General features: G+C 43.3%; 2 protein-coding genes across 2 annotated transcripts; one reads left to right on the top strand and one right to left on the bottom strand.

Annotated features, from left to right (window-relative positions):
• Positions 1–18260: 18260 nt before the first annotated feature.
• On the top strand, positions 18261–21254 carry LOC146268236 (indoleamine 2,3-dioxygenase 2-like). The gene is made up of 10 exons (XM_084709440.1): positions 18261–18344; positions 18680–18775; positions 18887–19006; positions 19172–19290; positions 19431–19445; positions 19550–19649; positions 19765–19882; positions 20480–20531; positions 20632–20780; positions 20902–21254. The coding sequence occupies exons 1-10, from the start codon at positions 18261–18263 to the stop codon at positions 21252–21254; spliced, it is 1206 nt and encodes a 401-aa protein (XP_084565566.1).
• A 4317-nt stretch (positions 21255–25571) lies between these two features.
• On the bottom strand, positions 25572–37628 carry insyn2ab (inhibitory synaptic factor 2Ab). Its single transcript, XM_084667112.1, has 3 exons — positions 36460–37628; positions 32640–32711; positions 25572–25755 (listed from the first exon to the last, which is right to left on the bottom strand). Exons 1-3 carry the CDS (start codon positions 37626–37628, stop codon positions 25572–25574), a joined length of 1425 nt encoding a protein of 474 aa, XP_084523238.1.
• Between the last annotated feature and the right edge of the window lie 24618 nt (positions 37629–62246).

The following is a 62246-nucleotide window of genomic DNA, read 5'->3' as shown; positions in this document are numbered from 1 at the left end:
TCATCCTTAATGTCGTCAACGAGAATACATCTATCGTGTCTACGCTCAGAGGGAAACACTTAGCTTTGAGATTACACCACATTCCTGACAGGGATACCTCAAGTACGTCCCTGTTTCGAAACAACTTGTGTTGCAAACCTCAGCTGCTCAACAATGTTCTCCTTTTCAGTGTTCCCTATGAACATGATTCTCACACCACTTCAAATTCAGCCTTTTTGTCAGTGGGGACAGTGTGCGAACAGTGCAGAAGACGTTAGCTTACCTGAAAGCAACGTCCTGTTTGCTATCAAGATGCCTGCAAGCAAAATATTGATTTGAAAAGAATTGTGTTGGCAGTCTGTTTTCCTGCAACCCCCCTGTCTGCCATTCTGCCATTCGTCACTGCCCCAGGGTGTGTGTGTGTGTATGTGTGTTCTTATGTAAGAGTCACCTGTATAAATAGCTTTTGTATCCTTGAACAAACTTCTCAGTATCAAGTGCACTGTTGGTCTGCCAATGCTTATCAATGATGTTTATTATTACTGATGTTTTCTGTGTAGCTAATAGGCATCACAAGACAAATCTGGAGTCATGAACTAATGAGGAGTATACTGATGAACTGATGATACGATACATTCAATATTTAATCGTAATGCCATTATAGACCACATTATACAGTACACCTATATTATTTCACATAATCAAATCGACTTGTTGTCATAGAGTAGACACTTGTTTGAAGAAGATGATGCCTTAGTCATCCATGGTGACAGTTAACAAATGGTATGCCTCAATACTTAGGGCTTCCTCTTTATAAGGATATTTCTACTCATGCTGAATAAGGCATTACTGCCTCCATCCTCTTCACTGGCCCCCTGCCTGCATGCTAATTATTTTGGCACATTGCCCTCAGTTTGTCAACAAGGAAAAGTATAGGCAGCCTTGATCTCCACTGCCTTCAACATCAGCCTCAGAGATGGAGTTGTGTTGTTACACTTATCGCACAGCCACCATTCAGGGATATTTGACCCTCAGGTCACTTACGATTCACAATATGATGTATTTGGAAATGTTAGGGGTTTGGCTGCAGGTTGTGCAGTGAACGAATGCCAAAGGCACATTTCCCTGTCCATTGTCAGGAATGACAATGAAGTTCTGTTGTATTGTGCTTTATTGAATTGTAGAACACTACACTGCATTGTATTGCATTCTGTAATATTCTATATCTATTCTGCCGCCATTGTTTGACAACACGGGATGTCACATTGAAGAATGACAGTGAAAAGGATGATACCGCCACTCAAACAGTTGCGTCCTCTGCATGAGTCGCATCACTTTACGTTCCCCCTCCTCCCAAATTGTTCAGTGACTGCTGATTCAACAGGAGTAGACTTTGACACTCTGCAAAAGGTGACAGAAGTCGCTCAGATTTCGCATCAAAGTGCGTTTGAAACAAGAGCTGTGGTGGCGTCCTCTGCCGCTCGCTCTCGTCATCGGTGACAGATACACCTCCACTGTGTGGGGCTCTTCCTCCAGCGGACTGCTCTATCCTGCTGTCAAACACCTGTCATCGTCCTCCATGAAAGGCCATGACATGTAAGAGCTTCTCGGTGTCTGATGTGGTGCATTAGTAATAAACAAGGTTTGGCAACTTAAGTAACAGCTAACTCCATGATGATTCATGCTTGTTTTGTTGATCTTGACACTTCTCCTGCACTTGAATGTTTCACTGAGGCAGTGAGGCACGGGCCTTTAATTGAAAAAGGGTAACGAGATGTTGGCCGCTGGAATGAACCGAGGTTCACTTACTGTTAGAGAAGATCACACAACAACTCCTATCTGCCGCCTTGTCTACACACATCTAGTCAGTAGCTTTCTATAAACACAACTTCCCTACATTTGTGTTTATTGTGTGTTTCTAGCGCTCACCATCTCCTCCTCTGCTCTCGAGCTCCTCTTCTGCCATCCAGTCACCTTGGGTTCGGCTGAGCTCCAGGTATCCCAGTCAATACCCCAGGACTGCTCTGCCACTTCCAGATTCTTCTGCCTGGATCACTCTCACCAGCTCACTTCAGCTATTCATTCAGGCTTGAACTCCTTTCATGTAAAACCAATTTGTCATTCCAGTGGTTGGTGTTGTCTTTGAACTTTGAATTGAAACTTTGTTAAATTTGAATGTGGCCTTGTTCAGTTGTCAGATGTCAGCTTCCTATCCGTTGGCACTGAAGGTCATACAACAGGATGTACGATACCCACTGGGAAAGGAGATGAGGGAGCAAAACATACAGTAGACAGAACGCTCACATTCGGTTAATCATCCTCAATAAGCTCCTGCTACCAGAGATAGGAAGCAATTTAGAGGCAGCTGATTACGATTGATGAACCTCAAACTATTTCAGTCAGTTCATGAATACGAGAATCGTGAAACGATGATTACTGAGGTTCATCCAGTCTTGGAGTATCTGCGAGGGGTTCAGAAACAAATGCATCCGTGAGCTTGCTGTGTTTTCATATGTACACAAAGGGACCTTAATTGGCTAAACCAGGGATGAAAGTTGTGTCGTAGGCACGGTCGTAAAGTTGATCCACACATACGCTGTAGTAACCACCTGCGTCTGGTGTTGACTAATGGGCGGCGTGAGAGAAAACTGCCTCCACTGTCATCGTGATACATGGAAACGCTCTTTAAGACAGAGCACTATTTACTCACAGCCTCAGTCAGGCCATCAAGCAATCCAATCTGCACCCAGACCCCCCACACACCCCCCCCCCCTTCCACCCCCACCACATCATGTCAGTGCCGGGATATGAATCTAAACCTGCAGAAGCTTCCAGGGTGCGAGCTGATGGATACTCGCTCATGCCAGGGCTGAGGGGCTGAGAGGGGAGCTCTGGTTGCTGGGTGAAGCCTGGGAATCCTCCTGGGTGATTGTTCATCATGGAGAGAGGGCTTGAGCCATGCTGGTGGAAGAGTGCCAGGGAGGAATTAGCTGATAGGGGGATCAAAAGAGAGAGAGAGATGGATGGATGGAGAGGGTGAGTGAGAGGAGTGAGGGAACATAGGTTGTGCTGCCGAGTTCCAGAGAGAGAGAGAGAGCTCCAGAGAGAGCTCCAGAGAGAGAGAGAGAGAGAGAGAGAGAGAGAGAGAGAGAGAGAGAGAGAGAGAGAGAGAGAGAGAGAGCTCCGGAGAGAGAGAGAGAGAGAGAGAGATAGACAGACAAATATGGGGTCTGTTACAAAGCTTCATACTTCCCTCCTTCTGCGTGTGTCTTTCTGTGTGTGAGTTGCCAAAAGAGACACTGAGAATGATGCAGGCCTGTCAGTCCCAGTGGGGTTCAACATGTTTTACAAAGAGAGTGGACCGACAGTGCCCCAGTAGGGAAGCCAATGACTGCATCCCACTGCAGTGCATATAAAGCATCTCGTCTCACAGTTGGCTAGCTCATCCGCAGACTCCTGGTCCGAGGCTTATTTTGTCGATGTGCTTGTTATTTCAAAAATGGGCCTGTATCATTTGTGGGAATTGCCTTGGCTTTTCTAGCTCGGGGACCGATGGACCAAGTCCTGGCTTGGCCACACAGAGAGTCCATCTGTACCCCACATGCCAGGGCACAGCAGCCAACATGGAGCAGGGGGCAGAGGGAGGACCAACAACGCCAGACAAGTTGTGCCATACAATAATTTAACGATGAATCACACGTTCAAACAGACACACAGGCCCCCCCCCCCCCCGCACACACGCACACGCACACACACACACACACACACACACACACAGACAGACAGAAACACAAACAAAAGAAAGAGCAGAACAAACACTTCCGTCAATAGTGAAAGCAATTTCCTTAGCAGTGTCGCTTGACCCATGACGTTCATCCTAAAAGTAAACCCACTTATTCTTCTGAAATCAGGCCTCTTTGGAGATGGCTGTCTGCGGAGAGCAGTCATTTAACAAATAGAGAGGCTCTGCTTCTTACTTGCAGTGATTCCTGATTAGCTGTGTCGTGAATGGATGACAGACGTTTAGGGTTTCTCGTGCATTTATCTGAGAAGTGGGGACTATGAAGGTCGGTGTGGTTATGGCATGAAGGTGATCAGTCCATCACAATCTCCCTGCATGGTTCGCTTCCATTCATGTGGAGTAATGGTCAAAGGCAATGTGTAAATCCAATAAGAAAAGTGAAAGCACTTGACAGAAACGCAGTTGTGGGTAAAGACACCCTCCAATCATAGCTCACGAGGCTATCCGTTGTCATCTGTCGACGCGGTCTCCGTCTGTGGCTGCGTGTGTCTGCAAATGGTTGATACGTACGTGCTTATGTGTGTGTTTGTGTGTTATAAGTGCTGTCTTCATAACAGGGCTGGAGTGGGGGGGGGGGGATCTTGAGAAATTGCTCCATGTTTGTTTACCCATGTGTTGCTGGACTGATGTCTTGTTCAAAGCATTCAGTCCTTGCCCACGATTCAAGAGTTCAATTTTTCGCTTGACATTTTTCATGCCCCTTCATATTTATGTTGGAAGGAAAATGTTTGGGCACAGTACATAAAAGGCAAATTTAAAGTGACAACATCGTCCCAGAGCTAAAGTACTCTCAAGAACACAAACATTCATGCTTGCACTTTACCATGAATCAGTTTTATAAAAATATGGCAACGATTTAAGACAGTCCTACCACTAAGGCCATGAACACTCTTTATTCTTTTGACAATTATATCTTTCTAACATTCACTCATCAGTCATACAAGTCAAATAATTTCCAGCCTTCAGGAAAAAAAGATAAATGATATGCAAGGACTGTAGACACTGGGATACTCTGTATATCTTTTAAGCACATATTTGAGCTTGTTGATCCAAAAATTAGATGTATGTGTTCCCTTTGCAGCTGTGCATCCCAGTGTTTTCTTTGCCAGCATGTGTGTGTCCGTGGGTGTGTGTTCGCGTGTGTGAGTGACATCAGTACCAGAACCATCTAATGTACCATCTAATCTAAATATTAAACAGACAGGGATATAGAAACAGTATTTTTCATTCTCTTACAAATGTTTGATTTGTATGATTCAAATAATAAAACAATAACAAGTGGATGGAGAGGCTGGAGGCATTAATGCAATGCCCTTGAACAAATGTGTTCCACTGCAAGTGCAAACTTCTGATACAAAATGAAAACTGGCAAACAAGGTAAGAGTGTATGTATATACACAACGTGTGCAGTCCTCTGGCCCAGATTTCACATAAAATACAGAGGTGGACAATACCCACATTGAGTATTTTTCCCCATCCCTACTTCCCAGATGTGGATGTTGAACTCTACCAGTTGGTGCTGCATGAGTAACCCTTTCACCACCTTGTTCCCGACTCTCCAGCCATCCAACAGAGAACGTGTCCTTTTGATTGAGATGATCTAAACCACTTGCTTGTCAGTTCAAGGTTTGAAAACTGACGTTTGACGGACACTGTCGCAACTCACACTCCAACAGCTCCACAGATTCCCTTAATGGCAGAGCTGTCAATGCTTCTTCTCAGAGTACAACGCTGATGCCAGCTGATGGGCCTATCTGAGAATCCAAATATCAGCTCTACAGTAGTTCATATAACCCCATTACGTGTTTAGAATCAGCTGACGCAGTGTTAATCTGAGCTTGAGCCTCTGGAGGGAAGGAACAACCCTAACTTCTGGTAAGAGCTGTAGAGGCAACAACTTTTCTTCACGTTGTGGATCTTAAAACAGGGGTACTTTCCTTCGAAGTAAGGATTTGCTGGTAAGATTTCATTTCTGGCCCACAAGTTCCACTTTTCACTAGTTTTTGTTGTACTTGTGTGGTGCACATACCTTTGTTTATGCTGCAAATTTGCAATAAAGTAAAAGCCCTTATTGAAAGTCAGCCAAAGACATAAAACTGTTTGAGAACTACAGGAAATTGTATCTACTGTATACTTACAGTGGAGAGAAAAAAGGTAGTCTGAAAATAAAAGGTACAGTAAGCAAAATTTTACTTCAGATTGAAATCAATATTTTTTGCTGACCTGGAAAACAGTTCACTGGTATAGGGTATTACTAATTACAATAATATTTGTCAAGGACAAACAGTCAATAAAGTTCCATGAATCAACAAGGCTGAACATCGATTCCCAAGCTAACAGGACACAGTCAGATATTTACACTATATTATTCTACCACCCACAACACTGCAGGAGTGGTGCTTTCACCTTTAAGCTCTACAGGGCTCTTTCTTGTCTGCTATCAACTGATCTCAGGTCATTTTACCAAAGGCTGGCACTTTATGATACTCTATTTCACACATGGGAGCTTACACTCTTTCTAACACACACAGGGATCTCTGACTGCTAATCTTACGCTAGAGTATTTCTGGTATTATGTTTTTTTACCAGATTAAGTCAGTATTCATTTAGATAAGCAATAGATAGAGGATCTTCCCGGAGGGGTTTGTAGCTCCTCATTGACCCATGTTGGCATCAAAAGAAGTGTGGCGTTGAATGCAGCGGTGCCTTTTTAAACACGTGACAGTTCAGGTTCCTTTTATGGGTGCCATGGTTTCATGCTCTTTGTGAAATGGTGTGCTTGCCTGTTTGCTGTCAAATGTCTTCAGTAGAGAAATACAGTCAATCTTTCTACAAGATATTAACACTGTGAAACCTGCTTTTATCTTGTGTAATTCTCCAAAGCTCTAACGTAGAGATTATTTGGGGTCTTTACACCTTAGTGGATCCTCTAGAGTGGTTTCTCTCACACTGTCAAATTACTGGCAGTCACAGTAACTGAAAGTCACAACCACACTTTACATATGGCCTGTTGAAGAACATGCTAAACCCATTTTTTGTTTATCATCTATTGAATTAAAGAGGATACAATTAGTGAGGTCTTTGATTAAAAAAAATGGTACCACATTTTTACATTGAAAGGTATGACTTATGAAAAGGTCCAAACATGTTATTCAAAAGATCTTTTGAAATTCAAATGATGATTTTTTCAATCTATACTTGTCTGGTTTATTGTCATGACTAATTCAATATATTACTTCAGGTGACTCCAACACTTCTTACCACGGTAGTTACATTTTTCATGGCACGAAATATACTAAGCAGTAAAGTTGTGGTTTGAATTTGTTTTACCACTTACAAAACATTTGAGTCTGTTGTTTTTTTCTGGTTATTTATTGCTGAATGCTTTTTACAATTTATAAGTGACTTTCCTCATGGGGTCTTCAAGCCAGCTTTCCCAGCAATACTCTTTGTTTGCACCAGTGCTTTGAGGTTTAAATGAGAGATGCTGACAGCTAAATGTTGAAAGGCAATGAGCAGTGGGCACTTTCCTCTGAAAGTGCACCTCCTTCAACTCAAATATTTCTGTAATTGCACTCAACAGGGGAACAATGTTGAAAAAAAACTGAAACTGAGTCTTAATAGGCACAAAGACTGTAACAAAAACATATTTTATGCTTGCTGCATAAAATGTAAACACACAAAGACAGTGAAGGGTGAAGGCTCAAAGTATTAGTGCTAATGATCTTTTTCCGAATCACCACGCTGACAAGTAAACTTCACTAAATATGATACCTGAACCAAATACTTTTTTGACAGTTTTATTTCAGTTCCAAATCAAATTAGACTCTGCTCTCCTCTGATCTTTCATGACGTTGCAAAGGTCATATGCCTCTGAATCCTCGTCATTTGTGGTGTGGTATCAATTCTGTATTGATCGAGGCCCATTTATCATGTAGTACCTGCGTGCTGAGCACTCAGAGGAGACTATTACACTGGCTATGGAGATGTCTTGGAACTATTTATAATCCTCAAGGGCTATTAATGATGGATAATAGATTTATAATGTAATGACACTCAGAGCAAGAGGGATGGGAGACTTCTCCATGGTGATGTACGACCCGGTGGCTTAATGAATTCACTTTCTGATTAGTCGAGGTGACTTCCTCAACAATGCATGATGAACCGACAAATCTGAAGTCTCTGAACGTGGAGCAGGTGTTTTGCAATGACCAGTAAGTGATGGATGTGTTGAAGAGTTTAGGAAGCTAAGGGAATTGAAACATTCACAGCCAAGGGCTATTTTGGCAATAAACACTTGTCAACCAAGTGTTCTTCTCCGGCAGTAGGGGCCTATATGCACTGACAGCTGAACGGTGCCCTCAGCCCCGGCCTTCACCCCGGCCTCTGTCAGCCTGGGTGAAATATGAGGCTGGTTCAGCAGAGGGGTGAAGGTGGGGGTGAGGGGTTCTGAGGGCAAGGAGCATCCTCCTCGCTGCCTCAGCATGGCTGTCTCTCAGAGGCCTGGTGTTCCACTGTGATTTACAGTGGTTTGGAGGCTTCCCTCCTTATTCTGCCATGCAGTACCTCCCCCACTGTGACTGATGGAAAACTCCTGGCCTTGGGCCTATTGGACATGGGAAGCTGTTCGTGTGTTATGGAGGTGGCTGGATTGGTACTCCAAAAATCAGTCTCGAATGAAAGCCAACATATCCTGCGTTGTCATCCATGGTATGCGGTGGGATAAGCGAGGGGAAATTCTGATTGATGGAATTAGTAAGATTCTCTTTATTGCTCCGCTTCAATTCCACTTCCAAGTTAACAAGTTAACAGGATTTGAAAGCTATACTGAATAAACCTTAGTCTTAGCTGCAGAGTAGCTTGTGAATAATGCAGTGATACCATAAATGTTAAATGAATGGTTGCCTTCAGCCTCAGTGGCACTACATAGTTAAAGACTATACTATTAAGAAGGTATAGAAGTCATTAATATTAATTCATCAGAATTCATTAAATTAATATGTATAGAAAGAGAATGGAGATATCAATTCTACCATTAAGTTATCTTAATAAACTTCCAGCTACCAATGATGTCACTGTCCATGTACTTTTGCTGTTGAATAGGCAAAAACCTTGGTATTTTGCTTGGCATCATTCCACCACTTCCAGACAATATGGGCAAAGCTGAGGGGCGCACTATAAGACCATTAGGAGTCAGTTAGTGTGTAATTGAGTTTGTCATTAGTCCAACTGTCAGTAAATTAAAAATTGATCTTGGGGAACCGTTTCCCAAGATTCTTTACTTCTGGGATGGGAGTCAATGTCAAGCTCTGAAATGGCTTCATGGTTAATCCCACTGGAACAGCGCGTCATTTGATACAATTCATGGAGAACATCTGCCCTCATCTTTTCTGTTAGCTTCTCTGTTCCATTGAATTGCACCTCAAGGATGACTTTGCATGCAGAATAACCCTTTTGATTTAATTAATTGTTAATGCGATTCATAATACTCGGTGTGCTGATGCATACCAACGCACAACAATAATGTATCGTTGTGTTCTTTAGAGAGAATTTAGTGACAACCGAGCCTTTTCAGCTTCTTCCACTTCACCTGGTTCACCAACAGCTCACTAAAGGATGACTAATATGTTGCCTCTCACAATGGTATTTTAGGGCCTCTTCTCCAGGGTATTACAGAGGTTCAATGTGACAAGATAAGGTCTGACACACCTAACCATAAGGCTGGCTCACTCCTTAATTCAGCCTAATCAAGATGATGCTGATCAGATTGACGCTAATAGGAGATAACCATAATCATTACTGTGCCTCTGGGGACTGCTGACAGAACGCTGCAATCCGTCAGTGGCAGGAAATGAGTGTTCAAACCCTGGAATGCTATGATAAATTGTTTTCCACACACACGTCTAGAAGACTTGGAGTTCAGACCATGAAAGGTTACGCTGTGGGGTTTCTCTTTCTGACACGCTCTGTACTTACAGTACAGCAGCATGAGCCACTTCCTCTGAATAGGCTTCACTTCCTGTAGGAGATGACAAGTTACAGCACACCCCACGGTGATCCACAGTTTTACAGTGCCATTAGAATGTCACACGGAGAAGGAGGAAGTTCCTGTACCAGAAAGGTATACTTTACTGGGAGGGAATATCAATTTAGCCCTGTCTAATACACAAAGTGACAATGAAGATGTCATCTTGGTTCAAAAACAGCGCAATATGTAGAATGGGAGTTTGAAATGGCGAACAACATACCTGTACTTTATATAAAGCTATGATGTAATATATTTTCTCCAAATCACACAACATATGAACAAAATTAAAACTGTATTAATTCGTTATTAATATACAGGAGGATAGTGACAATAGAGCATCCTTTGAGGCTTTCCTTCAGAGTAGAATAAACAAGGAGTTTTCTTCACATGACAATGGTTGCCTTTGGGATTTTTACATAAAAAATAGGCCTAATTATTTTACAAGCCATGGGAGGTGCAGGATCCTGTTTTGGCATCCTCATATTAAACACTGCCGTCACCCTCTCCCCTCCATTCCCGTAGAACATTATCAGGTCTTATTGGGATGATCAAATAAGACAAGAGACCCTGCAGCTACTGAGAACAAAGTAGGCAAGGGAAAGTTGCAGCAAAGTAGTAAACATAAAACATAAAGTATGGTGGTAAACATTATTGCTCGTGGTATTTCTCCCTGGTTCTCTGAAGCTGCTGGACGCTTTGCAGGTTCGGCAGTGATTTAAACTCTCTGTTGGCCATTTCCCACAGTCACGGTTCATGCAGAGGGAATTTACTGTTCTTTTGTAGCCTATCTGCTTGATGACTTGGTAAGTGGTCTGGAAATTCATCCGAGCACCATGACTTTCAGTCCCCCACTCTGCTCTTTGCTCTGGTCTCCGTTGGATGTGGAAAGCCGCTGGGAGATTAGTGGCTCTGGTGGTAAAGCATGCCCACAATGGAGAGGAATGTGGGAGGTTAGGAGGAAAGTATGGAATAAAGGAAGTGGGGAGAAATTGCCAAGCACAGGTGAATAAAACAGTCTAGCTTATGAATGTTTGTTTTTACTTGCACAACAACCAAAACAAAGCCCCTTGGTCTGATGAAAGATGGTCAACTGGACAAGCAAAATATGCAGCAACTAATATATAAAACATAATGTAAGTCATAAAAGATTTAAGCCGTTTATATTTGTTACTGTACTATGAAGTTGTGTATATTTGGTACAGTTATAACCTTAAATTGACTTCTACAGGCTATTCCTCTATTTCTATTGATATGGCCTTAATTCAGGCATTTGACAAAGCGGTTCAGAGATGGGGCTAAGCTTCTGACCTGATGAAATCCCTGAGAAATCCCCATCATCTATCTCAGACAGAGGGCAATGCAGACTATATGAAGCAGCCTGCTAAGGCGAATCATCATCCACTTCAATTTTTGGACTATTTAATTACACACACACACACGCACACACACACACACGCACACACGCACACACACACACAAACACACACACCTACACACACACACACATACACACACTTACACACACACACACACACACATTGTGTAGAGTTATTGTGTGGTCATTGTGGGGATTCAGAATTCAGTCCCATTCAAAATCCTGCATTCCCTAACTTCTTAACCTAACCCTAACATGAACCCAACCTTAACTCTAATATTAACTTTACCCCCAAAACCTAACCTGAACCCCAAACCTAAGCATAGCCCTGTCTCCGAACCCTAACCATTACTAAACAAAGCCATACACACGGTTTAGGTTAAAACTCAAAAACTCCCCTATGCACCGTTGTTCCATATTGTACATTTACATTTACAGTATATTTAGTCATTTAGCAGACGCTTTTATTCAAAGCGACTTACAAGAGAGAGCTTTACAAAACGTACATAGGTCAATGATCATAAACAACGAGCCCCAAAAACATTGTGGGTAGCCAAAACATGAAGCATACATTGTGAGAAGCAAATAAGTGCCAATGGGTGGAACCAGAAGAGCATGTAGTTAAACACATTTCAATTGAACAACATGATCCCCGACAGTGCTATAGTGTACCTGGAGGAAAGCAAGCAACAATAGTAATATAATTCACAGCGAGTCCAAGCAGTTACTGTAAATCAGTTACAACTAACCAACAAGTGCAGCGAGTCCCTTGCGTAATAAGTGCCATATTGTTCCTGGATGAAATAAACAAAGATCTGATCCAGCAAATCTTTGTAAAGTACCATTGTACTCCCGGAACAAGTGCGTCTTTAGCCTTTTCTGGAAAGTGGAGAGACAGCCAGTATCTCTGATGGAGGAGGGGAGATGATTCCATTGGGGGGCCAGACAGGAGAAGAGCTTGAATTGGGAGTGGGCACTCTTGAGAGGTGGGACCACCAGACGGTTATCCGAAGAAGACCGTAGGTGGTGGGTGGGGTAGGTTAAGGCTGGACAAGAGACTGGATGTAGTCTGGTGCAGTCCCATTCACCGCTTGGAAGGTCAGTACCACGATCTTGAATCTGATGCGGGCCGTGATGGGTAGCCAGTGGGGGGAGATGAAGGGCGGGGTTACATGGGAGCATTGTAATAAGCAAGGATATGTCGATGGCTTTCGTGTCGGACCCTGTCCACTGAAAAGAGCTTGGCAGGGTGCTTGTTATGCTACTCAATCTAGTGGACTGAATGTACCCCAACGTGTCACTTCCCACAGGCTCGTGCTGTGCTGATCCCATAGTGTTCGACCACAGCACTAAACTCATCTGGCATCTCTCTACACCCACTGGGATGAAAGGCAGGATGGGCTGCAGGGGCCTGCACATTTAGAGTCTAGCAGACACCAAATAGGAAGTGGAGTAAAGTTAGCTAGGGCAGCACTGTACTGTAGCTAATGGTAACTCTCAGTGATGGACAGTTTTTACGAGGCACCAAGACTTATATGATCGGTACTTTCCAGACATGCCTGACAAAGTCATGAAGCTGTGGACCTCTACGTTTCATGTGCTGTCAACTGTCATCATGTTAGAGGTTGCCAAGGCACAAGTTCATGGGAGCATTTGGGAGTGGGAAGGACAGCCCACACAATGTAATACTACGTAGGTGTAACACTAGAATAATAATTGCAAAGAGATATGTTCAGGGTGGTGGGGAAAATTGCTTAGATCTATGGATCGTGAGTTTACAGTAAAAAAAAAAAGATTTGCAGATGAAAATGATGCTGTGCAACAGCATTTTGTCATGGTGTACATGACTCAAGACACATGTGGAATACCTGACAAGATCTAGTAATGGCTGATTAGTAATGATGTGTACTCAATAACACATTGATACATGTGTGAACAGGAAAAACCTGTTGAAATGCATTGGTGAAAACATTGTAAACACATTTGCAGACACGTTTTGACGCAGAAGAGCTTCAACATGTGGCAAGGATTCTTATAATGATCACCTTTATTTTTGTCATGAACGGAAATCTGCCTTAAATATGTCCCAGCAGAGAATGAAAAACATTCAGATCAGAGGGAAGTTTTAATTCCTCTCAAACACATCAGTGTTGTTAAAGTACCGTGGAGACTAAATCCTTTTCAAACCACTCACCTCCTCACATGAATGGCTGTTGGTTGCAGCAGCAGGATTGCTGGACAGGAACAAAATTTGTCATGCACTCTTGTGGTGCACATTGTGTACGCAGTGTAAATATATGTATGTCTGAGTGTCTTTGTGTGGGTATGTGTGCCTTCATATTTTTGTGCATGGTGGTACATTTGTGTGTGTGTGCGTGTGTGGGTGTGTGCGTGTGCGTGTGTGCATGTGTGTGTGACATGCAGTCTGAGAACGGTGGTGGTGTGCTGTGATAGTTCCAGTTGGCTTCCCCCAGCCTTCACAGCTCTCCCAGTCTAAACAGGAGCAGGAGAGAGAGGATCATCTTTCGCACTCTACTGTGGAAGTACTCCAGACAGGCAAAAAAACCAAAACACCAAACACCGTTATCAAGCAAACCAGCGTAGGATTAGAGGCAGCAGTTAAAACAGGAGCTAACCACACGTCTGGTTTCTGATCAGGAAAAGGGATTTTGATCTCCATAAACCAGTATGATTTAGGTTGGAGGTACAGTACAGTTTCCAATTGTACTGTTGAAGTAAAGCTCTTCCTTTACTGACAGATTGTTGCCTTCTCTGACATCAGTAATTTAAAAAAAAATAATTCTCTCCTAATGTTTTTCTCCTCACTGGGAGGGAGGCATTAATGAGAGTTCCCACTGCCAAATTAAGAAAAGATCAAATCAACAAAGCATATCCATGACACTGTATGGGCCATGTTTGGGTTGAGGGGGATGTCAAATTTGTGTGGGCAAACTGGACTAATTCTCTGAAGCTAAGGGGCAGATTTAGAGGTAGGATGAGAGTGATAATCATTAGCAAACGCCCACTGCTCCCCTTAAACATGCTCGGTGGTGGGCAGGTCGTCTCTCTTCAGAGGAATGATGAACCTTCTCTCTTGGCCCTTCCCCCGTTAATGAAGCAGAACAAGCCAGAGATAGGGTTAAGAGTGGGTTACTGTGTTCATGTAAAATTGCATTTTTGGGACAAAAACCTTAAGCAGATTGGGTCCTTGTCAGATGTAATGCCAAATATATATTTGTGTTGCTTGTTTGAACTTTGAAGCATGTGTATACTTAGGTTTCGATCATCCTTAAATTACGCTCTCACCAGAAATTAGCTTTAATTCTAGCTTTATTAAACTACTGTATCTGCATTTTGCATACTGACATACTGTCATTGCATACTATGTAATATTTGTATACTAACTTTGCTTGCTTTGACACCGAAATTTGATTTGAGCATTGCCTTTAAGTTTCTTATAAAACTGTTTCCATAGATAAAGAATAATAATCTGAGCTTCAGTCGTGATTATGATAAACAGATCAATTACAGATCTATTACCTAAAACTGAAAATAGGACCAGCACCTCCTCTGTGCAGTCCATCTAGCTATTTGTTTTAGAAATGTAACTGTATTGATCCCATGTGCCTGACTGTCTATGAACAAGATAAGAATTTTGGAAAAAAACATTAATTTCGGCCTCTCATATTGGTGTATTTGTCCATATCCTTGAGTGATAAATACATATAGTGGTGCTCAATGGTCTATTTAGCGATATTTCATACCCCTTTGTACCATTCATTCTGTAGCATTGGTCTCCAATTATAGTATAGGAGTGCAATGCATAATCAGTACTGTATCTTCTCATTCTGGACTAGCTGACCTCAGCTGTGTTCAATGTGCATGAAATCCTAGTCTTTTGGTGTGTTAAGCCCCAGATCTATAATGTAAAGGGCTTTGAGAACGGCACAGCAGAATAAACACTGGGAAAGCCCAGGGAATATCATTGCAGAGCTCTCTCTACCTCTCTCTCTCTCTCCCTCATCACCTCTCTCCTCTGTCTCTCTTTCTCTTTCTCCCTTCTCTCTCTCTCTGCTTTCTTTCTCTCTCTTCCTCCCTTTATGTCTCTCTCTCTCTTTGTATTTTTCTCTCTCTGCCTCTCTTCCCGTCTGATAGAAAACCAACCTTGGGCACTAGTGTGGATGTGGCTGAGATAATTGGTTAGCAAGGTGCCCCTTTCTGTCTATTTGACGTTCCCTGTCTGAAAACTTGACGGTGAGGAAACTCTTATGGCTGATCTCAACTCATCATCCTATTCACTCTACAGTACATGCAGCACAGACACGTTACAGTAACTATGTTTTGTGTATATGGGCGACATTGTTATTTTTAATGAACATATGACATATTACTATCAAACTCTTACATTATGCTTAAATGCCCATGGCTCAAAATAAGATTGTAACAAACAAAAGTCTGGTGATACCACTGTTTATTTGGTTGAACACAATTCAATCTCTAATATCTGCAGATTTGGAAATTTCGATTGAAAGAAAGGACTCCTAGGAAAATAGGCAAGCATGATGCATCTATCAAATAACCCATACAAATATTGAGAGACGCGACGTGTCAATGCTCCCTTGTATAATGTGTCCAGTATTCAGTGGTTCCTGTCGTTACCTGGAGAACAGGGAGTGTGTGCACTACTAAAAGTAACTCAGCAAAGATAAGCCTGGGGCAGAGGTTGATAAATCAGCATGAAGACACACACTGACATCTTTATTTAGGACAGGGATTACTGTAGGTCATCCTTGTCACTGACTGGATGTGCAGCGGGTGGGTTACCAGGAGAAGAGTCCGTGAGCAGCAGAGGACCAATCACAAGGCTGCGGTGACATGGCAGCTCTAACCTAATGAACTGCATGGCTGAGATCTGTCATTGACGCATTACTGAGCTTTCTCATACCTCCCTCCACGTTCTACCCCCTCTCCTCTACTGTCCGCTTATCCCCACACATCATGTGGTTTGTCAGAGCACGGCTGTCTGTGTCAGACGTGTCAGAGTAATTATGGAGTCCGACAATGCATGTAATGACATAGTGTTCTCTCTACATTCACTGCCTGGCCCAGGGTACTTAACATGGGAAAGGCACATGCTTAAGGTCCCACTGACATTTTATGTTAAAGTCTTGACGTCCCCTGCTATAACACTCTCAACTAATCATAACAAAAGACTAATTTCACATCTGTTTCACACCCTTTTATGTCCAACTTACACATTCGTTTGTACAGGAATTCCCTACTCTGACCTTTACATACGGGCAACAGACAGGTGTCAAAAAATGTCCACCCCTTTTAGTAAAGCTTGCAAGTAAATTATTATACAATGATCTGTGAGGACAGTTAGAATTTTTTTAAGCACTTAAGCCAGGGTCTTGTAAAACTTTGTTCTGTCTTGCCAATTTAACGCTAAGTCAAATACACATTTTAATCACTGTTAATTCTGTAGGAGAAGTTATACCAAAGTGATACCACAGTTGACACAACTATTTTTTTTATTTCCAGGTTCCTAGTCTTGTGGGAACTCATCATGCCCACATGACTCGTCTTCTGCCTCAACCTAGTTACGACAGAAGTCAAATGTCGCGCAATCTCTGATGGGGTTTTGAAACCTTTCAAGAGGATGATGTATTACAAAGGGGAAGCACATTGACATGCATTGCAAGTATCATTGCTGTTTGCCTCTCAGAGGCATGCTCATTATTTTGGTCAGATTTTCATACTAGGAACTCCTAATCATGAAAATCTTCTTTTGTCGAACATGATTTTCATGTGCAAATGAAATACAGGAACTTTATTTTTTTCCCTATGGCCACCTGTGACCTCAACATGCTACAGAAGGGCCTCAACAAAGTTGCCCCGTCTCTGAGAGAGATTATGGAAATGTTCAAACTAATGCACAGTACTGTATGTATCAATCACACCACAGTACCACCAACACTTTACAAACACACACACACACAAACAAACTGCTGGAGAATTGACCCAGTGATTATAACTGTTTTGTTGCTTTGCATTAGGTCAGTGATAAGCAGATGTTTTATCAGAATGGTGTGACATAGGTCAGTCCTGTTGTCACAAACTAAGAACCAGCACTCTGCTGTCTTCGAAACACAATTGTTTGTTGCTTTAGCTTTGCAGAATCATCAGATGAGTGTCTTTGTAAGAATCAAAGTGACATAGTAATGACGCAAGCCTTTAGGGCACATATGGCCGGTGAGCTCACTCACTATCTTTGCAACTTTCTACAATCATTTGTTTTGATCCAAAATCTTGGTCGCTGGAGTTACTTGGTAGTATTCCAAACCAACTGGAAACTGTTGAAGAAAGTGTTTTGTCCGTCTCTTCATAAACGGAGTGACTAAGTTCAGTTGAGTTCTGGATTTTAATAAGTATTTATCAATCTGCAGATTGGGAGAGAAAACCAGACCTCTGACAATAAATGACAACACAACACCAGGCTTAGGTCTCAATCGAGTCTCTCTCCACTCTGAAGGACAGAGGACCATCTTTTATAGGCCACAAGAATGTAAACAAAGATAGTGACAGTCAGGCAGTAATGACGTTACAACAGTCTCAGAGAAAGAGATTTACAGCTCCCAACACATGACCACTCAAACTACAGAGTTCATAGTTGGAGCTCTCCTTGTAGTCATGACAAGGACCATTTAGCCAGTACTTTCTCCTGATCTCAAACATCTATTAACCCTGACACATAGACACAATCTACTCTTATTAATAGCAAGCTTACATGAGAACATACTAACTAGTATCCAATGACTAGTTCTCTTGATTAGTGAATAATGTAAGCACACAGGAAATCTAAATTTCTTCCACAAAACCAATCTAGATGGGGTTTTGACAATAAGAGAAGTGACAACAAAGGGGACTTCTGTGTTAGGAGAAAAAGACAGAAACAAGAAAGCAAAAGCAAGTCTCACATCCAGACGAGCAGTCAGCTACAAGTCCTCCCATTTCCTACTCTGCAAAGCCAGAGAGTAACATACTGTCTGGTGGGTTCAATCAGAGGAGAGTACATGGAGCACACCTGTACAGATCACATAGACCTGGACTCTTTCCATGTATCTGAAGAGTATGGATTTCTTCTGGAAAAACCAGCGGTAAAACATTCCTTCTAAGATCTGTGTCTGGCACATATATACCTGGGTGCTACTCTTCATTTAGCTTATAAATGCAAGATGTACTGTATGTTACCTCCGATTTAAAATGCATAGAAAACAACAGTGGTGAAACTCTTAGTTAAATGTAATACAGGCATGTAACCCAGGATCTTATTTGTCCACACTGTAGTTGTGACATAGCTGTGTGTGAAGAGAGGAGGTTGGTGCTTCTAAGAGTTTGATTCAACGCTTTCTGTATTCACTACTCTCTCATGAGCACGATAGGCATCCAGTGTTTTCAAAGTTTGAGTAACTCTGACCTATGCTTCATTCAGACTGACCTACCAGAATACTACAACGTTTGGATTGACTTGGCCAGCAACCTCACACACCTCATCCACACACATCAGCTCAGAGACCTGGTCCATAAGGTGAGATGCTGTACTTTTTCGTACCACCATTAAGACTATAAAGTGGGATTCTGCCAGAGCTTCATGAAAATATTTGGAAAAAATAACACACTGTTCCACCTTTGCCAACAGATGGCCAATCTGAGTCCTCACCACTTGAGAGGCCATCGACAGCTCAGGCTGGCTCACCTGGCACTGGGCTTCATCGTCATGGGTTACGTCTGGCAGGAGGGGGAACACCTGCCAGCGCAGGTGAGAATTACTTTCTGCTCTGTACAAGCCATCTTCCGGAGTCCTACCAGTGTAAATCGAATCACCTCACTAACAAAGGGTAACTTATCTTGTTTAACGGGGCCCTGGAAAAGGAGCATTAATGCTGATAGAGTGTGTGTTTAATTTTATGACTCTGATTAACAGGTGCTGCCCAAAGCTCTGGCCCTTCCCTTCTGGCTGGTGTCACAGAGACTCGGCCTCCCTCCCATTCTTACGTACGCTGATTCAGTTCTTGCCAACTGGAAACTCAGAGACTCTACAGGGTGAGTTTGACCTCGCACCTCGCAAGTTTTTGTGCAATATATCCCTATATCCATTTGCACAAACTTGAAAGAGGATAACGTATTACTGTGAAGGGGAGGCACATCGACATGCACTAACAGCATCATTGTTTGCCTTTCAGAGGCATGGACATAGGGTGAGTGTTTTTTTCTTTGGTCTGATCTTATGGTACCAGAAGTTCCCCTATCATGGGACTCCCTGTTTTGTTTCTTGTGATTTTCATGTGCAAATCAAATACAGGAACTTGGACTTGGTGTTTTCCTTTCCTGGGGGTGAGAGCTGCAGAGGGTTCTTCCTGGTTTCATTGTTGGTGGAGAAGGCTGGAAGCTCAGGGATACAGGCAAGTCTCATGAACGCCCCTGCAGCTGTCTTTGGCTGATTTCTTCTTCTCTGTCTGTCAGTCCGGGCTTTCCTTTGTCCTATTTCGAGCTCTAAAGCTCTCGAACTCTCCACAGGGAGCACTGGAGGTGATGAAAGCTAGGGCCACCTGCGACCTCATCATGCTACAGAAGGGCCTTCACAAAGTGGCCCAGTCTCTAAAGGAGATGATGAAAATGCTCAGACTCATGCATAGTATGTCTCAATCACACCACCACCACACCACACAATATTAACATGTTTTTACCCCCCCCCACACACACACACACACACACTGTTTAGTGATCAGATAAAACACTGTGATATAAGGTAATTTTAAGATTTAAGATCATGTATTTTGATGTTTGACCAGAATGGTGTGACTAAGAATGGTACGACTGTGTTGACCCTTGTCACACTGTGCAGGTCTCATGGGAAAATACATGTATTTGAAGAAGTGCTACGGTTTGAAAAGAATAATTGGTTTAAAATGTCCAGAGTTGTAGACTTTGAGATGTGGTTAGAAATGGTGGACTTGGTTGTGTGCCCAGACTTCCATCAATTACAAATTAGCATTGTGCCATGTGTTCTTAGAAAACGAATAGTTTGTTGCTCGATCTTTGCAGAAATATCAGATGTGTGTTCAAAGACTGTATCAAATCTACGTGAATCAAAGTGACATAGCAATGACATAATTCAACAAATCACACTGACACACTGACACTTGTACTGTACACATCTGTACATCATTTCAATGCTCTATCATTTCATTTCAGTAAACTGGGATGCAATTTGCATATTTCATCTTTTCAGGGCACGTTGATCCCGTCTCATTCCATGGAACTTTGAGAATTTTTTTCTCTGGGTAAGAACAAAGCACACAGGGCAGCTATGAATATAGCGTCTACTGTACAGTATGACTGCGGTGTTCCCGTGGTGACCATGTGATCTCTTGTCCTATTCAGGTGGAGAGATAATCCCATGTTACCGGATGGTCTTCACTACGAGGGGATCTGTGATGAACCTATCCAGCTGTCTGGAGGAAGTGCTGCCCAGAGCTCCTCCATCCAGTGCTTTGATGCACTACTGGGCGTTCGTCACGAAGACCAAGCAAGTATGACCCCACCCTGAACCTCTCTACATGCCGTCCGTGATCCGATCCATATCCACAAACTCTGCACGTTACATCTAGTCTAACATCTAGTCAATGTCTTTCCTACCATCTCTATGTGTAGACACTTTCCTCAAGCGCATGAGAGATTACATGCCTCTGGCCCATCGCCGGCTCATAGAGACACTGTCCAAGCATCCTTCCCTGCGCGACGACATCCTCTCCGGCTCCAGCCCCTCCCTCTGCCATGCCTATGACGCCTGTGTGCTGGCGCTGGTGGAGCTGAGGAGCTTCCACATCTGTATGGTGGCCCGCTTCATCACAGTCCCCGGGAGCCAGGCCCGGACATCCCACTGTCCTCTCAGAGGGATATGCAAGGCGTTGGATAATACTGGTACCGGCGGATCCAAACCCATGGGTTTCCTGAAGAGTGTCCGTGATGCCACTCGCAGAATGCTCATCTCAGATCATATGTGACCAGATATCCGAAATGGCTATATTCATCTAAATCAATTTTCATTTCAATTCTTACACTACACTGTATGTGTATGCTTGGTCCATGAATCTGAGGACATTGGGCTACCATTTCCATCCTTGCTCATGTGAGACTCTGTCCGAGAGTTTTTGGAAATACGTTATCTAACTTTAATCACAGGAATCTGTGTGTGTGTGTCTGTGTGGCTTGATTATCTCGAGAACCGGGCATTGAATGAAGTTGGTCATCGTCCAGTGTAGTGCTTAGGACCCAAGGACGTGCAGTGCCGCATGAATGAAATGTAGTCTGGCTTGGGAAATGAACAAGAGGAAGCACCTTCTGTCAATTTAAACTAGAATAACTAGCAACCAGTCACATACTGAAATATGTACCTCTTGTACCTTTTGTACCTCACTGCTCTTGTGGAATAATTTCCTATGCTTGGATCAATTTAATCAATGGGATCCTAATCGTTAAAACCAAGGAAATGGTTTAAAGTCACTGGTCAAAGCTTGATAGATTGCCACACTATCTTTTTTAAGACTGACAAGAAAACTCAAATGAGCTCAATGTAGCTTGCTTACTGACACTGGATAGAAAACCATTGCAGCCTGGCGAAATTATTACCTAAAGTGGCTAGCTAGATGAACTAGTTAGTCATCTAAATCTAGTCAGCTACATTGTTGATGCAATTTGATTGTATACACCATGACAACACCTGTATATTGCTCGGATTGTTTAATAAAACGAAACAAAAACAAAATCCCTAAAATCTATGATTGATGAGGGAGAAACAAGATTTCTTCAAGCAGAGGGAGGGCCCATTACAATCCATTTGTTTTAGGTAATTCCTTTTAGATAAGTATTGTAGATATTATTGGACAAGCCTAACATGGAAAAACTCAAAAAAAAGTGTGATGAGTTACGGTTTGTGAAAAGCCTCAAAAGAAAGAACATTCAAATCTCCACCACAGCCCTAACTCTACCAAAAACAAGTATATTTCAGTACACAGCTGGTCCACTTGTTCCAACACTGAAGCTATGTTGGCCTGTATTGGATGCATGTCAGAGAGCTGAACCAGATGTACTCTTAACATTAACTGTGCTCTTTTTCCCCCCATATATTTTACCCTGTGAAGGTCAGACATGAAACAACTCAGGTGTCCCAATACATATTGCCTTGAGCACTACTTCTGACTGCAGTATATGTCCTCAGAGACCTGAACTGTTGGCCCTACCCCTCTGACTTCACCCGCTTTACCATGGTAACTGCTGTTTATAGCTCAGAGCATAGACCTCTTTGAACCAGCATTGAGAAATGATACAACAGTGACATTAAGAAAGTCATAGACAGAAGGAAGGATAAAGGGAAGGGAGAAGTGAGATATGGAGTGATGGAATGATGTCAGAGGGAGGCAAAAAAGGAGGAAAATATATGTGCCGGAATGACTAAAAAGGCAACTACAGACAGATAGAAAGAGAGGTGTAGGAGGGGAGATTGCTCCTCTGGTTTGAGGGGGAGCAAGCTGAGAGCCTTTGGGTAGCAGGTGTTGGGCTGGAGATGACCCAATCATAAGTCACCCGAGTGGTGCCCCTGCCAGCCATCGAACCAGTCACAAGCAAGGGAGAAAAACAGAGTTGTGTAGACAGCAGTTTGCACTGTAGAAGAGTGCAGCTGAGACCTGGTCACAGACAGATTCTCTGCTGATAAGGCAGAGAGCAGCATGTACTACTGAGTAAATATGGTACGATTAGCTGTTGTTGTACAATGATGTATTATATCTGATTTGAATGAAGACAGACTATTAAACTCATACAAAGTCCTCTGTATGCAGGAAATTAGGGTAATGTATGTGAAAGAAATACAGACACATATTTTCAATTGAGAATGCTTTACTTGTGAAGTAAAAATGGTACAAAATTCATAATATGCACATTATCAATGAATTGCACTTCCTCAAGGTAAAGTCTGTGTTTGTCCTTCCGCCCGCTAAGTTACAGTGTGTAATAAGACTACAAACCCTGCATTAAAATGATGGACCAGCTCAACAAGAGAGGGTCTTTTTTATATCACATTATACTTGAAACGTAAATATAACAAATCTATACAGAACTTTATTTACTACTATGACACGCATTTTGTGGCCACCATTGATGCTGTTTTAGTTATACTGCTACAGTTGCTGTTTCTCTCTATGGGCAAAATTAACTAACTAATCATACATTATTGTGTTATGCCTAAATCAATGCTATAGCCCTTCTGGAGTCTTGCAAATTCAGCGCATGGATGGAATGCCTGTAATGTCTTCAATGGTGGAATGTTTAATCATCAAATCAAATCACACAGAGCCTTTTCAAGTTGTTAGATGATAATCAGTTATATGTATGTCATTCAGAACAAGACCCATATCATTATAGAATTGACTTATGCTGTGTAATAACGGACTAGGGAGTTGATCCCAATAACTATGCTCAACAAATACATGGGAACCAGACAAATCTGCAAGCTCTGACTATTTTCTCTGCTGGATTGACCTGGCCACCCTCCTATTCAAGTAGATTTACATCAGACTGGGATCTGGTTGGGCCAATCACAACAGTTTATCTGAATAAGGTTTAATATGATAACTGTACCGAGGAGTAGCCTAGAGACAAGATGAATGAGCAAAAAAAAAAGAAGCTTTTATTTGCTCTGGCAGACCAATTCATAAATGTGTATTAGTCTTGAACTTTCATTTTTGATATCCAATGAGCATTGTCAACAGCGTAGGCCAAAATGCCTCTGGACGCAATTGTATAGAATATCATTTTGGTTAAGAAAATGCCTCAATGGTACTACTCTGTCCATTTATCATTTTACGTAAACCCTCACGTATCAGATAAACGCTTATGATTGGCCCGGCACTTTTTATGCAGGAGGGAAACATATTTTTTTATAGGAGTTTCCCAGGATCTGGTTCCCAGGCTAGGTCTGGCCACCTTCTTATTAAACAGATTTCCCTTCCTGGTCTGGTGATGCCAGGCAAACAGAGGAGCAATGTTGAGGCATTTTGTAAAAGAAAACCTTGCTCTACAATTGTGTCCAGAAGCAATTTGGTCTGCACCCTTTAATAATGCCCCTCGGAAATCCAAAATAAACTGAGGGGTTCCAGACTAGTACGCATTTATAAATGAGTCTGCCAATGCCAGGCTACAAATAATAGGTGTTCTTTACAATACACATCTTTGCTGTGGGTGGGAGTCAAAGAGTAAGCTGGGTTTGGCCTGTTTGCTGGGGAATGATAACTTGAACTGGTTCACTAGTGATGAATCCAAAATAAGCTTTTACTTGCATGGAATTTTGTCGAAAACATTAATCTGCCTGCTTGATACAATAGCATGAATCCTAAGACTGTAAAACATCAGTAATTACTCCTCAATATTTGTACATAAAACTATGACTCAAATCCAAAAATACATGTTTTCTGCATTACTAGCGACAGGATATGCTTCAAGAAGTGGAATCCTAAACCTAATTGGATATACTATAACAAAACATTGCTTCTATATTTAGAGAGGGAGTCATTCCAGGTATTCAGTTTTTTTTTGTATTCCTGAATTGTGTGTCAACACATGAGGTTGACAGTGAGAGAGTGTGTAAGAGCGAAACGACAAACAAAAGAAAAAGGGAGACAGAGAGAGAGAGAGAGAGAGAGAGAGAGAGAGAGAGAGAGAGAGAGAGAGAGAGAGAGAGAGAGAGAGAATAAGTGAGGTTTTCAGGCATGTCGTGTATTTTGTTAGTCCTCTATCCATGTCACTCTCAGTATCCAAATGTCTGTGCTGTGCCGAGGGGCTGATGTACAGCTCAGGAAGCTTCTGAGAGAACAAGCCTTTCACATGGCGATTCCTCTTCTATTCAAAGACTGGTGTCTCTGGGGAGAGAGAGACCAGAAGTATGTCTTTGGAAAAATGCAAAATCATAAATAAAAAACTGAGAGGTACATTTTCTCAATAAATAAATAAACATCCATTTTCGAAAAAGAGGACACAAACATACCCAGTCTCACCTTGTTCTGCAAACTTCTAACCTGCGTAAGTCAATCGTCTCTGGCACATTAAGCCATAAATGGAAGGTTTGGCAGGCTCTAAACCATCATGAACAAAAGATTGTTTTTGTCTCTCACAGAGAAGACTCCCATTATAGTTCATTCCCAAAATCCCATGGTTGCTGTGGCTCTCGGTCCTCTGGAGTGGAAATTTTTCTTTCGGACTTGCCAATGGAGGGCCAGACAGGTAAAACAGACCCACCCGGAAGGCCATTCCAAAGCCAGACAAGTTCTTTAAAGAAACCAGAGTTTCCAGCGGGCATGCTTTTTGGACTCAGTCTTGGACTTGCGTTTTGGGGTGGAGGTGAACACCTCGTGGGGGTAAGGCAGAGCAGGGCATTGTGGGTGATCCATTGGGCACAGTCTCTTCATCAACGGCTGCAGCTTATCCTCCTGCTGCTTGAAGTCCAGCTCCACACTGCAACAGACAACATGGAAAAGTTACCAGCGTGCTTCATTGTTTCTTTGATGTTGTACTGTACTCTACATAGGGCGACAATGACTGGGTTTTTGTGTGAGACGTATTTAACATATTCATGTTTTCTATCTTTTTTGTTGATTACCAGTATTTAAATGCTTTAATGTCATGCTTTTCGTTGAATGTTTTAGATCGACTTTACTATTTTTATTGTGACTGATACGTTTTTCACAAATAATCAATGCAAAAGCATGACTCCACATAATGTGTTGTATCAGGTCCTCTCAAAGGTTAGCTGTAGTTGATATTTTACCAGACTGTTTGCCAATAATATTGATATCAAGTGTTTGGTCCATCAGTAATCCAGGTCAGTGACTCAAGGCCAGATGGACAGGAAGAAGCGGAAGGCCAGTTACACTGCATCATTGATAATACTATCAGCACCACCCGCATCCTCAGTTACATTGTTCAAAAACGGTGTATGTCCAGAGGCAAGGCATGTCTATGACATTCATATCAAATTTGGACACGTTTTAGGCATTGTCCTATGTTAACACTGCCTTGATGTGGAGATAGTCGGGATCCTGATGACGTCATACTTCCTCACTGCTAGGGTAATCCGGAGTTGGCTACCATGTGTCTGCTGGGACATGAAGCTTGAACTCTTAGATTAAATCTCTCAGGACTGGGAGGAGCGCAGGGTTTAATCCCAACGAAATGAAATCTTTGAGAGCCAAAGCAGAGGGGGATATGCCCCTGTATATTATACAGTAAGAGGAGAATAAATGCATTATTATACATTATGTGCTACAGCCCTACTCTCCTTTTATGGATATTGATCCAGTTCAGTCTGAGTAGCTGGGTAGTAAATATGGAAAGTATACTGGCTTGCAATTGAGCACAAAAATGAATCATTGTATGCCATCCGCATGCAATGTACAAAAGATTTATCTAAAGATAGTGCATTAATATGACCCTTCTAACTAGGCAACCCATGGAGTGGTCTAAAAAAATGACCATCGTTATTGAAATGACACACACTGTGCATCTACATGTTTTTTTTTACTTCATAGTTTTATTAAACTATTAACATCCTAGATAAAATTATATGATGGAGTGGCATACTTCTGCTGCACAGACATACAGCAGCCTTCTTGGGCAGGCAAATTAGGTCTATAAAGAAGATGTTGGACTGAAAGTGACATAATGCATATTGAAAAACTGGACACCAAAGAGAAGTATTAGTTCAGAATGGAACTCGATTAAAAAAATCCAGAGAAAATGTGATTGCCAAAATTGACTTGTTGGTCAATCCATGCATTTTAGAAGATGTGAATGCAGTCTTGACACAAATCCCTGTAAAAACGTCAATGTGACAGTACATATAGAATATCACTAAACCCAATATCCACTATTGGGTTTAAATTTCATATCACCTGAAAGCAGAACATTCCAAAACAAATTTTCCTTCTAGCAATTTCAGAGGCTGTCTGAAAATAAGTTTGAAACAAACTCCTAACTGCTTCATATATTCAGAACATTCCCTTATTCCCCAATATTTTCAGAAGGGTTTTGAAAGTTGAGCATCTCTCAGCTCAGCCAGATGCCAATTCACAGAGAGCAGAGCAGAATACCACAGCACAGCACACTACGGAATGGTCTTGGCACTTATTAAGCAATTAATCACTTGGCGAAGGGCTGCAATTACTGTGTGCTGTGGACAATTGACTCAGTGGGAAGCCATGGGCCCCCGGTGTACTACACAGAGCAGCCATGGGGAGCTGGTTCTGAAGCACAGTAAATATAGGAACCAGATCTGAGATCATCTCCATGTAAACATGAGGAGATGTGGGAGTCTGCTTCAGGCTTTCAGATGCAGACCATTCTGCAGTTTGGTTGTGCTTTATGAGAACATGCTTCTATGATCTGTGGTTAACTGAGTGTTTACCTGGCGTCCTGGTGGGATCTACAACACTCAATGATGGCCTCTTTTGGAAGGGAGCTGTTGGCGGTGGTCTATCTCTCAAACCCTGTCTTCCCCTTCTATTGTATACCTGTTTTTCTTCTCTACTGTTTACCCATTGGTGGATTCTTGTGGACAAGATTCATCTTGTTGTTGTCATTGCTGACCCTGCACTGCTGTGTTAAGAATATAACACAGTGAGCTGTACAGAATGCTGCACATATCCTTTTTGCCTTTCCTTGTAAGTGACAATTAAGGACTACAGGAACAATCCTTACGAGAAAATGTTTTCATTTAAATGACTGGACTTGATCATATTTTACTTTACTAAATTTGACTTGGAATTTGTTTTTTTATCATGAGCAATTTTCAATCACAACCAAACAGCTGATTAATAAACACAAAAAAACATCTGGAGCTTTATAAACAATTATTCACTGTAACACCCAAAGCTCTGCAGACTCAGCATGGGGCACACAAGTTAATTACCACCTAGCTTCTCATAACAGTCATTACACAACATCACTACTAAACTCATCTTCCATTCAATTTGATTATCACGTTCCTCTAAAGTCATTATCAACTCCAAATTGAATGAAACTCCTCAGGAGACCCTATATAGTGCTGTTACAGTATCTTGCTGCTCTCGGTCATACAGTGCAGAGCCATAGCCATGTCAGTAGCTAGGAATTCTCACCCCAGTATATTTTCTCACTAACTACTGTTGGTGACAGTGCCGTGAGATAACACACAGAGGTATTTCACTTCCAAACCAGAGGGATGTCATTTTCTCAGGATAACCTTCTCTGCATACTAACTGTGGGGTCACACAACGTTCAGAGTTTAAGCTGCAGCAAAGCTACAGACGGCTACAGTCGTTGAGGGCTTGCATCGTTTCCTCACCAGGAGCATAAATTGCTCAGGGTTCTGTAGCTACAGTATGACAAGCCTTCTTTTTTTTTCTTCTTTTTTTTTACTTGGTGCCCACCTCCTTTGACATTCCCTTATTTTCCCCATGCTCTTGGTTCTGGTAAGGAGAGGGTGGGGGATCAATACCGTCGTGGTTGTTTATGCCCCCTGCCATCTATGCGTCCCTCCTCTCCCTTACCCTCTCCCTCCCCGCCCTGTTTGTGTCCTGTTTGTATTGGTTGCAGTGACGCATGAGATGCTGCAGTATATAGGGGGGTGGGGCCAGAGGAGGGGTTGCTGGTGCTAGGGGTGTGGAAGTGGAAGTGGGGGGGAGGGAGCATGGAGGGAGGGGTAGTTGGACACTTGGTAGGGCCCGTAGATTGAGTACCTTATTGGGGCTTGGCCGCTGTTTGGAACCCCAGGCCCTGGATTTATCGGTCTTATTGGAGCTGTCGCGCCACTCTGCATTGAAAGGCCCTGCATTTTAGCGGCTGCAAATCTTGGCAATGAGCAGTTACTGTCTAAGTTTGAGGAATAATTGGCCTTTTGGTTCTGACTTGCTCTATTCTTAAGGTTTTTTTGGCCCAAAATCGCTCACTGTACTGTACCCGGGCCAGCTCATTAAGGCGAGCCACAAAGTGGAGTGCCCAGCAAGGTGATTATTGCTGCCCCATCAGCAGTTTGACTCACCATCACAGGCCTTGCAGGTGATGGTGTAGGGATGATAAAACAATGACCTGTGGGACCAGACCTTGTGTGTGGCTGTAAGTGTACTGTACACACTGTACTGTGCGGGTAAGTCTGCAGATTAATTTGTCTTCATATGTCCTGGGGAAGAATACAGGCCCTACTGTATGTCGAGGGGAAACCATGCACCACGAGACAAAAATTAAAGATCTCATTAGATATAAACCATTGGACCAACATGACAAGCTATACACTTTTTGCATAGACCCCACTGTAAAATAATTATTCACTTTTAGTCAGGCCTTTGCAGAGGAATACGGAATACAACAATTTGCTAAGTTTTAGCTATATTTACAACCCTTGCTTTGGCAGGAATGGATAGCGTCTTGATAAATTGCCGTCTTGCTTGCCAAGTTTTGGTACGCTCTATTCAAGGACATTTCAAAATCAGACTGATGCACACAATTCAGGCAAGATGAGCTAAAAAAGCCATTTGATGATACAGAGCACTGATGAAATGATAATCTTCTCCTTTGTGGATGGTCCACAAAGACCTATTTGCATTTCCTCTGCCAATTTATGACATTCCCACATGGAGTCATTTTAAGCAATTGGGCTGCAGGCACTTAGCTGTTTGGATTATTTGAACTCTGATGGGAGCAAGTGATAGCCCTTTTTTCCTTTTTTTTTTTTTTACAAATGCATGTTTTCTCTCTCTCTAAGTCATGGAATAACTGTAACCTTGTTAGTCCCACATCAGTTTCAGAGCAGCATGCCATTCCAAATAGTTTTCATTGCACTGCATTGATACCAATGTGGTGGCTCAACCAAACATGACATCAGCATTTATGTACACGACTGAGATGGACAATATCTAGCAAAAAAAGCACATATTTTTATTTTATTTTATTACATATGAATCACCGAAATCACCAAGGAATTGCACAGCTGGTCACACTTATTAAAGCAATTAGATGACACGGTATCTGACATGAAGGAAAACAAAGACAGCGATCATGTACACAATACATTAGAGGTTGTCTGGTAGCTTTTTAAAATCTGCTTTCATGCTTGAAAAATCCTTGACAACCCACAATAGCAGGAAATCATTGTCTGCTTTTATGACTACATAACACAGTCACTGTGATCATCACCACATTTCTTATGATGGTTATTTTATTATGGATGCACTGTACATAGTTACAAACTATTGATGATTGATAGTTGACAAATGGTATTTTACAAACACATGCACACACAGCTAGAGGTGGGTCTGGGTGAATTCTATATACTATTGTCTGAATAGGTCAATAGCTGGGTTGCAGAGGTTACAATGGAGATTAACTTTCTAATTGAGGGATTAGAGTAGTTGGTGTTACTGGTCAAATAATCTACTCTGGATGTCCTAGCTGAAAATAAATGAACGTTGAACTCATGAAAGATTAAAAAAGCTTTCTCAGCAGCATCTATGTGCATGTACATGACTTATGATAGAGATGAATTGAATGTGTCCTAACAAACTGTGCAACAATGCATTAGTTGTCAAGCTCCTGTGTGCGCCATCATGTGTTCATTCATCTTCAAACTGTGTGGATACTGATCAAATGCCTTGCAAGAGTTTGGTAAAATCTGTGTTCTGATTGGTCATCACAGCCATACTGACCCAAAAGTTAAGCTTTACTCAACATTCACATCTTTATTTTGTCTGTTTTGCATTATTGTGTATTTATATGGACTGTGCAACAATACTGTTATGTAACAGTGAGCATATCCAATTTAATCTCTGGCTCTGAACAATAGCGTATTTTGTGATCTCTAATATTTTGGGGGAAATACAGTTTCCTTCTTCTTTCTGCAATAAATGTTTTATTTATTAATAATGTGAAGTAGAATATGCAAGAATGGAAAGTCCTGTGTTTCTTTTCTTTGTACCAAGGGGAAGTGATATTTAATCCTCAAGAGTGTTAACTGTCAGACAACAATGAAATTCTTGTTTTAGAGGAGAGATTTTTGAAGTGTGTGTGTGTGGGAGGAGGGGGGGGGGGCTTGGAGCAAAAGTTCTCAACTTTTTAGCTGATACAACGTTGCTTGATAAGGCATTTTGTGTCATTTGAGGTGATGGTTTAACACTTTCTGTGCATTTAGACTCAACTTCTCCTGACCTCCAGTCCAGCAAGTGCAGCTCTTACTTTGCATTGCATCCTGATCTCTTCAGGCAAATGCAAAACTATCACCCCGCATCGTCGCATTGAACACAGGCTGGCTTTACAGTGTGTATTATTGAAGTCTATTCACATTGTTTCGCATGATTTGTTTTGTGAAAAACCACCACCATCTGCGCCCCTGTCTGTGTGACTGGGGTACTGCACTGTCTGACGTAGCTGTAAACAATTTGACAGGACGGTCCAAGCAGCGGAGCAGAGACCTCTGGCTGGAGGTGACAGATGACACGGGAGTCACAGATGGAGTGGATTTGCCACCTGCCTCGGAGCCGTTCCCACCTCTCGCTCTGTCTGACTGAGGATGAGAGGGAACCTGAACATTTAAGAGTGTGTGCCAGAGTGACACCAGTGGGTATTAGCCAAAATTGAGTTGTTTGTCACGGGGGCTGAAATGGACTCAAAAGTTAAGTCGAGTAACCATGGCTATGGAGTCAATGGCTGCAGCCTTCATTGGCGGGGGCTTGGAGAGTTAACGGTTACTGACTGGATATTGTGGCTGGTTCCCAGCTGCTCTTCTGGAAACTCAATTGTATTTCCCTCTCCAGACTAATTCATTTCTCTCTGCTGTGTTTGATTGCTTCTTTCTGCTGCTCCGCTCAGGAACTCCTCTGCTCAGAGCTCCTCACAATTGTACGGGAGAAATGTGCTTTTATTTATTTTAGTACCCACCACCGTGACAATGTTACATGTTTGCACCACCTGCGTCGGGATATTCACAAAATAATGAGCTTTTTACAGATTGTGCTCGTGTCTTAATTCATTTTTTTGATCGATTAGGCCTACATTACAAATTCACAGAACTGAAATTACAGTTTAGACTGTCACGGAGTAGCCTATTTGTTGTAACTACTGACCTAACATACAATATTGATCAAACTATTGATCTCAGGCATAAATAACCTGGAGTCTATTGACTCCTCATACTGAGGTGGACAGTGTCTGATGAGTTACTGTATCGTTATCTATTTTACAACAGCCATGAACAGCTACTAAATTCCTCATCAGCCAATTATACAGTGTATGGGGATACTTGTTTGTACAGTGACAGCCATTGGCATTTTTTTTTGAAGCAGTTAGCAAAATGTATGGAAGGGGAAACCAACCTATAGATGATGCAAGCACTGTTTCGACACGTGTCACAGTTGGCGGTGTCCTGTCCTGTCCTGTATGACAGCCTGTGGATGGGGAAGAGAAAGCCAGATGATTCTTTAGGGTTAGTCTACTGGGTGTTCAAATTCACAACCTCAACATCACTTGGTTGGTAGATTATAGATGTAGATCATGGAACGGGCACAGTTTTGTCTGTCTTGATTCCAATATCCACTAAAGGCTTTAGTTGTTTGCCTCGCTCCCTTGATTCATCTTCATTTAGTGGCATCTTCACTACTACGTTCTTCCTCGATTAGTTTAATCAGGTAAAAGACAAGCTCATTTAAAGTAAAAGGATTATCTTGTTTTAGCCTTTGTATACAAATGTGCTTCACCATCTCTATTCTATAAACCGGCAAGTAGCGTCTAAATGTAACATAAATCATGTCTAATGAAAAATCGATAGAGATTTACTGTACTGCATACTTTGTTTTCCCCTGTGTACTTTCAACTCAATTTATTAAAGAAAATAATGAGATTTAGAGAAGACAATCAAGATGACAAATGTTACCCACAGTATGTTGTTTATGACATGCCCAGTGCCTCAAGGCCTATACTGAACGAGGGTTGGGATTATTTACTTGGTGGATCCTCTACATTTGGAGGATCCACATTTCCCCTGAGGCATTAACAAGGACCAGCGTAGAGGACGTGAGCGTGGACGAGCACGGAAATGGGAGGACATCTATATAAATCTATCCCAGGCTTAATAGCTACCGTCCATCAGCTCCCGTACCTTACTGGCAGCCATACTGTATAATTGTGTGCATGTGTGCTTTTGTGTGTGCGCGTGCAATACAAGCGTCAAGTAGAGGGGACCTGGGGTGCTACTAGGACATGTAATCGCTTGCTGTCAGATGAGCCTGATGGATGATGACGGAAGGGGTGACCCTAAGAGGTGGCCTCGTAGACAGAGAGAGACAGACCTGAGGACCAACCTGAAATGCTGATGAGCTTTCAAGGTCACTCGGTTCATCCATTTCCCTACCCTAATAAGGCCAAGTAAAGGCCAGAACAAATGGAGATTCCTTTAACATGTAGAATTTTTATAATTGATCATTTGGCACTTCTGGTCATAAACAGATCAAAAATGGGAATGGTTGTAAATTGGATTTTCATTACCGTCAAAGTGATTGCTTTCGTAAACTACCCAATTCTGAGGAGAGGAAGTCAATTCCGTGGAGTGCCACTGTTGTGCTGTACAAGCTATGGTTTTTCAAAGCTCCGTCAAGGGGGGAAGTAATAAAGTAATTCTCTGAGCCGTGCCTCTAAAAGTCACTCTGTGCGCTGTGAGGTTGTTTGTTGGCGCTGGCTCAGACTCGTGTTGTTTGTTTGCTCACGTCAGCTGTCCTGGGAGATGCCCTGTCCTTATCATCACTCCCTGCCCTGACTTTCTGCCTACCTGCTTCTCCTCCTGCCTGTCTGTCTGCCGTTACTCTGAAGACATCCTTGCTGGCCTGCCTACACGTGTGCCTGTCTAAATACCCTGCCTCTGTTAGCCTGTCTGTCTGCTTGCACAGTGGAATGGATGTGACTCTTCGCTCCATCAATTTCCATAACAAGGTTGGGTCAGGTTAGGTCGGATTATCCTGTGTGTTTGAAGGATAGTCAACAATGCACATACCCACACAAACACCAGACACCCCCCCCCCCCACACACACACACACACACCTCACACACACAGCACACAGTAGTGATGTCAGCATTTCTAAGACAACCTGACAACCTGCAGACATTTCTGATCCGTTTTGATGGTGTTCAATGCAACAGTCTTAGGAAACTTGGTTACATAACTCCACTAACACCAGACTTCACCATAAATATATATTCCAAAATATTGGAATCGAGAGAGTGGATTTTAAAACACTAATGGCAAAAGTCATTTCTTAGCTATCGTCCGTTATTATCAGTAGACCGTACGACACCCCAAAGTCAGTCCCTGGTCAGCACAGTGCATGCTCTCTAAACTCCTTAGAAAGTCCTTAAAAACCCCATCAGTGTCTGATTTAATGTTGACATCCAAAATAGCCTCAAGCTTTGATACAGTATAATGCGAAGAGCCTTGAACATTATTCCATAACACAATTCTGCTGCTGTTGCAGTTTAAAAACCAAAGTCAATTAGACTATAATGAGCATGCAATTGATTGTAAACAAACAGTTTGGAGGTCTACGTTTTTAAAGCTGTGTCCCTGGCAAGAAGTGTGTGGTTGGGGGTGCAAAACTGTTTGACTCATGGTCCATGGCCTCAGCCCTAACCCTACTGTAACATAAGCTTTCTACCGAAACGTCATTTTCAAATGTCCCCGTTCCCAATGTCAAAGTTGAACAGCCTTTCCACTGCACAGATTAGCAAATGTGCACTTGATCAACATTTCTTAGCACGCAGTACTTCTTGCAGTTTCATAGCGTAATCTACGCGAGCGGCCAGAATCGTGTCCCTATGTTAACTTGTCGGTCTGCGTCTGTCCACGGTCCACAGGGAGAACATGGATGAAGCCCTTCTTGTCAACAGAGGAGTTTGTGGTCTAAAAGCAGTGCTTTCAGCTGACAAACCCACAGCCATGATGCTGCCTCTCTCCCCGTTGGGAGTAGGACGGCTTTTAGAGGCTGTCCTGTTATTTGCACTTGGAGTCTGGGACCTGGGCTTTGAAGAAAGCTGTCTGAGTGGCCAGAAGAGATGGAGGAAGGTAAGGAGTGAGGGAAAGGGGGGAGAGAAATATTTTGGTTGGAGTTGAGAGAGATTGTGGTTTGAGGGAATAGGGTGTGGTGTGTGTGTGTGTGTGTCTGTGTGTGTGTGTCTGTGTGTGTGTGTGTGTGTGTGTGTGTGTGGGAGGGAGGGGTGGTTCTGCAGTGGGCCATACAGTTCCGCTGTATGCAGGACTAATAATAGTGACGGAGCAGACTGAAGGTGCCATAGAGAAGCAACTTAAGTAGAGATGAAAGGCTTGGCTTTATGAGCCGCTGCTAATTGGCCCTAAGCAAGTTCCTGTGAGATGACACTGGAGGTGTCTTGTTCTCGGGTGGCTGGGGAGGAGGATTAAATGCAATATGCTTTTGTGCCACTCTGGGTTTTGGCTTTAGACAGCTTTTCAAGTCCCATCCATTGGTTAAGACGTGTTAATGTTCTTGGCCTCAAATGAATATAGAGGAGCATGTGGCTATTTCCTAGTGCAGAGTTTAGGAGCAGTTATACTCCCCTGCTCATGTGATCAGATTATGCAGTCGACGACAATGTTTACTGTGCATTCAGTTTCAATCCTGCCCCCATACTGAGTCTCAATATTTTAAGACTAAGATCAACTCAGCACCAACACTGCCAGAAGCCAAATGTCAAATATGTGACAGGAGCTGGTAAATTGTGCAAGGTTATTTTCCAGTTTTACATATTAGAAAGTGCAGATTGTGAGCTTGTTGTGTCATTCATTGAAATCTCAAAATAGTTGAAGACAATGTGCTTATTTTAACATTGGCACACCTTAAATAAACTAGCAGAGAAAAATTCCCAAGTATATCCAGACAAGTATATATTCCTTAACAAGCCTACATTCCCGACGTGACTATGAGTATTCAGCTATCCACAAAAATGTGTTTATTATGTTTATTACCTTTTCATTACTTTCGTAATAGAAAAAAAAGGAATGTCGTGGGAAAAAATACATTGGGGTCTCCCAGCGCATTTTGAAGATTGCCGACATGCAGACCTATGAACCAGCTAACGTCACACATACACGGGCCATCATTAACCAAGATAAAACTGCACGGTCTTCTCACCCTTCTCTCTGGGCTTCTCCCTTCTCCAGCTCCTGGATGACCCCCAGTAAGACCTTGATGGTCTCCTGGCTGGAGCTGATCAAAGTCTCCATGGCCTGCAGCTGTGCTTTAATCTCTCCATCCCCGGGGGAGGGCACCACCTGCCCGCAGGCTCCCAGCCGCCCTGGGGGGCAGCCCTGACCCCCCACACTCTGCTGAGGCTGGCTGGAGGATGATACATGTCCTGCACTGGCCTGAGGCGGAGCCTGAGAAGAGCACCCGGCGCTGTGGGGCAGCGTTTGAGAGTGCTGTCCGTTTAACTGCGTGGCCTTCTTGCGTTTGTACCTCCCCGACGGGCTCCCTATACAATCCACACGGGTTAAGGAGTTCCACGCCACGGGACCTGGGGTCTTTGACCTTGCGTCCTGAGAGGAAACCTCACAGTTGACCAGCTGGCGTTTGGAGGAAGTGCCGTCTTTCAAGTCCAGTGTGTCTTTGGATAATCCTTTGTGTTTGGTCCTGGTGCCACAGACCTGGTACTCGGCGTCCGCCTTGGGATCAGCAGGGGTTCTGGAAACGCCCCCTGGTCCAGCGGGGATGTGCGAGGGGTCCGGACAGGTCGGTCCGTCCATGCAGTTGGCGCCAGAGAGCAGATCCTCTGGCCCACTGCTGTTGTCCGTGTGGTGAAGAAGCGCTTTGGTCTGCCCCACAATTTTCCCCCCACAACGGGATGACGCGGCCAAACTCCCTCCCTCCTCCCCTTCCCCGGGCCCTTTCATGTCACTCAGAAACCCATTGTTCTGCCCTTTGTGGTTCTCCACCAAGGCGGTGTGTTTGATCGTGTGGCCCTTCTTCCGCTCAAAGGGAAACGTTTGGTAGTGTTTGGTCAGGTCCGGCGAGGTCTGCACGCCCGTGCTCTTGGTCACGTTGGGGATGGAACGCCGCGCAGGCATGGTCATGTACTTCCTGTACGTCACCTTGCAGGAAATGGAGCGGGAACCCTTCCCTGCCGCTCGCTGCTCTTTCTGGGCCTCGCAGATGTCCTTAAAGCGGACCTGGAGGGCCTTGTTCCTCTTCTTCACCTGGGGCCTGCCGGACTCCTCCTCTGGACCGTGGGAAGGGCCTGTGTCCGAGTCTGACTCTGAGTTGGAGAGAACCACGCTTTTGCTGCTGGCCTCCCTACTCACCATGGTTCCTGGGAAGAGAGGGAGAGAAAGAGTCAGTCGGTGCTATGTGGGAAGGTGGAATCTCACTTCTATAGCGTTAAATAAAGAGAGAGACAGGGAGCAGATGGTCAATTTTTTGGTCTGACATCACGTCTAGCATCTTGCCTACTATGCTGTTTTTCGGCACTCGATTATGTTTGATATTATGAATGACGTATGCAAAAAAGCTTTTAAAAATGGTGAGGTAAGCTAAATGTAATAATAGCACAGGTCACTTAGAATCTTTTTATGATCAAGTATTACCAGACCACAAAGACACCATTTTGGTCTGCAAGGTAGAGATCATGGTTTAATCCCTATGGAGTGCAGCAATGAATAATGACTGACTTGTCATCACTGTGACACTGATAGTCTTTGTAAGCTATTTTTAACTAATGCATGGACTGGACAATGTTTAAATGCATGAAAGCCAGTGTATGGAAATGAAGCATCAAGACATCAAAGGCAACTTGTTCATCGTTTTCATTAGACATAATGTGAAAAAATACACCAACATGTATAATTTATGAATACACAAAGTCAGGCTGTTCTTGGCATCCTAACTTTATTCATTCTTCATTCATTCCGAGACGTTAATCCATCACAACGACTGTTGGGCTGCCTCGCCCAATCTTGATTACAAACCCAACTTGATGGACTTCTCTCCCCCACAGAACATGCAGGAGGACAAGTCTTATTATAATAAATCTGTATCAATTGAATGTTTTCAGAATTGCCAGGCCCTATATCCTGAGATGAACGTATGACATAGAATGCAGGTATTAGAGCAGCCCAATAGAACACACAAGGCCTTCATTTGGAGTGACGCATACAGTCCAGTATAAATAAGCAGGGGAACACATTTACACATCTGTTCGGATTCTCTCCAGCCATCTGTATGTATCCAGTACTTTGCACACTTGCTGTGACCTTGCCTCCTTGGCTCCTCAGTATCATCCTTTGCCACCCGCATAAAAGAAAACAGAGCACCAATGCACTATTGCCACCCCTATAAAGACAGCCTTTTGTCAGTACACCAAAGGCTGGGCTCCTCTCTCTACCACGATACTCAGAGAGCAGTGGACAAGGACTGATAAAGCAGGCCAGTGGAGTGCATAGGGAATTTTTGCCACGTGTTTCACCTTGCGTGCTGGCTACTCTGACCTCTGTGTCTCTGGATGGTTAGCAGGAAGAGTCAGGGACTTCTTATTCCCTAGTTTCAGATCATCAGCACTTGTGAACTGCGTTTGAGTTTCAGATAAAAGGAATTAACTTCCCCAACTTGTTAAAATGAATTTCTGCAAGAAGGTCATGGCTCACGGTGTTGTGGGGGTTGGTGTTGTGGTGTGGTTTTATAGGTTTTAGTTAAAAAAATTGAGGTATTACTGTTGCAGATGGTTTATATTGTGTGGACAGCAGGAAAGCGTGGTATCAATTCTGATTTCAGCCTGAAAATGGTTTCTCTGAAGCTTGGGTGGATATGAGATTTCCATTGCTTCAAGGCCGATTCACATGGGATCATATTATTTCACACCAGGAAATAACAATCTCACACCACTGAAACGGTAATCACATCCACAAAAAAGTCCTTTCAGTGCTCACATACTTTATATTCACCCTCACGCAGGGCCATGTAAAGCAGATAAATGGTAATTCACACAAAGAGAATATTGGAAAGAGAGGCTCTCCAACTCTTTACAATTCCTGGAGAAACAATGAGTGACATATGGGAATATTCCGAGGCAGCTCAGGATGTCACCAATCTGAATCACTGTTCCCTTTCTCCTCCTCCCGTTCCTCCTGCACTTCTCAAAGCTAGCTATCTCTGCTAATGACCCGAGGTCCTTCCCTACTCTGGCCCCAGCCATCCACAGGATTATGAATAATGCATTGACTCTAAAATTGCAAAAGTAATCCTCTTAAATCTCCTTATGTACCCTGGCAGACCATGTTGTCTGTTCGGATTGCCCTTCGGTTCCTCGTTTGAAAAAAAAAACAACATTATATGCTCTGCACCTCAGATACGAGGCCACGAGCCCCCATAATTGGGGCTCGGATTGTGTCCGTCACAGGCAGAAAGGGCGGTTATATCTCCGTCTTTGAGAGCCGGTCTTTGATAATGCTGACTCATGATATTGTGCCTCTGGAAGTGGAGGCCTCACACAGTGAAGGCTCTCTTCCAGCCTTGACTGGGGGAGGTCAGGGAATTTCAAGCGTCGCCACGATGCGACTGACGCAGGCTGCTGTTGCATGTGGAAGGGATGACGCTGCGGCAGATTAGCCCCCCTCGTTAATGACCCTGCTTCCTGACGGGTACTCTGCATGCACTGCCATCACCCACAGTGTGGAGCCGTATCGTCATTGGCAACTGTCCTTGACACCAACACGTGACGTTATTCACTGGCATGTTGAGGGTATGTTGTCGTAATGTTGTCCCGGCGGAACGTGAGATCCACTTCCTCACTGAATCAGATTACAACACATCTGATTTCATTATGGTTGGTGTGCTGTGTATTGAAGCTGTATTTTTGTATTTGCTTATGAGGTTGCAAGGTTAAATGCAGGTCAATTTTTCACATGCCCCAGTAGGGGTAAACATGATATGTAGTCATTAAATATTCAGGGTGAACAAGTTGGAACTAAATAATTGCAGCAATTCTTTGTAACATGGTCATGGACAGTCTTGGGAACACGTCACCTGCATCACTCATTTATTGGATAGGAATTGCTGCCAGCAAAAGTCAAGCAAAAGTCAAGAATGATTTTCCTAGCAAACTGTCCTGTCTTTCAAAGCTTAGGAGACTATGCTTTGACTGTGTCATGCTATGTTAATTTGTAATGTTGGCTCGGTATACAATCAAAACTAAAATAAATGCTAATTCAAACAGAATTGTTTATAGGATGCGGGTAGAAAACTGCGACCAAGTTTTCTCCAGTATAGCTGTGCTCCTTCCTCAGCCGTCACTGTTGGAGTTGTCTGTCGAGCTCTCCGTATCTCCCTGTGCTGCAGGCTACACCTGTGAAAGTCTGCTTTATGACATTGGCTTGAAAGATATATCACCGAGCGGGCCTTCCTGTTACAAGGGAGTAGAAGGCAGGTTTTAAAAAGCTTCCATTCCCACATCTGCTGAGGGTGGGCATTGGCTATTAAATGAGTCCGCTGCAGAACACGTTTAGCATCGCTCTGACAGGGAGAAGTGCTTGTTTTATCTCTGAGTCTACTGTGGGCGTCTCAGCAAATAAAAGGTGGGACAGATATGGGGGCATGGGAACGAATGGTTAACCTATACAGAAAAATGCGGGGTTGTAACATCAAGTAAGTGACGTGTGTGCCATATTTACCGCTTTCAAGACCTGTGCCACATTTTTTCTCGTTCATCCATAAATGACATTTGTGTATTTGTGCGTTTTGGGTGTGCATGTTTGTGTATGCACATTTTTGATGAATGCCTGCAAGGTAAGATGAAAAAAACTGAAACAGGAGGACACTGGTTTTGTGTTATTAGACAGAGAGAGAGAGAGAGAGAGAGAGAGAGAGAGAGAGAGAGAGAGAGAGAGAGAGAGAGAGAGAGAGAGAGAGAGAGAGAGAGAGAGAGAGAGAGAGAGAGAGAGAGAGAGAGAGAGAGAGAGAGAGAGAGAGAGAGAGAGAGAGAGAGAGAGAGAGAGAGAGAGAGAAAGAGAGAGAGAGACAGGTAGAGACAGAGAGAGACAGGTAGAGACAGAGAGAGACACACACAGAGAGAGAGGGGTCTATATAAGTAGTCCTGGTATGTTATGCAGTGCCCCAGGCCTTCAAGATCACACATGTCATTACTCATGATAAGTCCCCAGCTCCAGACAAGAATCTCCATCTCCTCCTCCTCCTTCTCTTCCTCCTCCTCCTCCTCCTCCTCCTCCTCCTCCTCCTCCACAAATAGTCAAATTCAGTCTAAATTGAAGCACACTGTCTTATCCAACCGTCATATTCAATCTATTCTACAGTCTGCAGCATCACTAATGAAATATGCTCATCATCCACAAGCCTTGGATATTCTCAAACCTTGCTAATACGATTCATAATCAAAACCAGTGAATGACACCTTTTTAGCATATCAATCATTTCAATTACTCAAAACGCACATGTCTATTTGTGGAGTATATCATTTGACCTGGGTCCTGAAGCAGTTTGCTGCACTTGAACGATGAACATTTCAAAGCAATGGATCAATTCTACTAATATGCACCCAAACATTTTATCGCTAGAAGCAAAAACGCAACCATGTTTAACATACAGTCAACAAAAAGACCCAACCAAAGATCCCACCAAACTAGCATAACTAACATAACAACCATTCAAGCAACAATCATTACCAAACTAACCCCAAGTGCGAACGTTGCCTCAATTGGGAGTCATCGAAGCCCCTCTACTGAAAGCGACTTGATGGGGGAGAGTCTTACCTTGGAAAACAGATCAGAGGTGTTAAGGACAAGATAGCATAGATCCTCTTTAGAGCCGTTATCCATTCATTTGGAAGGTTAGGGGCTTGTTTCCAGCCAGAGCAGAGGCTCCTACAGGCAGAGCGAGGACCACAGAGGCTGCCGCTGCTGTACTGACAGCTGGAGTAGTTGTGGCACATCGGCAAAGATTCAGGATATCACAGAGAGAGAAAAGGGGGTACAAAAAAAAGAGAGACACAGCCACACAAAACCCGTAAGGTCCACGGTGATAGCCCCCCTCTCTCCCCTGCTCCCTCTCTCGCTCTCTCTCTCTCTCTCTCTCACCTCATTCAAGCATCACTGGCGCTCCTTCGCTCCCCGTCCCTGCACTCACCAGCGGTAGGCACTCACACGCAGCGGAGATCTCCATCTCACTCGGCTGCTGCTGCAATCCCTGTGCGTCTGAGTGTGTGTGTGTGTGAGAGAGAGAGAGAGAGAGAGAGAGAGAGAGAGAGAGAGAGAGAGAGAGAGAGAGAGAGAGAGAGAGAGAGAGAGAGAGAGAGAGAGAGAGAGGAGGGGGAGTGAGAGAGTGATAGCGCAGGCTGCCGGGGAAAGTCCAGAGTCGCCAGCACAGCTGGTGTGAGCTCATGCATCACCCGTAAAGACCTCCTTATCTTGTCCTCTGAGCGCGTGCACTGGCCGGCTCGCCTGTCACCGAGATGTTACGTAATCTGAAGGGGCTTCGGAGACAGCGAGGGGAAAGCCGTGAAATAATAATGCTTTGTGTTTTTAATTGGATCTCTCCTGGCCCATGCTACTTTGTGAGATCTGACGTTCTGTTTATGTGAGAGAAGAGAAGACAGGGGCTGGAGAACAAAGTGAGAGCCAGTAGAGCATTGTGTGTGTGTGTGTGTGTGTATGTGTGTATGGAAAGAGAGAGAGCAAATTAAAGACAGCCTACCAAATTTCAACTCTGTAGCTTTCAGTGTGCATAGCTTGTGAGAGTACCAAGATAATGACCATGTGAACCAAGATAGGCATTGAGTACCTACTAGGTAACTTCTGTACCTCATTACACATATTCCAAGAACCACAGGTTGCTGAGCAAACAGTACTGCAACTTCAACCACTGTGACTAAAGTTTGCCATGCTTTGCTTGGGTAAGCAACCTGCAGAGTACAAACGCTCTCCAAATGAGTTTTGTCTTCCAATGCACTGGAGGGGTAAGCAGCCGTAGTTGTAATTTGCTGACTGCTGTCGTATCGATTTAATTGTCTGTTTTCCTTCGAGCTATGCCTGTTCATAAGCCTATGACTAGCTTCTGACTACACCATGGCATGCATGCCTGACTCGCTTCCTCACAGCTACAGCCTTGAGAACTCTTCCCCTAGCCCACAGAGCAGATAAAACTGACTGGGCTTAATAAGTGGAACAACGCAAAGCCGAGTAGGACCGAAATCCCCCGCTTACTCTCCTCCACTCCACTCCACTTATTGATCCACCGAGAGCTCTTCTCACATCCATGCTTGCATGTGCACGGACTGCTGTGTATACATTCAAGAGTCTGTCCCCCCTATTTTGACGATCTGAAACGCAAGTATCAAAACGCAAAGCGCAAGTAACTATGAGGGCGTGACTTAAGCTTGGTTGTTTTTTTGCCGGCGGGATAAATGACTTTGCGCCTGGCGCAAATCTAAAAAGGGTTGGTCTGAAGTAGCTACATTACTAATGGGTGTGGTTTGGGCCTAACGTGCAATAAACCAATCAGAGCATCATCTCACATTCCCTTTAAGAGCAGCGCTTGTTCCATGGCGAATTGCTATTATAACGGCGGATTTGCCAGGCGCACGCCAGGAGCGGTTCACAGGAGGAGACCGACAGAGCCGCAAAAGATAGAGAAATGACATTGTATGGGAAAGGCAGAGCAGTTTTCTCATTGCACTAAATTGCCCGCTCATGCTGTTCATTCAAATTATTATTCTTATTTTTACATATATTTTATTTTTTTAATTGTTATATTTTTTAATTGTTTAGTTCTTAGAATTAGTTTAACTAATGTACCTTTGTACTTAAGTTATACCCGTTTATTGTTTGCACCTTCCTGCCACAGTAAATCGCATATTTGTGTAACATAAACTTCATGGCGAATAAACCGAATTCTGATTATGATGGATATGGGAGAAGAAACCTAACCAAATTAGCTTCGGTTAAACAGTCACGGGAGGAAATTGTCACAGTTGTTACAAATAAAGTTCACATACATATACATTTGTTATGAAAATCTTTTTATAATCATTGAAGAAATGTAACACGCCATAAATCAAAACAATGTAACGTAGCTTCGCAGAAAGAACACCCTGGCCTCGCCAGCAGTGCGCACGGACCAAGCTTGCGCCCTTAAAATAGCATCTGAATAATGCGTCATTGACTTTAGACCACGTTTTTCCTGGTCAGTAGCGGAATTGTTTTTCGGAAACTGCAAGATAGCACCAGGGAACGTTTGCGCCGGAACACGCCTCCTTTGTCGCTTAACCGCTCACGGGAGCGCAAAGTCATTTCGATGTGCGTCTGTGGAGGGAAAAGTCGCCTTTGCGTCGAGTGCAAACAAGGAATGACACTTAATTGCGTCTTTGACTAAGTCAATTGCGCTGGGTGCAAGAGAGGGCCCCCTGTGTGTTTTATGCAAAATCCCTCAGCTGGGAGATGTGAAAGAAAATTATAGCTGGACTGTGTAGATTTGAATAGTCAAAGATGGCGGTTTCAATACAATTTATTTAGACTACACAATTACATATGATTAAACAAAGCTTTGCTGATCAGTCATTATGAAGGGTGCGCTTGTCACACACCGTTTGCAAGAGTGATAGACAACTATCACACATGCACTGCCTTATATAAACTTTAGATCAAATGGCATTATATAAGGTCAATCAATCAATGTAGCAAACTCTGTGATTGGCTAACTCAACTCAGTGACAGCTTGAAACAAGACATCTCCATATCAATTGTCTCACTGTTCTTCCATGTGACATCTCTCTCCAGGGCAGACGATAAAAAAGACCTAGGAGTTGGCCAGCCAAATGGTCAACTGTCCTTTGTGTGGTCATCTCCAAACAATACTTTGAATTAACACAAACAATGAAACAGGACACAGTCCTTCTCTAGCCAAAGTTCAGAGCAACTGCCTCTATAGCCCCTTAAACTGACCAGAGGACAGAAAGCCATATAAGATGCTTCACCCATCCCCCAGAGTAAAATGCCCACAGATCTTCCCTTCCTGTCTCTTACCAATGAACATAGAAGCTTACAGATTTCATACACGTACATCTATGCATATGACCAACATTTCTACCACAGAGATGACTGTCAGTTTGAACTGTTATTTGCAGTTCCCTCCCAGGAGATGGTTTTGTCCCTTGAAGGCCACTGTACGCGCTCTGAATGCAAAAGGAATTAATTTACCTTGTAACCAACTACACTGGAAGCATATAGCTGCACATTTAAGGCGAAATGAGGAAGGGGAGGACAAAAAGGGGTAGACAAGGGAGTAGGAGGAAGGATGGAGGAAGGGCGAGATGCAAGGAGGAAGGAGCCAGCAGGCCTTGGTGAGGTTCAAGAACAAATACCATAATTTTTCCTCTAGTTATTTTGTCGGTTAATTTTCCAGCTTTCCAGAGGCTCAGAGGAAGAGGTGTTGTCAAATGTTGCTTTCAGATCTACATCCCAAGGTGAAACAAATATATTTAAATTAGCATATTATAGCCCTGGATGAAACACTTGAAGCAGTAAACATACGTTTTTATCGTCTTCGTCTAAATTATTCATGAAGTCTTTCCTATTCTGGAAAGACATCAGGGACCAGAGAAGTGTTGGAAGTGTTGGAAGTGTTGGAAGATGTACCCAAACACCAACGCATCGAGAAAGACAGTGATCTCAGAGACACGTTGCACCTTTCTCCTTCAGCCAGCTTGTTGTCGACTGTATCATTATCTTTCAGCAAATCTGCAGGAGTAGTCATTAGATATAAGGTGTGCGTGGAAACAGAGATTTGCATGAGCATTAAAACAGGGTTTACTGTGTTTATTTATATTCGCGCTCTAGCCGTCCCTCTGTACCACGCTTGCTGTCTCTCTCTTTTTCTCCACACACACAAATCCGACAAAGAGGAGGGACTGCATGGCCTGTTGAACACAGATGGCCAAAACAAGAATGTGATTATGTATACCCTTGGTAGCATAAACTTGAGACAAATCCACAGAGATAAAAAGTTGCTCTAGTTTACAGGTATAAGGATGCGTGCAGCTCAGAGGTAGGTTCATCATTCGACTGGAGATTTAGCAGTCTGCTGAATGAACACATCACTGATTTATCTTCACCATTTGTGATTAATCTATGGATTATTTGACCTCAAACGTCATCAAATGGGCAACGTTCCCATTCCCTCCCTCCCTCCCTCCCTCCCTCCCTCCCTCCCTCCCTCCCTCCCTCCCTCCCTCCCTCCCTCCCTCCCTCCCTCCCTCCCTCCCTCCCTCCCTCCCTCCCTCCCTCCCTCCCTCCCTCCCTCCCTCCCTCCCTCTCTCTCTCTCTCTCTCTCTCTCTCTCTCTCTCTCTCTCTCTCTGTCTCTCTCTCTCTTTCTCCCCACCCATAAATATGTGATTGTCTTGTCCACAGAGTGTGAAGTGTAAGTGAGTGAGTATGAATGTGTTTTCATTCTGGTAACAGTGCTAGCAGGTGTTAGCATGTGTTAGCAGAGCTACTCCCTCTGAGCTCTGATCCTAGCCTGTCTGTAATCTGGCTTCTGGGACTCAGAGACCCAGAGAAAGGAACATATTTGATGGGATCAGTCCTTGGTTATGGATACCATCACACATGGTGTCAGCCTCTTTAGCATGTTACTGGCTGTGAGCTATCTCTTCATCTGTAATAAAGTCAGACTTCTTCTGAGAGCTGATGAGAATACCGTATTGGTATTTCCCTTAAACATGTTTCCTTTCAAGGTAAAGGGAGTCAGTGATTGATAAAGTAATCCTATTCATGACAAGGGAAATTGACTAACGCTGTAATACATTTCTTATTTGCCATTTCTGTACATATCCCGTAAATCCCAGGGCAGTGTGCTGTAGGTGCCTTTCTGTGCCTGGATCAGAGCCCGAGGATTCATCCTTTCACATCTCGCCAGTAGTGATGACAGAGTCGGTGTCCAGAGGGCGCGTGAGGGTGGTGGGGGTGAGGGTGGTTGGGGGAGATGGAGGTCTCTGGTGGAAGAGGTCACTGCAGCGGGCCTCGTTAAAGACTAAACAGGCACCCCAGCCTGTGGCGACATCATTTCCTCTCCAGACAGCCACTCTCACAACAGAGATGGATGATCTGTGCTTCAGCTGTGTTATTGATGCTGTGCCCCTTCAGCTTGCTCCTTCTTAGCGTTATGTTTACAAGGCTGGCGCCGGGGCTTGTCTTTCAGCCATGATGACTAATGTGAAGGATTGTGAGAGTCTTGAGATGGATGATTGGTTGGATTCTTTCAGAGGGTAGATTCTTTTTTGTATGTGTTTCACATGTTCATATTTACGAGTATGTCACACTATGTTGTGGTTTGCTATTTTGTGGTACGGTACGTCAGTCTATGACTATTGATTTCAATTCATGTCATTATTTAGGCATGGATAGGAGTTGTGTTCCATGGACTATTCACACCTTTGAACCATCCCTGTGAATGTGACCATGTGATGGAGAAGTAAACATGAAGTAAACATTGTCCCATTTCAATGATTGATTGACTATTTGATCCAAGTAAACCAAACAAGTTGACACACTTACTCCAATGATCTGCTGCATCTGTGCAATAGAACTCACTAGCTACCAGTCACTCCATATAGCTGAACAAAATATGAATTGCACTGTTCATTTTAGAACACATTCCTCCAATCAAATTCATGGTGGTATGTATTTGCACCTGTGTGATCAGAACTACTGTATGATTTGCCATCTCCCTTGGTTGTTTCTTGCTAACATACTATCAGATGTTTTTACAACATAGCCTGTAGGGCCTCCCTCCTTATTTGAATGCTGGTTGGCTGGCTTGATGTGCATGGGGATATGGCCTTTCCTTGAAGATTTGGCAATGCTTTGCAAATGGCAAAGCTAATACTATATTACTGATTGTACTGTGTGATCCACGACAAGGGGGAAAATCTGTAGTCTTGCGTAAGGAACCAGCAGATATTGATTTCCAAGGCTTTGTTGATTGCCTCACTGTCTTGACTATACACCTTATGAAACACTTTATGATGAAGACGTCATCGTTGGACACTTGTTTGTGAATTGATTGGGAGAAATTCAATATACAGACGTAAGACATCTGTTCAGGAAAATGTTGCTCTAATTCATGTCCACACACGGTGTCCCTGGTTGCCTCTTCTGACTCCTTTCATCAAGATCATGAACACAGAGACCAAGCTCCATCACTGACTTGTGACTCACCCCACCCCACCCCACATGATTTTACAGTTTTCTCATCTGTAAAGATGTTATCGCTGCTACAAATTAGGTCACTCTTACTCATCAGCTTTTGCAATGTAGCTCACAGAGTAACATCCCTATCCTTTGGGTGAACGTAGTAAATCCTAAAGATCATGATCATAAAAGGCAACAAACCGGTACGCCCAGAGTCAAGGGATTTATCTCAGCAGTATTTGAAAAAGGATATAAAACCACACTACAGCATCTGCATGGAGATCTATCCATGGCTGCCGATACACATGGATGGTTAGCTTACAGTCCTGTTACTTGAGGATGTGTGCGGGGGAACCTCGGCTGCAAGCAGCAGATTGCATTGACGACTTAATGATGACAGCTTCAAATCATTCTTGGAATATCTGTCTCAATTGATATGCTCGGGAGAGGAAGCTGCAGGCCCAGCGTGTCTCCAGAGGGGCCGGCAGAGCTGTCACTCCCAATAAGACGAGCACTTGGTCCTCAAACCGTCGAGGGTTGTTCTGTGAATGGGATCCTGAGGATGCGCGGGGCGTTGTGGTTCGTCTACACTTGACTGCCCCTGTGTCCCGGGTTTTGACTGTACCGTAGGTTTTAGCGAGGAATCTCTTTTTGGTGTTTATGAGCCCATGTCTCCCCATTTCTGTCCATCTCTCTCTCTCCCTCTCTCTCCCTCTCTCTCCCTCTCTCTCCCTCTCTCTCTTTCTTGCATGCACACAAACAGGCACGTGCACTCTCACCATACGCAAACACACACGGTCCATGTCTTTTCCCCCAGGCTACCATGACTCTGTGGGACCCCGTCTGGTTTTACAGTAATACTTGTAAATCAATCGTTCAGACATCACAGAGGGAGACTGGTGACCTTTGGCAAGCCGCGTACTCCTGAGAAATTCAACTCAAGGAAAAATGGGCTGCAGATTGAAGGCTGAATAAGACATCAACATAACTCTAATTGGGGCAAGGTAATTAAAGCTGGATAGCATAGGTCCAGGCATAAAGAGCAGAGCTTTTCCATTTGTAGTAGTCATGTGATATCTCATTCCTGCTTACAGCCAGAGGGATATTTACACTTGGGTGTTATTTGACAAGTTGATATTCAATAATGTGCTTCGTCCACCATAATTTGTGCTGTGCGTCTCAAACCATTGAGATCCTGCTTGTTTACATGAAACACAAACAAACCTATTTGAACATGACAAAACACACTGTATTATTTATACCACTCCAACAATCTACATGCTTGGCGTCTGGAAACTGTATTCTGAAGAATCCAGTACATTTCTTTTGAACGTGCATGAAGCTTTCAGCACCATGGACAGCAGCATCTGTACAAACAGCACAATGGCTAACCAAGCCAGCTACATGAAAAGCAACCAAGGGGCTATCATTCTACCATAAGTAGTTTTCAACAACTATGTAGCTTCATAGATACATTTTTACAGGGGTAGATATGAGCCTTGCTCACATATCCCTCCACCAGCACCCCTTGTTCCAAGGAAAGTAGCATAGCTGTGTATTTGTAATTACATGACTGTGGTTACTGTATAGTTACGTATTAGTTCATGTCAATCCTTTAAGTATATTTTTACCACACGTTTGACTCATAGTCATTCAATTCTTGTAATCTTCAAGCGCTGCAGATGGAGGGACGTTTGTTTGTGACTTTATTCAGGCACGCTTGTGTCAACAGAAGTAACGTCCGGACACCAGGCTGTTTGGTATTGTGTGCATATGTTATTTTGTCTTCCCAGCAGTGGTGCATTTAAAAGTCAAATTCTGCAGCTGATATTGTTTTTTTTCCTGTAGAAAGGACAGCTTGCACGATCAGAAACTGCTGTGCTTCTGATAATAAAAGTCTAACTTTCATGAGTGTGGACTTTCATTTCTGCTGATCTATGGATGCGACAAGAAAACACTGCGAAGAGGAAGCGTCGGATGACAACAGTCTTGGCAACCACCAAAAAAAGTACAGAAGAGCCTACAGGAATTTCTATATTTCCAGATCTTACCAGTGATTGACAAATCATAACGATTCGATTGAAAGGGAGGTGTAAAGTACTTCAGTAATGACCTTGAGAGCAATTCAGTGAATGGTTTTAATGATTGCAAGGTCTCCATTTCTAATGAGTGGCACTATACAATATGTACAGCGCAGTGAGCGAGGCGGGAACGATTCCCTATCTCTGTCGGGGTAACGCTTCTATGAGGGAACCCTGGTTGCCAAGGAACAGCAGTAGCAATTGCACACTTACGTTTCTAATTTCGTCTTTCAAAGCAAACATGTCCTCTTATAGTGAATGTGTGATGAGCTGTCATCCACATACGTTCTGTGGAAAATGCTTTCTTCCCAAGCAAGCAGGCACTCGATGGTGCTGCTAAAAACAAAAACAAGGTCGAAAAACAATAAACTTTAGCAAACTGCAAACTTTTCCAGCAAGAAGGTATGGCTGTGGGCGGTTGTCACACATTACTGTTTCTCACAGAGCTTCTCATTGCCAGTGTAGCGATACGTTTCTAACACTCCATGTTCCTAGCACTCCGTGCCTGCTCCAACAGAGAAGACGAGGGCAATGAAAACACATGTTTGCCCCCTAACACTTTAATAATCCGATAAAAGACAACAGATGTGTTTGTGGCTCCCTTGGGAAAATCTATTAATCATCCCAGAATTAATGAAGCTTTTGGATGTACCAATAGGTTACCTGATAATCAGTATGCCACTCGTCCCTGCTCCCATGGGCATCATCCTCCCCAAATCAGCTCCTCCCTCTATTCCCCCTTCCTACTCGAAGTAGAAAACATTGTGTGTACTGACAGAACACTGAGATCACTTCATTTATTCAGCAGAAGCTGGGGGGACTCTTCCTGGGTGTAGGAGAAAGTGTGCTCCCACTCTTACTATTTTTTCCCCACTCCCTCTCCTTGTCTGCTGTCACGTGATCCACGAGACTAGGTTGGAAACCCTGGAGCTGCTCTAATTGGCTCAAGCTGCTCCCCCAACTCTTCTCTCGGAGGCTTCTCTCGGTTCGCTTTCGTCAGATGGAATCGGCTCGAAACGTCTGTGGAAAGGAGAGGGTTGGATCACAAAAGAATTGGCTTGAATAGTACACTGCCTGTACAGAGAACATACGTCGGACTCTAACATTTGAACGATTATTCTCAGTCAAGTCATTAGGTTGCAATTGTGATGCAGTGTGGCGATCTAAAAAGAGAACAGGGAGAGGCATACTTCCATTCAATGGTGTTACTAAATGTCAGTCATGTGCTGATGTACTGAACAAAGGCCAGGGTCGAGAATGAGGCAATAATCCATATTTGGAAACCTCAGCCTTCCACCCTTGTGCCTCCTACTTGTCCAATCCATCACACTGTAGCTAGCTTTAGAAATGCGTATTGATGCTTGAAGGACTTGGAAGGTGTGTATTCTGGTCAACCTTCAAGTTACAAACTGCATGATGTTGTTCCATTTGTAAAGCTTCACTAAAATAAGAGCTACATGTAGCATTAGACTATCAGGAACACTTACAAAAAAAATAAACAAAACAACAAAAAAATTGGATTACAGCTGTGTTACTTACTGTAAAGTTGACTGTTTTTGTTTCAAGAACCCAGGTGACAGTCACTTCTGACAGTACTTGTCCTTCTCCGGGCTGCAGTGCTGTGAAGGAAACTCAGGTCATTCCATCGTGGCTGTGTTGAGTAATAGCCTGCAGAGCGAGGCCCCCTAATTGTTCCTGTCAGGCCTGTAAATCATACAAGTCTCGTCCTTCTCTTCCTCACTCAGCCTCTCATGCATAATCCGGTTAGACACAGCAGCACCTTATAGAGACTGGGCTTACTGTATGGCTAAGCTGCTTACACTTTGGAAATCCCACACTGTGAGATATGTCATCACATTTTCGAGCAATTAACCCCATTAAAACACAGCAAACGAGGTCTCTCCAAAATGACTAAAAGGCATATGTGTAATAGCTGTGAGCCTTCGCTTCTTTGGTTCTTTTTAAAGGACAATGCATTGCTCCCATGCTGAATACAGTAACAGTTTCCTGCTGAATAATGCATGGAGCCCCAAAATAAACTCTCGAAGGTTGTTTTTGTTCTGAAACAACTCGTAGGTAAGTATGAGGATAGAAAGTGGCATTTGTGTGAAACAGCAAACTCTTCTGTGTTTTACAACCTATGGAATGAAGTGCTCTCTCTGCCTGTGCCCTTGGTTTGTCCACAGATAGAATCATCCTTCAGGTCTGTGTCGAATGACCACTGGCTGCCATGACACCAAAGGACAAATGTGCTGTTTCATCATGGATGCTGAATCTAACCCCTGACATAGAGAAATGCTGACTTGGGATATCCTCTGCGACACACAGAAACACAAACTCAGACAGACAGACAGAAAGACACACACACACACACAGCATTTAGAAATTAGTGGCAAGAAGGAAAACGTACTCTAGGGGAGAGATGCATGGCCCATTCAGAGGTCAGTGCCTCTCTGGACCCACAGGAAATCACATAATCACTGAAGCAATCAATAAAGCTATCCATTCCAGCCTAACGCTATTTTACAGAATAGCGAGGTACAATGACGTTAACAGGATAGAGCACAATTGTCCCCTAAATCACAACTTACACAGTCTGTCTTTTTGCAGAATTGCCTGTGTGGCCTCGCTACTTGTAATGCTCCCACATCCAGTAGGCTTAGCATGGGATAAATATTAGGGAGGTCTAAGCTTTCTGTTTCTCTTTCAGAAAAGATAAAGGGCCGGGTTGAGAGGAGGTCTGAGGAGCAGGATTCAGAGCTTTGGCGCCTACAGAAGGGTTTAATCACGGCATGGCCTCCTCCTGACTCCAGACTGTTGCGCTTCGCTCTGCCTACATCACTGAGAGGTGAACCAAGCCGTCCGCCAGCCGACGGTCGGGAAATGAAGTTAGCCACTGAGCTGTTCCAGACGGTTTGTGACAGATCCCTGCTAAGGTCTCGGAACACTTAAGCCATTAACCTTTTCCATGGGAAGAACAGGATGGAATACCTTATCTGCCGGTCCACTTATTACAACTTCTGTCTTAAGTTTTCTTTGTCAAAGTCGTGGACAGTGCCAGAGTTTCACCCTAATGTTCAGCAGATCACGCAAAATGATGTCTGCTCCATTCCAGACAGCTTTAGGAAAACGGTCAAAAGACTGAGTCATGACAATGATCTTAATGTAACTACTTCAGCTAAATTCAAACCCATTTGGTGCACTTAGACACACAGGGAGCCGTTACATCCAAAGGGGGTTTAAACAAGAGAGAGTGTGAGGGATAAGTGGTGAGAATAACAATAAAACACAAATTGTACCTTTTGAATCATTATTCTTCACACTTCCTTTCTGCAGTTTTCAATCAGTGTTTCTATCCAGCTCGCCACATGAAGCATACGAATGTCCAATGGACTTTACCCAGTCATTCCTTTCTCTATTTCCTGGTAAGAATTATTTTACATTCACACCAAAGCTCCAGGGTCTTCTTAAAACAACAAAATAAATGTCAGAAGACTTCTTAAAAACCAGAAATGTTTTCCTTGGAAGTGCCTTTTGACAAATATTTCAAGAGACACATTACTGTAACATATTTAATGCTCACCAATGACTTGTGGCAGACTAGAGCAGGGCATTCTTTAATGAGAGCCAACACAAGGGAGCCACAAACAAGTGGGTCATTCCACTTATTTGGCGTGACCCACTGTAATGTACAAAAAAAAACATTCAAACTTTGACATGTCTTAGGACTGAAATGTAAAATGCACGTAAAACATTTTTTGTTGGTCTTTTGCTGACATTTAATACCCATTAAACACTTGCATATCGGCTGTGAACTATTTTACAGGGACATGTTGATATAAACATGCCACTGTACCCGTCTTCAGCACTATTGATATGTACAGTTGCTATTGATTGGTTGAATATAGAGGACCTAGAGGCCCCTTCAAGCTCTGATTGCAGAGGACTTCGATTATTCCTTTGATTATTACAAGGATTTGGGAGAGCCAGTGGCTGTGTGCTGTCCATGATTGCAATACTGAATCCGTTCTTATATGAATAAGCCATACTATACAACTAACAATGACCAAAGACAGTACGCTAAAGAAACAGTGAAATAGTTCTTCTGCTTCTCCTTCTCAGGTTAGTGGAGGTCAGGACTTAGTGTCTACATCACTGACTGTACTCGACACCCTCATTAGAATGCCATGTATGCTCTAATCAAATACTCATTAGATGTGCATCTGAAACGTCCAGACACCTTTTAACACTTTTCTTTCGAACTGCTGTCCCCATTCCGAACATGCCATTCCCAGGGCCATTTTCATACACTATGCATTAGAAGTAGGATAAATCAATGTTTTATGTGCTCTGAATTCTATTACTTTACCGACACATTGTGTTTTTCTGTTCTTACGTGATGTGATAAGAGAGTGAAGACATATATACTGGTCAACATGAGTCCCAGAGAATTGATCATATTATGATTAGGGTTTGAACATCTATCTCTTCTCATCTCGTTCTTTCTTTCTTTCACTCTCTCTCTCTCTCTCTCTCTCTCTCTCTCTCTCTCTCTCTCTCTCTCTCTCTCTATCTCTCTCTCTCTCTGTCTCTCTCTCTCTCTTATTTTTTATATCCCTCTCTTTCTCTTCTTTACTGACTCATCCGACGACAATGGCGCAGTAAGTGTTTGTTGATTGGTTGCCTCAAAATGTTTTCCAAATGAAAGACACTTGACGGCCATACTGTTTTTTTCTTCATCTTCATCTGTGTATCCTTCCAAGGACAACGAGCCCTAAGGGACTGCAGCAAAATGACTGCATGTGAAGGACAATGAGCGAATCTCTTCTGAAAAATGACTCAATGAATATGAATTAATTATAAGCCCTGAGAACTAATTTCTATTTTTGTGAATACCCAAATAATAATGTAATCAATGATGAAACTATACATGCATGTTTGCTTTTTTAGTAGCACAAAGGAAGGGTTGAGAACAAGAGTTTATATTTATCCTAATCTCAAGATATTTGGCACAAATTGTGCAAAATGCCTAAATGGATCCAGAGAACACTTTCGATAATGCCGCACAGTACAATGCATGTAATTGTTCGAGCTCACTGCAGCCATGTAAACAGAGCTGTGTATATGAACCATGAAATTTGTCATTCAAGGACATTGTTCATACTAATTGCTTATCTCAACACGACTTATGTGGTAATTGATGACTTACTGTAATGGAATAGAACATAATAGGTAATTGATGGTTAAATGGAAGAGAACATTATAACCGTATGGTGACATGATACATCTCAAAACTGAAGCAACATGAAAGCTTTGAGACGCCACAGTCAACTGCTTGAAGATCAAGTCAAGTTCAAGTCTTTTATTTGTCAGGTACACAGAAGAACACAAGGTCAGACTGGGCACTGAAATTCTTAAGACAAGACAACGCAAGCACCTGGCATAACATAAGTACACAGAACATAATTTACATCTATGCTGAGCTTAAATAAGTAAAACTTCCTAAATATACAGATAGCGATAAATAATCGACTATACTAACCCTAATACTAAAACTCCCTAAATATATAGATAACAATACATAATACACTATACTAACCCTAAATGCACATAGTACCTATTACAACCCTATAACCTATTGTAACCTAGGTGGAGTACAATACAATAGTGCAAAATTGCATATCAGTGACTATGTAAATGACCATACAGGAGCATGATGGCAAAGTACAGTGAGGTACAGTAGTGCAATGTTACTGATAGTGCAACCAGTACTGAAAGTGACAGTGTATAAGTGACTAGTGTGCAGTGAATCAATGTCCATATCAGTGACCATTCAGAAACCTGATGCCCCTTGGGTAGAAACTGTTGTCCAGTCTGCGTGTGCGCGACCGGATGCTGCGGTAACGCCTGCCAGAAGGCAACGGGGTAAAGAGGCTGAAGGATGGGTGGTAACAGTCTCTTAGAATCCTGCCGGCTTTCCTCAGGCAACGTGTGTGGTAGGTGTCCTGTTGGGCTGGGAGCTTCCTGCCGACGATGAACTCAACAAAACAGACCACACTTCATAGGGCCTTGCGATCCCTGTCTGTGCAGCTCCCATACCACACTGTAATGCAACCAGTCAGAATGCTCTCTATAGTGCATCTGTAAAAGTTAGTGAGGATGACTGAGTCCACACCAAACTTCTTCAGTCTCCTCAGGAAGAAGAGACGTTTACGAGCCGCTTTGACCACTTTGTCCGTGTGAACAGACCAGGTGAGGTCGTTGCTGATGTTCACCCCGAAGAACTTGAAGCAGCTGACCTTCTCCACTTCAGATCCGTTGATGAGTAGGGGTGCATGCTCCTCCTCCTGCTGCCTCCTATTGTCCACAATCATCTCCTTGGTCTTGCTGAAGTTGAAAGAGGTTATTGTCCTGGCACCATGATGTCAGGGTGTCAACCTCTTCTCTGTAGGGTGACTCGTCACGGTCAGAGATGAGGCCCACGATGGTTGTGTCGTCAGCAAACTTCACAAGGAGGTTGGAGCTGTGCGTTGCCGCACAGTCGTGAGTGAACAAGGAGAACAGGAGAGGGCTGAGCACACAGCCCTGGGGGGTGCCTGTGTTGGTTATCAGTACGGATGAAGCAGGAATGGAAATAAGATCCAATATTCCAATTCTGTCCTGGTCTTCAATTACACTGTAACAAAAGGAGAAGAGGGAGAATGGTCTTCATGAGGGGTGTGGATGACACAGTGTTAATTGTGTTTATGGTTATCAAAGTGTTCGGCACATCGCTGAAACCACTAATGAAATTCAATCTATCTTCACCATGAGCTTCACATTTCCTTGGCTTCGTAATGTGAGACGTGCACGCGGAAAGAATGGCGATGCATACACTCACACGCACGCATGCACACACACACACAAACACACACACACACAGACAGAAAAGAACAGACAGAAGCGCACAGAAACGAGGACCACCACACTCACACATACAAGGACACACTGAAATGCACACATAGACGTACAAAGACATATAATGAAGAGTTGGGTTACACTGCTACTTTAATCGGTGTCTTGAATGCTCAACACGTTATCCATCCCGGTTGCTGAGATTGCACGATTGACACTTTAGCAAGACGTTTCCTCCATTAACACCCTGGAGTCTGTCTGGTTCGTTTTTCAGGTGACTCATTTTTTCTCTCTCTTCCTCTCATTTTTCCTTACGCTGCATTCTCACTTTTCCTGCATGGGTAATGTGAGCCTGATCCGAATTCTAAACAGGAGCATCCATCCAGTTCTAAAGATATCACAAACAGTCGATACCCGAAGCATTATTTTTACCACCGTTTTTTTTTTTTTTTTTTACAATTTGTTAAAGCACTGTGGATTTTCACTTTCTCTCTCCATTTCTCTTGGGTTTGGAGTGTTCTGAGGTTTACTGAGGGTGTACTGCATGATGATGTCATACTCTTTCTCTGGTTTGAGGGCCTCTTATCCCACTGTTATCTCCTCATAGGCGTGGAAGCCAGCCAGAGCATGCTGGGATTAAGGTGGGTTCATGGGAACTAATGAACATAGAAACAAATGAACATCGCATTATAGCTTTGCATGTGGCATGTCTGTGCCATGGGACGAATGGTCTGCAGTCCTGAGAGAATCTGGATAAAGTCCTAGCGGATGGGCGTAAACATAGGAATACAATCTGCTCGTTGACCAGGAAAATCCCAAGGACGTTTGGTCGGTATTTCTCACTGACATTCTAGGTATGATGTCAATCCTTCCAGTCCCATTATTTGACTGGAAATCTCTGCTGAATGACCTCCACCCGAAAAATAGGGGCTATATGCCTGGAGCATGGCTGTGATGTCATGTGGCTACAGGTCCAAACCCTTCATCAGATGACAGAGGTTTGTGACTGCTAATAGACAGCTACCTGCTGCTCGGTTCTGAAGCACTGACATCTGCTCGGGTATGGAGTTTGTGAGGTATAAAAAACATGCTGCATCTCCAGATCTACCATGAAGGACTGACAGGAAACCAAGGGACGGACTTCAAAGTGGTGGCAGTTGAGAGTGGTGCAGCTGAGAAGCACTGATGTTTTACACACTCCAGCAGTGTAGCGCGAGGAGATCTGATCTGGCCCTTTATCTCTGCAGTTCAAGGCACCGTCTTTTTTCAAAATGCAGACAGGCAGTAAATTGAAATTTCATAAGCGCTAAGAGGATGACAGGCAATGCAGAAAAAGATAGCAAAGCTTTGAGCAACATGAGAAAACATCCTGTGTGAAACCTTTTCTTCAGGAGTTTTCCTCTCAAAACAGGTTAGTTGATACATTATTCCTCTATGAAAACAACAGGTGTAAAATTTGAGATTGAAGGAAAAACCTAAATCTGTTCCAAGCATTCCTATTTGCTTGTCTCTGAGGCAGAGAGTTGGCAAATGAGCAAAACATGCAACACAAGCCCTGCCTGCTGACAGTAAGGGGCAGTCTAACAAGCCCATCTTCTGCTGTCTTTAGCCTTTTAGAAAACAAAATGAGCCATCATTGCATCACACGGCTTGAATGGAGGAATAACCAAGACACAATCAGCAGAGAGTTCTAAAGTGGGATACTTCATGTCAGAGCTGCAGCATTGGCTCTGCGGTCGCAGCTGAAGATTGGCAGAACAGCCTGAAAGGCAAACTTTTACTTCTTTGGGGGTTTCATTGCTCTTTTTCAGAAAAGGCAGTGACTGCTCAATTCTCAGGTCAACCGGCTTATACTCGTTTGAAATGAGCTTGCCTCCTCTCTCCTCAGCTTGTCCTACACACTCCCTGATGGGAAATTCCTCCACTCATCACACATTCCTGTTTCTGTTTTCAAAGTGAACAGGCTGGGATGGAGTCGCAAAGGGGTATTCTCGTAGTGTGGCTCCAGGAACTCAATGCATTGTTTGGGATTCTCCAAATGTGCGTCCAAACAATTTCACTGCAGTATGACCCCTTTTATGAGCCCAGGTGCAGGTTTTTTCATTCTCTCTGAGCTCCCAAATTCGAGGGATTACTGAATACCCTCAGTGCCTTCCTGCTGAAGGTTTCGCTGCACCAACTGCATTGGCACCACAGCTACGAAATTCCCTCTAGATGGTGACAATATTCATTGTTTGATTTTCAAGAAACACACGGCGCAAATAGCCTGGTCAATAACCAATCTCGTAGTTTTATTTGCTTCACTGGAATCACCTAAGATGGCGGGGCCTAATCAGGAGGATGGAAGATATTAAAGCAGGATGAGGGGGAGCCCCCCCTGCCAGTTATTACAGTGGTGACCTCCTTAGCGGTGTCCCTCTGTGACATTTATAAATGAACTCTCATTTATGCTGTTCCTGCGTATGAGTGTCAGGGACGGTGTCAGCGGTCCAACCCCTCTAAAAGGGGTGACAACGACGTCCTGACATCCCAGCCAGTCTGCTGTCGTCCCGCCTCAAAACAGAGCCCCGAGGCCCCTGGAGGTCTCTTATAAAACGTCCATCTTGACTCGGTATCCCCGCTGTTTGTGGGAGATGGAGGACCCAAAAGGTAGAAACGGGACTGATTTCGCCTTAAGCAGCGTTGACATTGACAGGCGGGTGGTGTATGTTTTAACACATCCATATCACTCTCTCACCAACACCTTTCCTTTTCAGTGTGTGCTCACTCCATCAGATATAGAGAACATACCTTCACGTGTCACAACTGAACGGCATGTTCCAGGTCAGGTGTTTAATAGGGTCTTGATTTCCTATATCTTGCTCTCCACAAGTGTTGGAAAGAGGGAGGAGAATCTCCTCTTAGTTGTTGATGGCGCCTGGAGAACTTCCTCATCTCAGCCTTTGATGTTTTCTGATGAGACAGATTTCATATCCCTCAATTGATTTACTAAGCCAAGTGCCTGCAGGTCTGGACTTATTGTGCAGTGGAAACCTGGGGGGGAGAAGGAGTGACAGGCAGAGACAGCCCGCCACAGGCTCAACAAGGCACTGGATTGATTCTCTTTAAGGTCGGAGTATATATTGTCATACACACATTGCATGCTGCTGTGCGTTCTGGTGGGTGGCAAAATATTATAAGTCTATAATGTAGGAGTCCAAGAACCTGGTTGAATAGCAATAGTTGTTTTTGATTAAAATCAAACATTTTCATAATAGATTGTGATGTCAAATCTGGATCAGCTACAGGAATGTACAAGATGATACTACTGTGATGGGGCAAAAGAAAAAGCCAACTGAACAGTCTTCAAGTCCAGCAAAATAAGTAAAATAAATGTGGCCTATATAATTGATTTGATAATATGCAAACCAGTGCATCTGATCTAGTCTCAACATTGGCTGCTTAAAGATGTACAAAATGAGTTAACCTCTCTGTATACAATTGTAAAATGTTCAACCTACCCAACCCATGACACGCAAATCCTCTGGTTAAACTGAAGATAAGCTGATGTAACATATGATCAAGAACCAAACAAAACCTTCTAGGTTCGCGTGTGAAAGCACCATCTGGAGGTCACTCAGAATGGAGGCCAGTGAGACTGAAGTGCCTGAAGTGTCTTACCATCATATCCTGGAGGGGCGGATAGGAGGGGAAGTTGAAAGAGGGTGATGGAGAGAGTGAGAGGCTGAGAGAAAGAAGAAAGAGAAGGAGAGAGAGAGAGAGAGAGAGAGAGAGAGAGAGAGAGAGAGAGAGAGAGAGAGAGAGAGAGAGAGAGAGAGAGAGAGAGAGAGAGAGAGAGATAGAGGGGTGAGAGGGGGGCGACCGAAAAAATCAGAGATAAGTCTGTTATTAAATTGGTAGTGCGAGACAGTGGAGAAGAGATGGACTGGTATGAGATGAGGGGGTGAGTGAACCCCTTGCTGAACCATCGACTGGGCATTTGAAATCTTCCCGAGTGCTCCATCTCTCACCCTTTCCAATCCCAGCTCTATTATGGCCCATTTAGATGGCTCCCTCTGAGCTCACCCCTCTCAAAAAGCAGACTTAACTCATTGGTGGCCAGATCCAGCTCCTTAGTGACCCTCATCACACATCTTACATTGTACCAGGCTGTGGGTCAATAGGTCACGGACATAAGTCACACGGAGATTGGTGGGAAGTTGGTTGTTCAGATACATTCCATGAACGTGTTTCAGAGAGTAGCAGACTTAGGGGTCTGTGTTACCCTGGAGAGTTCTGTGATTGATGATTTGGTGTCTTAGAAATCATTACAGAACTAGATTAGAATTGATCCCACTGGAGACGTTGGGCTACACTGAGTCGGAACGGTTAACAGGAACTTGGAAGAGTCTGGGAAATTTATTTTGTATTTCTCTGTCCTGAGGATTCATCTGTTGATGTTAGTCTGATACATTTTCTTCATCCCTCTCCTTAAAATACTATTATGCTTCTGACACAAATGCATCCATACAATACAATTGTTATCATGTATTCTACTCAGAGGAATTTTGTGTAGCTGGTAATGCATACAAATATATCCCGGACAGTCCCAGAGCAGAGAACTGCAGTGGTGTTATAAGTTCAGGTGACCGGTCTGTGCTACTTTCGACTCAGATATAAAACGGCGTCAGACTTATCTTGCTGAAGCAGCTAGAGTATGCATCAGTGGTCATTTTAGAAGAAGACTATGGGAGGTGTTTGCAGAACACTGATATCGAA

The sequence above is a fragment of the Hypomesus nipponensis genome, chromosome 11, assembly GCF_054491055.1.
Source record: "Hypomesus nipponensis isolate SF chromosome 11, ASM5449105v1, whole genome shotgun sequence".
NCBI classification, from domain to species: Eukaryota; Metazoa; Chordata; class Actinopteri; order Osmeriformes; family Osmeridae; genus Hypomesus; species Hypomesus nipponensis.
This window is presented reverse-complemented; position numbering and strand designations above follow the sequence as displayed.

What these genes read in the sequence shown, in the direction of transcription:
- LOC146268236 (XM_084709440.1), top strand. Translation starts at nt 18,261, where the DNA reads ATGGAGCACACCTGTACAGATCACATAGACCTGGACTCTTTCCATGTA. An exon ending in TCAGAGACCTGGTCCATAAG is followed by an intron (nt 18,776 to 18,886) that starts GTGAGATGCTGT and finishes CTTTGCCAACAG; the next exon opens with ATGGCCAATCTGAGTCCTCA. An exon ending in AATGCTCAGACTCATGCATA is followed by an intron (nt 19,883 to 20,479) that starts GTATGTCTCAAT and finishes TCATCTTTTCAG; the next exon opens with GGCACGTTGATCCCGTCTCA.
- insyn2ab (XM_084667112.1), bottom strand. Translation starts at nt 37,628, where the DNA reads ATGGTGAGTAGGGAGGCCAGCAGCAAAAGCGTGGTTCTCTCCAACTCA. An exon ending in GGAGAAGCCCAGAGAGAAGG is followed by an intron (nt 32,712 to 36,459) that starts GTGAGAAGACCG and finishes CCCCATCCACAG; the next exon opens with GCTGTCATACAGGACAGGAC. An exon ending in AGTGCTTGCATCATCTATAG is followed by an intron (nt 25,756 to 32,639) that starts GTTGGTTTCCCC and finishes TGTCTGTTGCAG; the next exon opens with TGTGGAGCTGGACTTCAAGC.